This window comes from Triticum urartu, chromosome 3 (assembly GCF_003073215.2).
Source record: "Triticum urartu cultivar G1812 chromosome 3, Tu2.1, whole genome shotgun sequence".
NCBI classification, from domain to species: Eukaryota; Viridiplantae; Streptophyta; class Magnoliopsida; order Poales; family Poaceae; genus Triticum; species Triticum urartu.
The window spans coordinates 537,829,853-537,901,941 of record NC_053024.1 but is presented as its reverse complement, the minus strand read 5'-3'; the positions used below and the strand labels follow the sequence as shown (position 1 = coordinate 537,901,941).

Genomic DNA, 72,089 nt, shown 5'->3' with positions numbered 1-72,089 from the left:
ATCGGTCGGGTGGATGTGAGCTGTCTTCGTATCGCCAGTTGACTGGAAAGCTGACTCTGTAGCGGGCTTCTTGGCTCGCAACAGATCACTCGGGTCTGCAGTCTTCTGGTATTCCTGCAACTCCACCACTGCCATCTGTGCGTCGGCGATCTTCGAACCCTTCTGAAAACATTCTTCCGCTTTCTTTCGATTGCCCGTAATGGTGATTACACCTTTGGGGCCAGGCATCTTCAATTTGAGATACACGTAACATGGTCGGGCCATGAAGCGTGCATAAGCCGGCCTGCCCAAAATAGCGTGATAGGCACTCTGGAAGTCTACAACTTCAAATGTCAACTTTTCTTTGCGGTAATTCTTGGAATCACCGAAAACCACATCAAGAGCAATCTGGCCGAGTGATTCAGCCTTCTTCCTAGGAATGACTCCATGGAAACTCATGTTGCTGGCACTGAGTCTGGACATCGGAATGCCCATCCCCTTCAACATCTCAGCGTATAATATGTTCAAACCACTGCCACCATCCATCAGGACTTTGGTTAGTCGGGTGCCTTCAACAACTGGGTCGACCACCAAAGCTTGCCTCCCAGGGGTGGCGATGTGCGTTGGGTAGTCGGACTGGTCGAATGTTATGGCAGTCTGAGACCATTTCAGGTAACTAGGTGTCGCCGGAGCGACCATATTCACCTCTCGGTTAATAACTTCTAGTCGACTTTTGCTCTCAACATCAGCAAAAATCATCAAGGTGGAATTGACTTGAGGGTATCCGTCATCACTGTCTTCTTTGTCCTCGACCTTGTCTGACTCCTTTTCCTTACCCTTGGGCTGCTTGCCCTGGAACTGCTGGATCAAGAGTCGACACTGCCGATTGGTATGTTTCGGGTAAATAAAATTACCCTCTTCATCTTTCTTTGTGAGGACGAGACACGGTAAGTCCAACACATCATTTCCCTCCTGGTCTTTAACCTTTTTGGGGTTCCAAGGCCCTTTAGGTTTCCCTTTAGACTTTCCTTGGGCCAAAGCTAAGGCTTCCCCAGGAGCCGCTGGCTCGGCTTTCCGCTTCTGTTTCCGATTGGAATTGCCTCTGGTTTCTTGGGCGACTGACTTGAGCTTGCCGCTCCTGAGTCGATCCTCGTCTTCACCATTAGTGTACTTGGTGGCAATCTCCATCATCCGATTCAGGGACATATCCCTGGTTCGACCGAATTTCAGATTCAGTTCTCTGTACTTGACGCCTTCCTTGAAGGCACAAACTGCTTGGTGGTCAGGCACATTCTCCACCGAGTGATGTAACGTGATCCATCTCTGGATGTAATCCCTCAAAGTTTCATTCGGCTTTTGCACACAAGACCGCAGTTCCATCAGTCCTGCCGGTCGCTTGCATGTGCCTTCAAATGTGGTGACGAACACTTGGGAGAGATCTTCCCAAGTGTAAATGCTGCTAGGCGCTAACTGGTTTAGCCACGCTCTGGCCAAGCCCTCCAACATGAGAGGCAGGTGCTTCATGGCCACTTCATCATTGCCGCCACCAATCTGGACGGCCACTCGGTAGTCCTCAAGCCAAGTATCAGGCTTGGACTCGCTAGTGAATTTACTGACTCTAGTCGCCAACCTGAAGTTGGGAGGAATCACAGCAGCCCTGATGGCTCTACTAAAGCACTCTGGCCCCGAAACATGTACTCTGCTGCTGGTAGGTGCATCTCTGTCGTGGCCCTCTCGGTGAGCCCTGTTCCTGTCGACCAGACCTTGGACGAGGATGGATCTCACGTCAAAGCCTGGCCCTCTGGGGTCGACTAGAATCCTTCGCCCACCACTATGAGGGCGCCTGTCATCCTGCTGGCGAGGCACATACGACCCGCTCCTCGAGGGAGGCGTAGGCACTCGACGTCGACCGTCACGATCGACTCGGTGATCATACTGCTCATGGTTCCCGTACTGGTCACGCCGGTCTCCACGTCCCTCACGCCTCGGGGGCAATCTCGGGCTGTGAGCCGACTGGATTGTGTCTGCGGCAACGGACCTGCTGTGAATTCTGTTCCGCGACTGAGAAACAACGGAATTCTGATCTCCTGCTGCCCGGAGTAACGCTCTGATCTGCAGCAAGCCCCTGCTAGCCTCCGACTGGGAAGGCTGAATTGACTCCGCTATACGGGCCGCAGCTGCTAAATTCTGAATCGGAGTCCGATATACCTGCAGGGGCGGGAAGAGCTGACGTCGACTGGATTCGGGAACTCGTTGTCGTGCACGCTCGTCGAGTGCTCGCTGGAGGTTCTCCAGTCGAGTGCGCTCGGCCAAGTTTGCCAGGCGCGCGTCCTCCAAGGGGCGAGCCTCGGGGGTTTCTCCAACGATAGGAGTGTGCAGCGCATCCACATTCCGGCGGCGAAGTTCTTCTCTCTGCAGCGACGTGAGAGGCTCGGGAAGATACTCCTCATGGGGACGCGACGGGTCGCCTCCTCCCGCGCCTCTGTCGGTGCGGGTAAAACCGGGGGGACTGGGCGGTCCATCGACCATCAGAACCTCTGCCGCCGAATCGCTGTTGTCGCACTCGGATGCAGTCTCTTCGGAGCCAGTCGAACAGGCCGTAGAGGGATTCGTCAGGCTCGATCGCCGCAACTTGATGGGTGGCCGACTGACGGGCCACCGCGTGTCTCACCCACCGCTGAAGTCTCGACCGACCGGAGCGCTTGCGCCGGCGCGAAACGGGGAGGGAGGACAACACAGGAGTCGACCGGTAGGGGGTCGATGGTTGCCGCAGAGAACGCCGCGGACGCACGCGCTAAAGTGCATTGCCCCGCGGACAGGGAGTGCGTCCACGTCGAGCGGAGCCTCCTGAAGCCAGGCGGAGTTGTGGCGATGAACGTGAGCGCGTCGAGACGGATCTCGCGGCCCTCCACCAAAACTCCGTCGAAAACCATGACGATTCGGGTCAGAAAAAATCGCAACTCCTCCAACAAAACGCTAAAACACCAGCCCCACGGTGGGCGCCAACTGTCGTGGTTCTAAGTCTGACAGTAATGTAGGGGGGTAAGTATGGAGAGGCGAGGTCCTAGCTATGGAGAAGTTGTAAGGACGCAAGGTTTATGAGTTCAGGCCCTTCTCGGAGGAAGTAAAAGCCCTACGTCTCGGAGCCGGAGGCGGTCGACTGGATTATGTGAGTATGAGTTACAGAGGTGCGAACCCTTGTCTCGGAGGAGGGGGTGGCTTATATAGAGTGCGCCAGGACCCCGTCCAGCCCACGTTACGAAGGGTTCAATGTACATTAAGGCAAGGCGTTACTGGTAACGCTAGTAATAAAGTGCTGTGATGACCATAAAAGCTACTTAATGACCGACCGTTAGAGTGCGGAGTGACTTTAGGCCTCCTGGTCGTCGAGTGATTGCTTCTTGGTCGAGTGAGTGCTTCTTGGTCGGGTGTCTTTGAGTCTGTCGAGTGGAACGCCTCCAAGTCGATTGAAAGGTGATTTCTTCTAGAGATGTCCTTGGGTAGGGCAGTTAGGACAGGTCCATGACCCTACCCTAGGTACATAGCTTCATCAGCAGTGAAATGTGGCAATTCTCGTCGGCATGCCATTCACTCTCATGCACCCTCCCGAGAAAACGACGCAAGTGTTCGCTCCCACGCACCATCCCGAGCGAACGACCCCATGTTTAGCAGAACACTCTCATATGATGTAGCATGTAAATTACTGGAAGCATGTATGGCATCTTCTTTGCGTAGCATCATCATGGCAAATCCTGGATATGTGGGCAACTTCTCTTATTTTTGCAACATGGCAGATCCCTCAAAATGCACGGAAATTTTCTGTGTGGTAGTACGACATTTTTTTCTGTTGTAGCACTCCAATTTTTTCTTCTCAGCATGACCTGTTATAACATGACCTCTATCTCTGTTATAGCATGAAAATTGCTGAACTGTTCCTTAGGAGAGGTTTTTGAGCCAACACTCTGGTGGCACCGTTCGCTCGAATGAGACATCCCAGAGCGAACAATTGTTTGCACCATGAATACAAGGGAGGGGGCTTCTCTCCCTATTAGGAGGGCTTTCCTGTTGCTGAATGAACTTTAGCTTTTCTCAATGAAAAACATGTGGAAGGTTTATGAGCACGGCCTTCTTCCCACAACTGCAGGGGGTGGGAGGCGAGCAGGTGCTAGGTTTGCTAACAGTCTTCCCTCGAGCATGTGACTTAGCTTCACTAGCATCCATATAGAGTGCATTTGGATATTTTTAGTTAACTACAGTTTGGAGCTCTAAAGGCTGCCTAATGCTAGTGTTACATACGCAATCTTAGAACTACAAAGAACTCAAGTTTTTAACTTGCAAGAGGAATTGTTGGCAACTAAAATGGAAAAACTCTACAGCTACAAAGTGATGATAGGAACATTATATTTCATACCAGTTGAGCTTTAACTAATCATTCTAATGGATGAACTGGTACCCATGGAACGACTCCATCTCATCCTCAGTTAGTCCATGTACCATATGGAACCAGCTAACTCAAATTCGATCAAGAACATGTACAGTCAAACTCCCGAAAGAATACATTGCTATCAAAAAAGAAATTCCATTAGTACGTCTTTCATATAAATTTGTTGTTGGTATTGATGACCCACAAGTATAGGGGATCTATCTTAGTCCTTTCGATAAGTAAGAGTGTCGAACCCAATGAGGAGCAGAAGGAAATGACAAGTGGTTTTCAGCAAGGTATTCTCTACATGAAATGAAATTATCGGTAACAGATAGTTTTGGGATAAGACAATCGTAATGGGTAATAAGTAATAGAAGTAAACAAGGTGCAGCAAGGTGGCCCAATCCTTTTTTTAGCAAAGGACAAACCTGGACAAACTCTTATATAAAGCAAAGCGCTCCCGAGGACACATGGGAATTGTTGTCAAGCTAGTTTTCATCATGCTCATATGATTCGCGTTCGTTACTTTGATAATTTGATATGTGGGTGGACCAGTGCTTGGGTGCTGCCCTTCCTTGGACAAGCCTCCCACTTATGATTAACCCCTCTTGCAAGCATCCGCAGCTACGAAATAATAATTAAGGTAAACCTAACCATAGCATGAAACATATGGATCCAAATCAGCCCCTTACGAAGCAACGCATAAACTAGGGTTTAACCTTCTGTCACTCTAGCAACCCATCATCTACTTATTACTTCCTAATGCCTTCCCCTAGGCCCAAATAATGGTGAAGTGTCATGTAGTCGACGTTCACATAACACCAATAGAGGAGAGACAACATACATCTCATCAAAATATCGAACGAATACTAAATTCACATGATTACTTGTAACAAGACTTCTCCCATATCCTCAGGAACAAACGTAACTACTCATAAAACATATTTATGATCAAGATCAGAGGAGTATTAATTATCATTAAGGATTTGAAAATATAATCTTCTACTGGATAAACCAACTAGCATCAACTACAAGGAATAACCAACACTACTAGCAACCCACTGGTACCAATCTGAGGTTTTGGGACCAAGATCGAATACAAGAGATGAACTAGGGTTTAAGAGGATATGGTGTTGGTGAAGATGTTGACGGAGATTGACCCCTCTCGATTAGGGGATCGTTGGTGATGACGATGGTTTCGATTTCCCCCTCCCGGAGGAATGTTTCCCCCGCAGAACAGCTCCGCCGGAGCCCTAGATTGGTTCTGCCCAAATTCCGCCTCGAGACGGTGGTGCTTTGTCCCGAAAGCTTCCTTTTGAGTTTTTCCAGGTCAAAACACACCATATAGCCAAATATGGGCGTCGGAGGCCTGCCAGGGGCCCACAAGGACGGGGCGCGTGCCTAGGGGGTAGGGCGTGCCCTCCACCCTTGTGGATGGCTAGTGGCCCCCTCTGGTACTTTCTTTGCCCAATATTTTTTGTATATTCTGAAAACATGCTCCGTGAAGTTTCAGGACTTTTAGAGTTGCACTGAATAGGTCTCTAATATTTGCTCATTTTCCAGTCCAGAATTCCAACTGCCAATATTCTCCCTCTTCATGTAAACCTTATAAAATAAGAGAGAAAAGGCATAAGTATTGTGATATAATGTGTAATAACAGCTCATAATGCAATAAATATCAATATAAAAACACGATGCAAAATGGACGTATCAGGTATTAGTAAATTATTCCCTTTAGTAAAAAAAGACTAGTCGTTTTACTAGCCAAATGTCTAAGCTGGTTGGTTTGGCCCAAAGCTACCCATTTAGTTTATTATCCAGCTACTAGTAACTCGAGCACCATACTAGCCTATGCACATTAAACACTACTGTAGGATGCTGCTAATGCGACAGTACGATCAGAGACCCTTCGACAAAACTATGTGCGATCCAATAATCACAAACGATGATGTAAAAGAACCATCAAAAAAGGTGCAAAACGTTTGCGATGGTGGAGCCATCAAACATGGTTCAGATTTTAGTTGCGTGTGCATTGCAGGGCATATGGTTCGGTTCAATGAACTATTTGTGATGAGGCGGAACAAAAGTAACGGGCAGCCAGATGAAGCCTTGCATTGTGCGATATACAGCATAGGGTTCACTCGGATGAACTGTTTGTGATGAGGAGGAATAATAGAAACGTGCAGCTAGATAAAGGTGTGTGCGATTGAGGGCATACGCTTTAGAAGGATTAACTGTTTGTGATTAAGTAACAGAACAGAAACGGGTCAGCCAGATCAAAGTGTCTGCGATTGATGGCATACACTTCACACAGATGAACTGTTTGCCATTAGTCACAACAAACTGAAACAGTTCGATAGATCAACATGTGTGCACTAGACGGGCACACACATTCTAATTAAAAGAAGTGTGTGCAATGGTAATAACGAGCGCGCACGGTTGTTGGAACAAGACTTGTGCTGACATTGCCTATTGCGGTGCACCTATGGTCCAAATGCCACGTACGCGGCCGAGAAGTCATACGTGCCCACGTTACGCCTTTCAGAAATAGTGTTGCACTTATAACCGTCAGTAAATTTTGAGCCTGCATCCCGTCACATTCCAAATTGCAAACCTATTCACACCGATCAAAACCTAAATGGTTTCCCACTTAGGAGCGTATTACTACTCGGTTATAAATCCTACTACTCCAAGATGACTGCACATTCCTCTTGAACTCCTCATCCACAAAAATAAACAAGTCATTCGCCATCGTTCCCTTGCGTCAGCCATGGCCAGCGTGAGTTCTAGGTCGAGAGATTTCCACTAGGGAGATGCGAGCATGGAAGCGGAAGCACGAGAGATGTCCCGCCTCACCGCGCACGTAGCCGACATGTCCTGCCGCGCGACCGTAGCAGCAGAGAGGTCCCGCTGCACCGCCGAAGCAGCACGGAGGTCCCGCCGCATCATTGATGCGACAGACTGGTCCGGCCGCGCCGTGGAAGCAGAAGAGATGTCCCACCATGCCCCGAATGCAGCAGAGATGTGGTCCCGTGCCGCGGTGGCCTAGGAAAATGTCTCGCGGGAAGGTGAGGACTCTTACAGGCGCTTGCATGCGATCATCCATAGCCAGATGGATCAAATCTCCGGCTGGGCGAGGTTGCAGGACGACATGAAAGCCTCTTTTAAACAGGCTACCGGCGTCATTTGACAACTAAATGAGAGCAATGTGAAGCTCCGGGCCGAGCGCGACCTACTGAGGGCGAAGATCGTCGAAAGTGCATAGCAGCAGGAGGACACCACTACCTTGTTGAAGAGGACCAGGCGTCATCGTCGAGAAACTTATGGATGAGAATGCCATGCTAGGCATCAAGCGCAGAAGGCTGGTGGAGGAATCTGTGGATGCTCTCAAGCAGCAACTTGAGGGCAAGAAAGAGCTCATCGCCGCTCGTCGCAGAGACTAGTTCCCGCGGCATGCAGCAACGCATCAAGTAGAGATCAGCGAGCCGGATCTTTGTCTTCCTTCTTTTGCCCTTGTGTATTTCGGGCGTTGCCGTATGTGGCTTTTTTAATTATGTTCCTTTTTTTGGCCGGGATTTTAATTATGTTCCTAAATATGTAAGACAATTATTATCCACTATCATCATCCTTGTATTCATCATGCTTGCTATAAGTCGCAGTCGATGCTATATAGGTCCGTCGGATCTTACATTAAGATCCATGCAAAACTTTCTTTTCAGATTTTCATTTGTCTCTCTTAAATCTCAGTCTAGTGAGACATATAGCCATGTCGTAGAACAGGGGCTCGGACGCCATAAATGGAGACGTTGGGAGGGAGGTGCATGGCAGGTAGAGGTCAAAGGGCTCTCCTCCCGATGAGCACGCGCAGGGGTCTGATCGCACGCCTCCCGTACTTGAATAGCTACCCCGCACGGCACCTCCTAGCCAATAAAAATGGGGACGTGTGGCGGCACGTAATTGGTAAGTAGAACGCCCACGGTTTCAATAATACTTGTGTTTCCAATTTATAACGTGATAGAACTTGTTTCAAAATGACTTTGTTGATTGTTAATGTGTGCGCCTTCACAAATCGGACAGAAAAATTACCACAACATGTTGGTGACATGTCATGACACCATTCAAAGTTTCATGATTTTCAGACGTGTTTTGGATTTACAGAAATTAAAAAACCAAGTTTCTCAATCTTTTCGGCTGAGCCACGATGCCCAGATGTTTGAATTTCATTCCCATTTCTTGCATGGAACCTAGAAATTCACCCAAGGACACACATGTGATTTTTCAACCAACTTTGGTGCACTGGAGCATGTGCTTGTAGTTCAAATTTGTATTATGCACAATTGAAGGAAATATTCCATAGAGGCAATAATAAAGTTATTATTTATTTCCTTATATCATGATAAATGTTTATTATTCATGCTGGAATTGTATTAACCGGAAACATAATACATGTGTGAATACATAGACAAACAGAGTGTCACTAGTATGCCTCTACTTGACTAACTCGTTGATCAAAGATGGTTATGTTTCCTAACCATAGACATGAGTTGTCATTTCATTAACGGGATCGCGTCATTAGGAGAATGATGTGATTGACTTGACCCATTCCGTTAGCATAGCACTTGATCGTATAGTTTGTTGCTATTGCTTTCTTCATGACTTATACATGTTCCAATGACTATGAGATTATGCAACTCCCGTTTACCGGAGGAACACTTTGTGTGCCACCAAACGTCACAACGTAACTGGGTGATTATAAAGGTGCTCTACAGGTGTCTCCGAAGGTACTTGTTGGGTTGGCGTATTTCGAGATTAGGATTTGTCACTCCGATTGTCGGAGAGGTATCTCTGGGCCCTCTCGGTAATGCACATCACTTAAGCGTTGCAAGCATTGCAACTAATGAGTTAGTTGTAGGATGATGTATTATGGAACGAGTAAAGAGACTTTCCGGTAACGAGATTGAACTAGGTATTGAGATACCGATGATCGAATCTCGGGCAAGTAACATACTGATGACAAAGGGAACAACGTATGTTGTTATGCGGTCTGACCGATAAAGATCTTCGTAGAATATGTGGGAGCCAATATGAGCATCCAGGTTCCGCTATTGGTTATTGACCGGAGATGTGTCTCGGTCATGTCTACATTGTTCTCGAACCCGTAGGGTCCGCACGCTTAAGGTTTCGATGATAGTTATATTATGAGATTATGAGTTTTGATGTACCGAAGGAGTTCGGAGTCCCGGATGAGAACGGGGACATGACGAGGAGTCTCGAAATGGTCGAGACGTAAAGATCAATATATTGGATGACTATATTCGAACATCGGAAAGGTTCCGAGTGATTCGGGTATTTTTCGGAGTACCGGAGAGTTACGGGAATACGTATTGGGCCTTATTGGGCCATACAGGAAAGAAGGAAAAGGGCCTCAAGGGTGGCCGCACCCCTCCCCTTGGTCTGGTCCGAATTGGACTAGGGAAGGGGGGCGCCCCCTTCCTTCCTTCTCCTTTTCCCTTCCTCTTTTCCTATTCCATATGGGAGGTGGAATCCTACTAGGACTAGGGAGTCCTAGTAGGACTCCACACTTGGCGCGCCCCCTCCTAGGGCCGGCCTCCTCCTCCATTGCTCCTTTATATACGGGTGCAGGGGGGCACCCCAAAGACACAACAATTGATCATTGATCTCTTAGCCGTGTGCGGTGCCCCCTTCCACCATAATCCTCGATAATATTGTAGCGGTGCTTAGGCGAAGCCCTGCAACGGTAGAACATCAAGATCGTCAACACGCCGTCGTGCTGACGAAACTCTTCCCCGACACTTTGCTGGATCGGAGTCCGGGGATCGTCATCCGAGCTGAACGTGTGCTAGAACTCGAGGTGCCATAGTTTCGGTGCTTGATCGGTCGGGCCGTGAAGACGTACGACTACATCAACCGCGTTGTGCTAACGCTTCCGCTTCCGGTCTACGAGGGTACGTAGACAACACTCTCCCCTCTCGTTGCTATGCATCACCATGATCTTGCGTGTGCGTAGGAATTTTTTGAAATTACTACGTTCCCCAACAGTGGCATCCGAGCCTAGGTTTTATGCGTTGATGTTATGCACGAGTAGAACACAAGTGAGTTGTGGGCGATATAAGACATACTGCTTACCAGCATGTCATACTTTGGTTTCGGCGGTATTGTTGGATGAAGCGGCCCGGACCGACATTACGCGTACGCTTACCGAGACTGGTTCTACCGACGTGCTTTGCACATAGGTAGCTGGCGGGTGTCAGTTTCTCCAACTTTAGTTGAACCGAGTATGGCTATGCCCGGTCCTTGCGAAGGTTAAACCAACAGCAATTTGACAAACTATCGTTGTGGTTTTGATGCGTAGGTAAGAACGGTTCTTGCTAAGCCTGTAGCAGCCACGTAAAACTTGCAACAACAAAGTAGAGGACGTCTAACTTGTTTTTGCAGGGCATGTTGTGATGTGATATGGTCAAGACATGATGCTAAATTTTATTGTATGAGATGATCATGTTTTGTAACCGAGTTATAGGCAACTGGCAGGAGCCATATGGTTGTCGCTTTATTGTATGCAATGCAATCGCGCTGTAATGCTTTACTTTATCACTAAGCGGTAGCGATAGTCGTGGAAGCATAAGATTGGCAAGACGACAACGATGCTACGATGGAGATCAAGGTGTCGCGCCGGTGACGATGGTGATCATGATGGTACTTCGGAGATGGAGATCACAAGTACAAGATGATGATGGCCATATCATATCACTTATATTGATTGCATGTGATGTTTATCTTTTATGCATCTTATCTTGCTTTGATTGACGGTAGCATTATAAGATGATCCCTCACTAAATTATCAAAGTATAAGTGTTCTCCCTGAGTATGCACCATTGCGAAAGTTCTTCGTGCTGAGACACCACGTGATGATCGGGTGTGATAGGCTCTACGTTCAAATACAACGGGTGCAAAACAGTTGCACACGCGGAATACTCAGGTTAAACTTGACGAGCCTAGCATATAACAGATACGGCCTCGGAACACGGAGACTGAAAGGTCGAGCGTGAATCATATAGTAGATATGATCAACATACTGATGTTCACCATTGAAACTACTCCATCTCACGTGATGATCGGACATGGTTTAGTTGATTTGGATCACGTGATCACTTAGAGGATTAGAGGGATGTCTATCTAAGTGGGAGTTCTTAAGTAATATGATTAATTGAACTTTAATTTATCATGAACTTAGTCCTAGTAGTATTAGCATATCTATGTTGTAGATCAATAGCTCGCGTTTAGCTCCCCTGTTTTATTTTTGATATGTTCCTAGAGAAAACTAAGTTGAAAGATGTTAGTAGCAATGATGCGGATTGGATCCTGATCTGAGGTTTATCCTCATTGCTGCACATAAGAATTATGTCTTTGATGCACCGCTAGGTGACAAACCTATTGCATGAGCAGATGAAGATGTTATGAACATTTGGCTAGCTCAATATGATGACTACTTGATAGTTTAGTGCACCATGCTTAAACGGCTTAGAATCGGGACTTCAAAGACATTTTGAACATCATGGACCATATGAGATGTTCTAGGAGTTGAAGTTAATATTTCAAGCAAATACCCGAGTTGAGAGATATGAAGTCTCCAACAAGTTCTATAGCTAAAAGATGGAGGAGAATAGCTCAAGCAGTGAGCATGTGCTCAGATTGTCTGGGTACTACAATCGCTTGAATCAAGTGGGAGTTAATATTCTAGATAAAATAGTGATTGACAGAATTCTCTAGTCACCATCACCAAGTTAGTAGAACTTCGTGATGAACTATGATATGCAAGGGATAACGGAAACGATTCCCAAGCTCTTCGTAATGCTGAAATCGACGAAGGTAGAAATCAAGAAAAATATCAAGTGTTGATGGTAGACAAGACCACTAGTTTTAAGAAAAGGGCAAAGGGAAGAAGGGGAACTTCAAGAAGAACAGCAAGCAAGTTGCTACTCAAGTGAAGAAGCCCAAGTCTGGTCCTAAGCCTGAGACTAAGTGCTTCTACTTCAAAGGGACTGGTCAGGAAGCGGAACTGCCCCAAGTATTTGGCGGATAAGAAGGATAGCAAAGTGAACAAAGGTATATTTGATATACAGATTATTGATGTGTATTTTACTAGTGTTCGTAGCAACCCCTCAGTATTTGATCCTGGTTCAGTTGCTAAGAGTAGTAACTCGAAATGGGACAGAATGAACATAGACTAGTTAAGGGTGAAGTGACGATGTGTGTTGGAAGTGGTTCCAAGATTGATATGATCATCATCGCACACTCCCTATACTTTTGGGATTAGTGTTGAACCTAAATAAGTGTTATTTGGTGTTTGTGTTGAGCATGAATATGATTTGATCATGTTTATTGCAATACGGTTATTCATTTAAGTAAGAGAATAAATTGTTGTTCTCTTTACATGAATAAAACCTTATATGGTTACACACCCAATGAAAATGGTTCGTTGGATCTCGATCGTAGTGATACACATATTCATAATATTGAAACGAAAAGATGCAAATTTAATAATGATGGTGCAATTTATTTGTGGCACTGTCGTTTAGGTCATATTGGTGTAAAGCGCATGAAGAAAATCCATGCTGATGGGCTTTTGGAATCACTTGATTATGACTTAGTTGATGCTTGCGAACCATGCCTCATGGGCAAGATGACTAAGACTCCGTTCTCCGGAACAATGGAGCGAGCAACAGATTTGTTGGAAATCATACATACCGATGTATGTGGTCCAATGAATATTGAGGCTCGTGGCAGGTATCATTATTTTCTGATCTTCACAGATGATTTGAGCAGATATGAGTATATCTACTTGATGAAACACAAGTCTGAAACATTTGAAAAGTTCAAAGAATTTTAGAGTGAAGTGGAGAATCATCGTAACAAAAATAAAATTTTCTACGATATGATCGCAGAAGTAAAATATTTGAGTTATGAGTTTGGCCTTCAGTTAAAAACAATGTGAAATAGTTTCACTACTCACGCCACCTGGAACACCACATCATAATGGTGTGTCCGAACGTCATAACCGTACTTTATTAGATATGGTGCGATCTATGATGTCTCTTACCGATCTACCACTATCGTTTTGGGGTTATGCATTAGAGACAGCTGCATTCACATTAAATAGGGCACCATCTAAATCCGTTGAGACGACACCGTATGAACTATGGTTTGGCAAGAAACATAAGCTGTCATTTCTTAAAGTTTGAGGTTGCAATGCTTATGTGAAAAAGTTTCAACCTGGTAAGCTCTAACCCAAATCGGAGAAGTGCGTCTTCATAGGATACCCAAAAGAAAATGTTGGGTACACCTTCTATCACAGATCCGAAGGCAATATATTCGTTGCTTTGAATGGATCCTTTCTAGAAAAGGAGTTTCTCTCGGAAGAAGTGAGTGGGAGGAAAGTAGAACTTGATGAGGTAACTGTACCTGCTCCCTTATTGGAAAGTAGTTCATCACAGAAATTTGTTCCTGTGACTACTACACCGATTAGTGAGGAAGCTAATGATGATGATCATGTAACTTCAGATCAAGTTACTACCGAACCTCGTAGGTAAACCAGAGTGAGATCCGCACCAGAGTGGTACGGTAATCCTGTTCTGGAGGTCATGTTACTTGACCATGACGAGGCTACGAACTATGAGGAAGCGATGATGAGCCCAGATTCCGCGAAATGGCTTGAGGCCATGAAATCTGAGATGAGATCCATGTATGAGAACAAAGTATGGACTTTGATTGACTTGCCCAATGATCGGCGAGCCATTGAGATTAAATGGATCTTCAAGAGGAAGACGGACGCTGATAGTAGCGTTACTATCTACGAAGCTAGAATTGTCGCAAAAAGGTTTTCGACAAGTTCAAGGTGTTGACTACGATGAGAGTTTCTCACTCGTATCTATGCTTAAGTCTGTCCGAATCATGTTAGCAATTGCCGCATTTTATTAAATCTGGCAAATGGATAAACAAAACTGCATTCCTTAATAGATTTATTAAAGAAGAGTTGTATATGATGCAACCAGAAGGTTTTGTCAATCCTAAAGGTACTAACAAAATATGCAAGCTCCAGCGATCCATCTATGGACTGGTGCAAGCATCTCAGAGTTGGAATATATGCTTTGATAAGTTGATCAAAGGATACAGTTTCATACAGACTTGCGGTGAAGCCTGTATTTACAAGAAAGTGAGTGGGAGCACTACAGCATTTCTGATAAGTATATGTGAAAGACATATTGTTGATCGGAGATAATGTAGAATTATTTTTGCAAAGCATAAAGGAATGTTTGAAAGGAGTTTTTCAAAGAAAGACCTCGGTGAAGCTGCTTACATATTGATCATCAAGATCTATAGAGATAGATCAATACGCTTGATAAGTTTTTTCAATGAGTACATACCTTGACAAGATTTTGAAGTAGTTCAAAATGCCCTGTGTTACAAGGTGTGAAGTTGAGTAAGACTCAAAACCCGACCATGGCAGAAGATAGAGAGAGAATGAAAGTCATTCCCTATGCCTCAACCATAGATTCTATAAAGTATGCCATGCTGTGTACCAGACCTATTGTATACCCTGCCGTGAGTTTGGCAAAGGAGTACAATAGTGATCTAGGATTAGATCACTGGACATTGGTCAAAATTATCCTTAGTGGAATAAGGATATGTTTCTCGATTATGGAGGTGACAAAAGGTTCGTCGTAAAGGGTTACGTCGATGCAAGTTTTGACACTGATCCAGATGACTCTAAGTCTCAATCTGGATACATATTGAAAGTGGGAGCAATTAGCTAGAGTAGCTCCATGCAGAGCATTGTTGACATCGAAATTTGCAAAATACTTACGGATCTGGATGTGGCAGACCCGTTGACTAAACTTCTCTCACAAGCAAAACATGATCACACCTCAGTACTCTTTGGGTGTTAATCACATAGCGATGTGAACTAGATTATTGACTCTAGTAAACCCTTTGGGTGTGGGTCACATGTCGATGTGAACTATGGGTGTTAATCACATGGTGATGTGAACTATTGATGTTAAATCACATGGCGATGTGAACTAGATTATTGACTCTAGAGCAAGTGGGAGACTGAAGGAAATATGCCCTAGAGGCAATAATAAAGTTATTATTTATTTCCTTATATCATGATAAATGTTTATTATTCATGCTAGAATTGTATTAACCGGAAACATAATACATGTGTGAATACATAGACAAACAGAGTGTCACTAGTATGCCTCTACTTGACTAACTCGTTGATCAAAGATGGTTATGTTTCCTAACCATAGACATGAGTTCTCATTTGATTAACGGGATCACATCATTAGGAGAATGATGTGATTGACTTGACCCATTCCGTTAGCATAACACTTGATTGTATAGTTTGCTGCTATTGCTTTCTTCATGACTTATACATGTTCCTATGACTATGAGATTATGCAACTCCCGTTTACCGGAGGAACACTTTGTGTGCCACCAAACGTCACAACGTAACTGGGTGATTATAAAGGTGCTCTACAGGTGTCTCCGAAGGTACTTGTTGGGTTGGCGTATTTCGAGATTAGGATTTGTCACTCCGATTGTCGGAGAGGTATCTCTGGGCCCTCTCGGTAATGCACATCACTCAAGCCTTGCAAGCATTGCAACTAATGAGTTAGTTGCAGGATGATGTATTACGGAACGAGTAAAGAGACTTGCCGGTAACGAGATTGAACTAGGTATTGAGATACCGACGATCGAATCTCGGGCAAGTAACATACCGATGACAAAGGGAACAACGTATGTTGTTATGCGGTCTGACCGATAAAGATCTTCGTAGAATATGTGGGAGCCAATATGAGCATCCAGGTTCCACTATTGGTTATTGACCGGAGACGTGTCTCGGTCATGTCTACATTGTTCTCGAATCCATAGGGTCCGCACGCTTAAGGTTTCGATGACAATTATATTATGAGCTTATGAGTTTTGATGTACCGAAGGAGTTCGGAGTCCCAGATGAGATCGGGGACATGACGAGGAGTCTCGAAATGGTCGAGACATAAAGATTGATATATTGGACGACTATATTCGTACATCGGAAAGGTTCCGAGTGATTCGGGTATTTTTCGGAGTACCGGATAGTTACGGGAATATGTATTGGGCCTTATTGGGCCATACGGGAAAGAAGGAAAAGGGCCTCAAGGTTGGCCGCACCCCTCCCCTTGGTCTGGTCCGAATTGGACTAGGGATGGGGGGCGCCCCCTTCCTTCTCCTTTTCCCTTCCTCTTTTCCTATTCCATATGGGAGGTGGAATCCTACTAGGACTAGGGAGTCCTAGTAGGACTCCACACTTGGCGCGCCCCCTCCTAGGGCCGGCCTCCTCCTCCATTGCTCCTTTATATACGGGTGCAGGGGGGCACCCCAAAGACACAACAATTGATCATTGATCTCTTAGCCGTGTGCGGTGCCCCCTTCCACCATAATCCTCGATAATATTGTAGCGGTGCTTAGGCGAAGCCCTGCCAACGGTAGAACATCAAGATCGTCACCACGCCGTCGTGCTGACGGAACTCTTCCCCGACATTCTGCTGGATCGGAGTCCGGGGATCGTCATCGAGCTGAACGTGTCCTAGAACTCGGAGGTGCCGTAGTTTCGGTGCTTGATCGGTCGGGCCGTGAAGACGTACGACTACATCAACCGCGTTGTGCTAACGCTTCCGCTTCCAGTCTACGAGGGTACGTAGACAACACTCTCCCCTCTCGTTGCTATGCATCACCATGATCTTGCGTGTGCGTAGGAATTTTTCTTCCTTCTCCTTTTCCCTTCCTCTTTTCCTATTCCATATGGGAGGTGGAATCCTACTAGGACTAGGGAGTCCTAGTAGGACTCCACACTTGGCGCGCCCCCTCCTAGGGCCGGCCTCCTCCTCCTTGCTCCTTTATATACGGGTGCAGGGGGGCACCCCAAAGACTACAACAATTGATCATTGATCTCTTAGCCGTGTGCGGTGCCCCCTTCCACCATAATCCTCGATAATATTGTAGCGGTGCTTAGGCGAAGCCCTGCAACGGTAGAACATCAAGATCGTCACCACGCCGTCGTGCTGACGGAACTCTTCCCCGACATTCTGCTGGATCGGAGTCCGGGGATCGTCATCGAGCTGAACGTGTCCTAGAACTCGGAGGTGCCGTAGTTTCGGTGCTTGATCGGTCGGGCCGTGAAGACGTACGACTACATCAACCGCGTTGTGCTAACGCTTCCGCTTCCAGTCTACGAGGGTACGTAGACAACACTCTCCCCTCTCGTTGCTATGCATCACCATGATCTTGCGTGTGCGTAGGAATTTTTTTGAAATTACTACGTTCCCCAACAACAATAAATGTCCAGAAACTCAATTAATGTATAAAATGGCCAAACGAATCTAGATTAATTCCAAAATTTAGCATGAAACTACTATTTGGTCTAATCTGCCTGTGTGAAAAAATTAAGGCAGCAGAAGGCAGTGTACGTATGTCATTTCACACACGAAGGTGACACGTTCCCTCCCGGAACCACAAGCCTTCTTGAGGGAAGCTCCGGTTTGCAAGAAGCATACACCAAACTTGTCCCAATTCGGCCAAAAACTTTACCGCAGCATGTTGGTGCCATGTCATGACACCATGCCAAGTTTCATGATTTTCAGGCGTGTTTTGGATTTACAGGAATTAAAAAACCAAGTTTCTCAATCTTTCTGGCCGAGCCACGACGTGTAACATCCCAAATTTCCAATTTGGAATGTTATACATAGGTCATTATATGCATATCATATTTTATTTGCATTTTGGTTTTTGATCCTAAAATCCTAAGCAACTCAAGGGCACACGAAGAGAGTTGGGGATTTTATTACTTTCATATTTGAATTTTCTCAAATATTGAAAAGTGGATGATTTTGGTTTTATTATTTTTCTCTCCAAATAATATTTCCAATATTAAAGATATATGAGAGGAGATAATATGAATTCTCCAAAATAAAGAAATATAGGAGGAAAAATGATAAAATCAAATAAAGTATTTTATTTGGATTTTATTGCTATTTTTTGAATTATAAAAATATGCATTTTTCAAAATTGCATTTTAGGGCCAAGAAAATGTTCACTTTGTTCTAAATATTTTATTTAGACGGTGAAACTTTGTTTTGCCATTTCTAGATTTTTATTTAGGATATTTCTCGGTGGAACCGTATTTTAAAAAAATCGGACCGAACTGGGCCGAAGGCCCAGCCGGCCCATCCGAGCGCCGCCGCCTCCCCGAGTCGGGCGCGACACAGAATCGCCGGAGTCCGGCCGCGCCACGCCGCCCGCGTCGCCCCTCGCGTAAGTCGGATCCACCCCGCCCCCCCCTTAAATACCGGAGCCCCCGCCGTCCTCCTCACCTCGTCCCGCGTCGTGACCACCGAAGCCGCCGCCACCGCCCCACGCCACCCCGCGCATCGCCGGAGCTCCGCTGGAAGCCGCCTGGATTTGTCGGTTTTCGTCACGGTTTTTTTGGTTTAGGTAAACCCGCCGGTTTTCTCAAAAACCCTAGTTCGTTTTTTTTCTGTATTAGATCGGTTTGGTTTTTTCGGTTTAATTGTTTAGCGAACGTAGTTCACCGGTTAGGCTCAGACAACGAATGTTCGTTCATTCGTTAGTCTTTTCTTTTTATTTTATTTTCGTCCAGGGACCTATCTGCGATAATTTTTATCGTAGATTAGCCCCTGATCTTCAAACCCTCGCCATTTCTTAACCGTTTGTCCAAATCAAGTGAAACCAACGCCAAAATCTTCGTTTCGAACCCCTCTTTCTGTTTAATCAACTTGAGGAAGGTTTTTGACAAATTAAAATTTGATTGCAAGAAGATTTGCATTTGAAGTTCTTTTGACCGCAGTTTCAGTTCCGTACCTCCGATTTGATCGATTGTTTTTGCAAATCGAACCTCTTCAATTGAACTTTCAGTTTGGATCTTCTTGTCTGAAGTTTTACCCTTACATCTTTGCATGAGTGCTTATGTATGATATTGTTTGTTTGCGATAGAATTCCCGGAGTGCGCAGCGTGCTACTACGAGTCACCAGGTTTTGTGGATCATCAGCAAGGAAAATAACACATTGATCATACCCCTTTATTACCCAATTTTTATGCATTAGTTACAACCCTCAAACATTGCATGAGTAGATCTCTTAACATGTGGGTTTTGGGAAGTAGTTGATGAGGTAGAACCTATTACCCTTTTATTATCAAACCCTTGGGAGTTACTTCTACGTTATGCTTATACGACCATGCTATGCTCGTCGACGTGGATTGGGTTTGAGTGCATCCATGACAGATGTGAGATTATTAATTAATGGTTTACTTAAGGTGGCTACTTAAACACACATCTGGGTGGATTGGTTGCGGGCACCTGGGGATATACCAGTGCTGTCCTTTTTGGTTTGCCACCCAGGCTCAAAGGGATCATAAGATTATTCATGATAGAAACTTCCGTGTGCAGCCACAAGCTATTATGGGCTCTAGCATAGTGGATTAAGTTGCATGACCTCTTCCAGTGGTAGGCTAGCAGATGTAGGGGGTGTAGGTTGGTACTGTCTACCCGGGGTTAGAGTTAATGCTTCTGAAAGACTGTGTCTCGGTCATCCGTTTCTCAAACACCATGTAGTGCGAGAATTCCAACGGAGGAGATCGAGTCTTGTGGGGAAAAGTGCGCAAACCTCTGCAGAGTGTACAAACTAATCATGGTTAGCCGTGTCCCCAATTATGGACATCTTGAGTATCTGGTTCTTGGATTATCCTGTGGATCTCATCACCCTAAATTAAATTTGTTGGGATGTTAATTACTTTTAATTGGGATTGAGATGGGGTTTTACCATTCTCAATGTTTTTCAACTACCATGATAGTTAAATAAAATATATTCCTTTGTTGTAGGGAAAATTTGGCTTTTCGCAAAAACATTATAACCATATAGCCTCCACCAGCCATATATGCATGCAGTGATAGCTTTTACTTGTTTCATTGCTCTACTGTGTTATCTTGCCAGAATATTCCATGTGCTGACCCGTTTCAGGCTGCAACATGTCATGTTGCAGACTTTTCAGACGAAGAGTAAGGTGCGCTAGGTCGTTGTCGTGCACTCAGCTATGCCATTGGAGTTGATGGACTCACTTTACCTTCCAAGCCTTCTGTTGTTATCTTTTAGATGACCTTAAGCCATATTTATTGTAATAAGCTCTCCTTTGAGACATTCGATGTAATAAGTGTGTGATTGAACTCTATTATAAATCCTTCAAGTATTGTGTGTGTCAGCATTACCGATCCAGGGATGACACTTATGCACAGAGATTTGGCCGTTTGAGGTCGGATCGCTACGAGATGGTATCATAGCACACGCTGAATGTAGGACACGACCACTAAGATGAGCCATAGGTCACTCTTCTCTACTCATTTCTGACTCCTCTCCATTTTCTACTATATAGGATGGCGGACACAAGGAACAAGTTTACACAGCCGGATGAAGACACACCTTTTGGACGACACTTGAAGGAAGTCACTAGGTACCTGAACATTGGAATACCAAGCTTCACTGGGACCTACACCGCCACTTTACTAGAAGAAGAGCGTTGGATGATTCGAGTTAAAGTTCCAGGAAGGACGTTCACGCTAGTAACTGAGCCCATAGAGTTTTCCTTCGATGCACCAACCTGGAGTCTAGGAAAGAGCATGGCAGCCAACATCGCCATAGGATGCATCAGCGAAGTTTATCACAAGGATCTTAAGGACACTATCTACCAGCTATGTGGACGACAAGATGAGCAATGGGAGATGATCAGCACCAGGAAGGATAGGTCCATTGCAACCTTCATCCAGGAGTTGAACCAGCACATTCGACGCCAGGAGAACTAAATGTGCGCAAGCATGATAAATCTGAGGAAGTTGATGACTAGGAACATGGAGCTGGAAGAGGAACTCAAGTCTACACATGACGGATATGAGGAGGAAATCACCGTATTAGTAGAGATGAACGACGACCTGACAAGGAAGCTAGGAGTATTCATGGGAGACCCTGCGCCAGGAGGAGATGACAACCACCCCAAGGACTACATCATTATCGACGGCACCGACTCCGACCCCAGTGATTATGATTATGAAGACGAAGCTAGAGCAGATATCATGGAGTCTTCTACCAATCAAAATTTCTAGTAGACCACCATACTATTAGTAGTATTTCCCCCATGTATATATTAATAGTTCGAGCACTGTAATGATAGTTAGATCGATTGTATGCCCTTGCTTCAAATTGTTTTGGTGTGATATGTTTGTGTTTGTCTCACATGCATATGGGTAGTGTCTTGTCAATAGACCTCATTCTATTCTGATCTCTCCCCTCTGAACCCATCAGATGCCTCCGAGACGTGACCCTGGATTTTCTTTCCCACCGGAGCTCACTCAGTTGATTCAATAGCAGAATACACTGATGCAATTGCTAGTCCAGAACCAAGGCAACAACAACAACAATAACAACAACCCACTGCCACCCCCTCCAGTTGACAACTTAGCCCGTTTTCTGAGGTTACAACCGCTGGTGTTATCCAGTAGCACCGAGCCCATGGTTGCCGATGACTGGCTACGCAGGACTGGAAGGGAGTTGACCATTGCAGGTTGCACAGATGCTAAGAAGGTACGTTTTGCCGCACACCAATTGGATGGACCTGCAGCCTCATCGTGGGAGAATTACACAACCACCTTCCCTATAGCCAATGTTACTTGGGAGAAGTTTCAGCAAGTGTTCCGTACTGCTCATGTCTCAACTGGAGCTATGAGCATGAAGAAGCGTGAGTTTCGCAACTTACGCCAAGGCAACCATACTGTGGGGCAGTACGTGGATGAGTTTAGTAAGTTAGCCCGCTATGCCCCAGATGATGTGGCCACAAATGCCGCGAAGCAAGAGAAGTTTATGGAAGGGCTGTATGATGAGATGAGTATGCAGTTAATGGTGGAGACATTTAACAACTACCGGGAGTTGGTAGATAAGGCTCTTACGATTGAAGGGAAGCAGCAACAGATTGAGAGCCTCAAAATGAAGAATGGACAAGGGAAGTACAATTCAGGAGCTCAGTAGAAACCTCGGTTCACCCCGAACTCGGGAGGATATACCCATAACCATGGAGGACATAACCACAATGGAGGAAGTTCGCATAACCACAGTGGCTCTAGGAATGGAAATGGGAGTGGAGCGAGCAGTGAGAACCGCTCTAACCCAAGCACACCCGCCAAGAAGGACCAAAGTCATGTTACTTGTTTTAAGTGCGGGAAAACTGGACACTATGCCAATGAGTGTCCTGAACTCAAGAATGGAAATGACAATGGAAGCTCTAGGAAGAAGCCCAACCCTTTCAATAAGGGTCAAGTGAACCACATGAACGTGGAGGAGGTTGAAGAGCAGCCAGACGCAGTTATCGGTAAGTTTTTGGTTAAGTCATTTACCGCTCTCGTTCTTTTCGATACTGGTGCATCGCATTCATACATTTCAAGGGGATTTGTGGACAAGTTTAAGTTATCCACCTTAGGCCTTAGGACACCCTTGTTAGTAAGCTCACCAGGAGAAGAGTATATGGCCAGCCACGACGCCCAGATGTTTGAATTTCATTCCCATTTCTTGCATGGGACCTAGAAATTCACCCAAGGACGCACATGTGATTTTTCCACAAACTTTGGTGCACTGGAGCATGTGCTTGTAGTTCAAATTTGAATTATGCACATTAAATGCCCAAAAACTCAATTAATGTATAAAACGGTCAAACGAACCCGGAATAATTCCAAAATTTAGCACGATACTTCTATTTGGTCTAATCTGCCTGTGTAAAAAAATTAAGGCGGGAGAAGGCAGTGTACGTATGTTGTTTCGCACACGGAGGTGACACGTTCCCTCTCGGAACCACGAGCCTTCTTGAGAGAAGCTCCGGTTTGCAAGAAGCTTACACCAAAGCTTGTCCCAATTCGGCCAAAAAAATTACCGCAACATGTTAGTGCCATGTCGACACCATGCCAAGTTTCATGATTTTGAGGCATGTTTTGGATTTACAGGAATTACAAAACCAAGTTTCTCAATCTTTCCGGCCGAGCCACGACGCCCAGATGTTTGAATTTCATTCTCATTTCTTGCATGGGACCTAGAAATTCACCCAAGGACACACATGTGATTTTTCAACCAACTTTGGTGCACTGTAGCATGTGCTTGTAGTTCAAATTTTAGTTATGCACATTAAATGCCTAGAAACTCAACTAATGCATAAAATGGCCAAACGAACCTGGAATAATTCTAAAATTTAGCACGATACTTCTAGTTGGTCTAATCTGCCTTTGTAAAAAAAATAGGGCGAGAGAAGGCAGTGTACGTATGTCGTATCGCACACTGAGGTGACACGTTCCCTCTCGAAACCACAAGCCTTCTCGAGAGAAGCTCCGGTTTGCAAGAACCTTACACCAAAGTTAGCCCAAATTCGGCCAAAAAATTTACCGCAACATGTTGGTGCTATGACATGACACCATGCCAAGTTTCATGATTTTTAGGCATGTTTTGGATTTACAGGAATTAAGAAACCAAGTTTCTCAATCTTTCTGGTCGAGCCACGACGCCCAGATGTTTCAATTTCATTCCCGTTTCTTGCATGGGACCTATAAATTCACTCAAAGACACACATGTGATTTTTCAACCAACTTTGGTGCACTGGAGCATGTGCTTGTAGTTCAAATTTCAATTATGCACATTAACTGCGCAGAAACTCAATTAATGTATAAGAAAGGCCAAACGAACCCGAAATAATTTCAAAATTTAGCACGATACTTCTATTTGGTATAATCTTCCTATGTAAAAAAATTAAGGCGAAAGAATGTAGTGTACGTATGTCATTTTGCACATCGAGGTGACACGTTCCCTCTCGGAACCACAAGCCTTCTTGAGGGAAGCTCCGGTTTGCAAGAAGTTTACACCAAAGCTTGCCCCAATTTGGCCAAAAAATTTACCGCAGCATGTTGGTGCCATGTCATGACACCATGCCAAGTTTCATGATTTTCAGGTGCATTTTGGATTTACAGGATTAAAAAAACCAAGTTTCTCAATCTTTCTGATTGAGCCACGACGCCCAGATGTTTGAATTTCATTCCCATTTCTTGCATGGGACCTATAAATTCACCCAAAAACACACACGTGATTTTTCAACCAAATTTGGTGCACTGGAGCATGTGCTTGTAGTTCAAATTTGAATTATGCACATTAAATGCGCAGAAACTTAATTAATGTATAAAAAAGGCCAAACGAACTCGGAATAATTCCAAAATTTAGCACGATACTTCCATTTGGTCTAATCTTCCTGTGTAAAAAAATTAATGCGGGAGAAGGCAGTGTACGTATGTCGTTTCGCACACGAAGGTGACACGTTCCCTCTCGGAACCACGAGGCTTCTTGAGGGAAACTCCGGTTTGCAAAAAGCTTACACCAAAGCTTGTTCCAATTTGGCCAATAAAATTACCGCAGCATGTTGGTGCCATGTCATGACACCATGCCAAGTTTCATGATTTTTAGGCGTGTTTTGGATTTACAGGAATTAAAAAACCAAGTTTCTCAATCTTTCCGGCTGAGCCACGACGCCCACATGTTTGAATTTCATTCCCATTTCTTGCATGGGACCTATAAATTCACCCAAAGAAACACATGTGATTTTTCAACAAACTATGGTGCACTGGAGCATGTGCTTGTAATTCAAATTTGAATTATGCACAATAAAAATGCCAAACGAACCCGGAATAATTCCAAATTTAAACACGACACTCATGTACTAGTTGCATGTTCACTATACGTAAATGTTCTAGCAATTCAAACACCATCCTTTCCCTCCGTAACACCATTTTGTGTTTCAAAACATAATGAAAAAATTAGGTATACCACAAAGAGTTTACTAGAAAGAATCGTGTGGGATGCGATATAAAATATCTCGGTGCACCGTCTTGTCTGGCTTACGCAGGAAGCTTTGTCGTCTACAGTCCACCGCCCCCGCTTGAACCACACTTGCGCGCCAGTTTCTCGCGGTACCAAGCGAAAAAAATTTGCCACCGCGGAAATATCTATCTCCCAGCCCCCTCCCTCCCACCAAAAGCCACATTTCCACTGTTCCGTGTTGCTTTCCAAGTTCAAACCTTCACTGCTGCTTACTGGTAGCTCAGCCTCCTCGCCGGCGACCCTTCTTCTTGCAGCGCCACCTCCTCATCGACGACCATTCTTCTTGCTGCGCGGCCTCCTCACAGCTGACCCTTCTTCTTGCTGCGCGGCCTCATCGATATGGTCAGGTAATCCACAGCCCACCCACACCATCATCCCCCTTTCCCGTCCCACATGCCCCGACCGAAAGCGCGACACCTTCCACCGAAATCATTGTCCCCCTCCTTCAATTAAGTGCCACCCATAGCCATTTTGCACGCAGTATAACATGGAGCTCAGTAGCATGCGGCCGCACGTGCGCACGAGGTCGCTATGGTTGACATGCATGCCGACTGCCAGATCTTGGAGGAGCACCTCGACTTCGACGCCACTGCCGACACCGCCACACGGTTGTCTACTTTAAAATACAGTTCGTGTTGTTTTCTCCAGGCCACCGCCAGTGCCTTCTAGTGATTTGTCCTCTGTAATGTTAATATGCAATTTGATGTTTAGTTAACAGTTTGGTCCTCTAAAATGTAATGTTCAGTTAACACTTTGGTCCAACAATTGCTACATTTCGTAGTACTATTCTCAAGCAAATCTTTGTTTTGTTAACTTTCTTATCTTCTAGTACATGTTTCTATTCTACAATGTCGTGCTTAGTTAACTATTTTGGTTCATTTGGTCTGCTATCCATTTAACTGTTTGGTTCAGTTCTGCAATTTGATTTTCATTTGCTGTGGGTACAATTTTGTATTGTTATGCATGTGACACCAATCGAATTTGGTTGTACTCAATATATATTCTACTGATAGTATGCAACTCTCAGTTAACCTGATCAAGATCTTCCTTATGTGTGTTGTAGGGAAACAATGGGAGACACTGCGGTTTACCATCGAGGTTTGTTCAAGCATGGTCCTTTGGCTAATATCACATTATTGTGCACTTGTAGAAATCATTCTAATATTTAGGTTTCTTACAATTTGGTCTTGCACATGTAGGTCCTGCTATCAGAGGCTTAGGCCCACTGTTCGACCCATTTTGCACATGGGGAAATGAGATGTCCATGAATACCAGTCAAGAAAAGATTGTTAAGATGAAGAAACTTGCGACGAATAATAGCAAGATCTTTGTTTGCACAATGAAGAAGACATCAGTCAACTATAGGATGGTACTAACTCTTTTACCTTGTTTTACCCCTTGCGCCATTTCAAAATTTATAACAGCGATTTATGCATATCTTTGTTTTCAGTACTTTTCAAAGTAGTTCACCGATGATTACCTCTCAAACAGCCTGCATGGTCAAGAGGCAAGGAAGTTATTCATTCAACACCCACGGTACAATATTGAAGTCTTGCCAAACAGGACGAAGGCTGGGGGCAATTATCCATAGCCACTATCCTAAAGTTGCAAGGACATTCAACATCACTGAAGGCTCAATGTTTGCCTTTCACTTCTGCAGTTTCCCAGATGAGATTCATCTGTCTATTTACCATGTATGATGCTACTTTCCAAAGGTTTTTGACGTTGCATGTGAAACTTGGTGCTGTTGTGTAATGGCTGAAGGAAATATGCCCTAGAGCCAATAATAAAGTTGTTATTTATATTTCCTTATATCATGATAAATGTTTATTATTCATGCTAGAATTGTATTAACCAGAAACTTAGTACATGTGTGAATACATGGACAAATAGAAGGTCCCTAGTATGCGTCTACTTGATTAGCTCATTAATCAAAGATGGTTAAGTTTCCTAGCCATAGACATGTGTTGTCATTTGATGAACGGGGTCACATCGTTAGAGAATGATGTGATGGAAAAGACCCATCCGTTAGCTTAGCACTGTGATCGTTTGGTTTATTGTTATTGCTTCCTTCATGACTTATACATGTTCCTATGACTATGAGATTATGCAACTCCCGAATACCCGAGTAACACTTAGTGTGCTATCAAACGTCACAACGTAACTGGGTGATTATAAAGATACTCTACAGGTGTCTCCGATGGTGCTTGTTGAGTTGGCATAGATCGAGATTAGGATTTGTCACTCCGATTGTCGGAGAGGTATCTCTGGGCCCTCTCGGTAATGCACATCACTATAAGCCTTGCAAGCAATGTGACTAATGAGTTAGTTGTGGGATGAGGCATTACGGAACAAGTAAAGAGACTTGCCGGTAATGAGATTGAACTAGGTATGATGATACCGACGATCGAATCTCGGACAAGTAACATACCGATGACAAAGGGAACAACGTATATTGTTGTGCGGTTTGACTGATAAAGATCTTCATAGAATATGTAGGAGCCAATATGAGCATCCAGGTTCCGCTATTGGTTATTGACCGGAGATGTGTCTCGGTCATGTCTACATAGTTCTCGAACATGTAGGGTCCGCACACTTAACGTTCGATGACGATTTGTATTATGAGTTATGTGATTTGATGACCAAAGTTTGTTCGGAGTCCCGGATGAGATCACAGACATAACAAGGAGTCTCGAAATGGTCAAGACGTAAAGATCGATATATTGTAAGGCTATATTCGGACATCGGAAAGGTTCTGAGTGGTTCGGGTATTTTTCGGAGTACCGGAGAGTTACGGGAATTCACCGAGGGAAGTATTGGGCCTTCATGGGCCTTAGTGGAAAGGAGAGAAGGGCCACAAGGGGAGGCCGTGCCCCCCCCATGGGTTGGTCCGAATTGGACAAGGTAGGGGGTGGCGCCCCCCTCGTTCCTTCTCCCTCTCCTCTCATTCCTTCTTCTCCTACTTGGACTAGGAAAGGGGAAACCTACTCCTACTAGGAGTAGGAAGCCCCCCTTTGGGCGCGCCCCTTATGGTCGGCCCTCCTCATCCTCCCCTCCTTTATATACGGGGGAGGGGGCACCCCATAGACACACAAGTTGATCTTTAGCCATGTGCGGTGCCCCTCCATAGTTTTATACCTCGGTCATATTGTCGTAGTGCTTAGGCGAAGCCCTGCGTCAGTAACTTCATCATCACCGTCAACACGCTGTCGTACTGACATAACTCACCCTTGTCCTCAGCTGGATCAAGAGTATGAGGGACGTCACCGGGCTGAACATGTGCAGATCACGGAGGTGTCGGGCGTTCGGTACTTGATCGGTTGGATCGCGAAGACGTTCGACTACATCAACCATGTTACTTAACGCTTCCGCTTTCGATCTACGAGGGTACGTGGGCACACTCTCCCCTCTCGTTGCTATGCATCCCTAGATAGATCTTGTGTGATTGTAGGATTTTTTTTGAAATACTACGTTCCCCAATTATGGCATCCGAGCTAGGTTTATGTGTAGATGTTATATGCACGAGTAGAACACAAAGAGTTGTGGCCGATAATAGTCATACTGCTTACCAGCATGTCATACTTTGATTCGGCGGTATTTTTGGATGAAGCGGCCCAGACCGACATTACATGACCACATTCATGAGACTGGTTCTACCGTCGTGCTTCGCACACAAGTGGCTAGTGGGTGTCTGTTTCTCCAACTTTACTTGAATCAAGTGTGACTACGCCCGGTCCTTGTTGAACATTAAAACAACAAACTTGACGAAAAATCGTTGTGGTTTTTGATGCGTAGGTAAGAACGGTTCTTGCTAGAAGCCCGTAGCAGCCATGTAAAACTTGAAACAACAAAGTAGAGGACGTCTAACTTGTTTTTGCGAGGTATGTTGTGATGTGATATGGTCAAGACGTGATGAGATATAAATTGTTGTATGAAACGATCATGTTTTGTTAAAGTTATCGGCAACTGGCAGGAGCCTTATGGTTGTCTCTTTATTGCATAAGATGCAAGCACCATATAATTGCTTTACTTTATCGCTATGCGATAGCAATAGTTGCAAAAGCAATAGTTGGCGAGACGACCATGTGACGACACATTGATAAAGATCAAGATGATGGAGATCATGGTGTCATGCCAGTGACGATAGAGATCATGATGGTACTTTGGAGATGGAGATCAAAGGCACAAGATGATGGTGGCCATATCATGTCACATATTTTGATTGCATGTGATGTTTATCTTTTATGCATCTTATTTTTCCTAGTACGACGGTAGCATTATGAGATGATCCCTTACTAAAATTTCAAGGTATAAGTGTTCTCCCTGAGTATGCACCGTTGCGATAGTTCTTCGTGCTGAGACACCAAATGATGATCGGGTGTGATAAGCTCTATGTTCACATACAACGGGTGCAAGCCAGTTTTGCACATGCAGAATACTCGGGTTAAACTTGACGAGCCTAGCATATGTAGATATGGCCTCGGAACACTGAGACCGAAAGGTCGAACATGAATCATATAGTAGATATGATCAACATAGTGATGTTCACCATTGAAAGCTACTCCATCTCATGTGATGATCGGACATGGTTTAGTTGATTTGGATCACGTGATCATTTAGATGACTAGAGGGATGTCTATCTAAGTGGGAGTTCTTAAGTAATATGATTAATTGAACTTTAATTTATCATGAACTTAGTCCTGATAGTATTTTCATAACTATGTTGTAGATCAATAGCTCGCGATGTAGCTCCCCGTTTATTTTTGATATGTTCCTAGAGAAAAACTATGTTGAAAGATGATAGTAGCAATGGTGCGGACTCACTACTAGGGAAAACCCTAGTAGTAGCGTGGGTTTTGGGGCTATTAGCAGCGCGGGCAGCCGCGCTACCAATAAGGCGCTACAGCTAACTGTTAGTAGTAGTGCGGTCTGTACACGCGCTACTACTCTGGACTGTATCAGCAGCGCATTTTCGGAACGCACTACTATTAATTAACTGTAGCGATTTCCTTGCCCCGCGCTACTGCTATATCTTTCATCATTTCCCCATGGCTTCCTACCCCGTTTTAGCTTCAATAAACAGCAATTTCCAGATACTAGGTACTACTAGATATCAATTTCATAAAGCATTATAGGTACTAGGTAGTACTCCCTTGGTTCCAAATTACTCGTTGTGGTTTTAGTTCAAATTTGAACTAAAACCATGACGAGTAATTTGGAACGGAGGGAGTACTAGATAATAATTTCATATATACTCAACATGCATCCTCAAGCAATACAAGGTGATATCGACGATGATCATCATATGTAGTTCTAGATAATATCGACGACGATCATCATATGTAGTTCTACATGATATCGATGATGATCATCATATGTAGTTCTAGATGATATAGCCACACACACATGTAGTTATAGATGATATCGACGACGATCATCATCCTCAAGCCTGGGCGGTGGGTGTTCCTGATAGTAATTAGGATGGCATGTCCAACTCGAAGATTCTTGCCAACGAGGAATCTCTTCCACCCAACCGAGTTTAAGTGTGTGCGGCCGTCTGTGTCCATGCGATAAGTACAGGTGGTGACGGAGCCCCTTGCGGTAAGGCGTAGTCCAGCTGAGCCTTCTTCATCAGGCTCGATACCACAACCCACAGATAGGTTCTTTGGCAAATTCTGAATAAGAAAAACATGTCAATTAATAAATAGCCTCGCACATACTCTTGCAAATATATTTCTATTAAGTCTAGATTTCTACACTATCAAAAGACACAGTACTACCCATTTATACTAACTAATCATGAATTCTACTAATAAGTATATATGGATTATCTACACTATTAATAGTTCATTGGATTCTACACTAATAAGAGCATGTGATCAGACTCTACACTAAAGCATATCATCGACTAGATTCCACAAAGCATATCATTGGACTCTACACTAAGCATATCATCGGATTCACTAAGCATATCATCGAATAATTTGCATTTGTAAGTATAACAATAAAGCACATATATATCATCAAATTACTACAGGCAGTACGTATAACATACCATTTCATGCCGATCGACCATGGTACTTGTCAGGCGGGTCACGAATGGCACCCCGACAAAGTCATCACGTGGCGGAATTATGTCCCATAGGTTGCACACCTCCTCCTCGCTCAGCCTCATTCTTTGAGCTATGATGGCTTCATGAAGTGGGTTCTCATCATCTTCATCGAGTGGGTCCTCATTATCTTCATCATCTTCGTCATCTTCATCATCTTCGTCATCTTCCACCAGGTTGAGATAAATGACAGCCATCTTGGGTCTTTCTGCTCTGAAGGAGAAGCTGATTAACTCACCACTAGTAAGACGCATGTGGGCAAGGAAACGGGCCCATCCATCTCCTCCAATCTGCGACATATTGCATCCTTTCTCGACCTCCATAGTGTACGGACCCCCAGGAGCCTCAAATGTCACAGTGTCTCCTGTCAGCTTGTTTAATTTCAACCTCACATTGCATGGGACGATCTGTGTAAAAAAGCAAAATGACACAATGCAGTAATGCCAACACTAAAAATAAAATAGTTGTTACATTTCATCTAATTTCTTACCGCCGCATGACAAAAACTCGGCTGGAAGTAGATGCCGAACAGCTTGCCAGTTGCAAGGCTGCTGGTGCACCTTGACTTGCACAGTCGACATAGTGGTGGTGGTGGTGGCCACAGTCGACATAGTGGTGGTGGTGGTGGCGCCATTTTCCTAAAGCAATATGAGCAAAGGATTAACAATTCACTTCACAGGAAAGAAAAACAATAACATGTGATATTTTTGGTTCTTCTGCAAGAAGCAATTTTATGGACAAAGCATTTCGGTGGCACCTATTGCCGAAAAAACTTTTCACAAATATCTACCAAATAAGGGTACCAACTACCAAGACATTTCATCTCATCTGGCCCCTATTGCCTAATATAATTGATTAAAAAAACAAGTGGCAAATTTAACTAAATTGGCACCTACATTTTGCCAAAAAATAACTTATTACAAAAAACAAAAGCATCTACCTATCCATGTATAGAAAAATAACAATAAAATGGTGCATACTAAATCAACTAAATCAACTAGCCTACTAAATCCACTAGCATACTAAATCAAAATGTTCTAAATCAACTAAATCAACTAGCCTACTAAATCAACTAAATTAACTAGCCTACTAAATCAACTAAATCAAGATGTTCTAAATCAAGTAAATCAACTACATACTAAATCAACTAAATTAAAATGTTCTAAATCAACTAAATCAACTAGCCTACTAAATCAAAATGTAGCAGGGAGGAGGGGTTGTGGATGGAGGAGGGAGGAGGGAGAAGGAGGGGAAACTCGAGGAGGGAGAAGCGAGTAGGATGGAGGAGGAAGATGGAGCGAGGAGGGGCCAGCCGGCAGCGAGTGGAGGGAGGACAGAGAAGGAAGGCGGAGCGAGGAGGGGCCGGCGAGCGGTGACTAGAGGACGGAGGAGGAGGCTGGTACTGAGTCCAGCGAGGAGGAGGAGGTGGCGGTGGCGCAGATCGGAGGAGGGGCGACGGGGGAGGACCGGTGTGGGGGGTTGAGGGGGAGATCGAGTGAGTGTGTGTGAGTGGATCGGATAGGTCGGAGAGTGGGGGAGATGGAATGGCTTAGCAGTAGCGCGCTATAGCAAAAGGCGCTACTGCTAAACGACCTAGCAGTAGCGCCTTTCACAAAGAGCGAGCTACTGCTATGTGTCAGCATGTAAAAATAGACATAAAAATACATTAATCATCAATGATCTTTTTGTGTACAATCTGATTTGTCAATATGAGTCCTCACCAGTTTAGGAACTGGTGAAGACTCATATTGCGGCCACAAATTTTACACATAGAGTTCAATGAAGACCAAGTGGTTGTGAAAGTTTGAGAAGTAACATATTTAAGGTGGTACAAACTCTCTTCACGAAGCGAGGTGGGACTAATTTTTTTAGTAAACTTAGCAGTAGCGGTTATTGTGTAAATGCGCTACTACTATGGTCCCTAGCAGTAGCGCTCTTCATACAAGCGTGCTACTGCTAGAACTAGCCTCGCGGCGGCGTCGTGGCAATTATAGCAGTAGCGCGTCTTAGAGTGGGCGCGCTACTGATACATTCATTTCAGCAGCGAGGTTTGTGCACGAGCGCTACTGCTAGTTAGCAGCAGCGCCTTATTTTAAAGCACGCTGCTGGTAAGATTCTGTGTATAGGCTTTTCCCTAGTAGTGACTAGGTCCGTGATCTAAGGATTATCCTCATTAGTGCATAGAAGAATTATGTCCTTGATGCACTGCTAGGTGACAGACCTATTGCAGGAGCAGATGCAGACGTTGTGAATGTTTGGCAAGCTCGGTATGATGACTACTTGATAGTTCAGTGCGTCATGCTTTACGGCTTAGAACCGGGACTTCAAAAACGCTTTGAACGCCATGGAGCATATAAGATGTTCCAAGAGCTGAAATTGGTATTTCAGACTCATGCCCCAGTAGAGAGGTATGAGACCTCTGACAAGTACTTTTCCTACAAGATGGAGGAGAATAGCTCAACCAGTGAGCATGTGCTCAGATTGTCTGAGTACTACAATCACTTGAATCAAGTGGGAGTTAATCTTCTAGACAAAATAGTGATTGACAGAGTTCTCTAGTCACTATCACCAAGTTATTGGAATTTCGTGATGAACTATAATATGCAAGGGATGACAAAAATGATTCACGAGCTCTTCGTGATGCTGAAATCGACAAAGGTAGAAATCAAGAAAAGCATCAAATGTTGATGGTTGACAAGACCACTAGTTTCAAGTAAAAGGGCAAGGGAAAGAATGGGAACTTCAAGAAGAATGACAAACAAGTTGCCACTCCCATGAAGAAGCCCAAAGATAGACCCAAGCCTGAAACCGAGTGCTTCTACTACGAAAGAAATGGTCACTGGAAGCAGAACTGCCCCGAATACTTGACGGATAAGATGGCAAAGTGAACAAAAGTATATATGGTATACATGTTATTGATGTGTACTTTACTAGTGTTCATAGTAGCCCCTGGGTATTTGATATTGGTTCAGTTGCTACGATTAGTAACTTGAAACATGAATTACAAAATGAACTAAGACTAGTTGAGGGCAAGGTGACGATGTGTGGTGGAAGTGATTCCAAGGTTGATAAGATCACCATCGCACATTCCCTTTACCTTCGGGATTAGTGTTGAACCTAAAATAAATGTTATTTGGTGTTTGTGTTGAGCATAATATGATTGGATCATGTTTATTGCAATATGGTTATTCATTTAAGTTAAAGAATAATTGCTATTCTATTTACATGAATAATATCTTCTGAGGTCATACACCCAAGGTGAATGGTTTACTGAATATCGATCGTAGTGATACACATATTCATAATATTGATACCAAAAGATGCAAATTTGATAATGATAGTGCAACATATTTGTGGCACTGCCGTTTAGGTCATATTGGTGTAAGGCGCATGAAGAAACTCCATACTGATGGGCTTTTGGAATCACTTGATTATGAATCTCTTAATGCTTGTGAACCATGCCTCATGGGCAAGATGACTAAGACTCCGTTCTCCGGAACAATGCAGCAAGTAACTGACTTATTAGAAATAATACATACTGATGTATGCGATCCAATGAGTGTTGAAGCTCGCGGAGGGTATCGTTATTTTCTGACCTTCATAGATGATTTCAGCAGATATTGGTATATCTACTTGATGAAACATAAGTCTGAAACATTTGAAAAGTTCAAAGAATTTCAGAGTGAAGTGGAAAATCATCGTAACAAGAAAATAAAGTTTCTATGATCTGATCGTGGAGGTGAATATTTGAGTTACGAGTTTGGTATTCATTTGAAACAATGCGGAATAGTTTCACAACTCACGCCACCCGGAACACCACAGTGTAATGGTGTGTTCGAACGTCATAAACGTACTTTATTAGATATGGTGTGATTTATGATGTCTCTTACCGATTTACCACTACCGTTTTGGGGTTATGCATTAGAGACAGCTGCATTCACGTTAAATAGGGCACCATCTAAATCCATTGAGACGACACCATATGAACTGTGGTTTAGCAAGAAACCTAAGCTGTCGTTTCTTAAAGTTTGGGGCTATGATGCTTATGTGAAAAAGCTTCAACCTGATAAGCTCGAACCCAAATCGGAGAAATGCGTCTTCATAGGATACCCAAAGGAAACTGTTGGGTACACCTTCTATCACAGATCCGAAGGCAAGATTTTCCTTGCTAAGAATGGATTCTTTCTACAGAATGAGTTTCTCTCGAAAGAAGTGAGTGGGAGGAAAGTAGAACTTGATGAGGTAACCGTACCTTCTCTCGAACTTGAAAGTACTTAATCAGAGAAATATGTTCCTGTGATGCCTACACCAACTAGAGAGGAAGTTATTGATGATGATCATGAAACTTCGGATCAAGTTACTAAAGAACTTCATAGGTCAACCAGAGCACGATCCGCACTAGAATGGTACGGTAATCCTGTACTGGAAGTCGTGTTACTAGACCATGATGAACTTACGAACTATGAGGAAGCGATGACGAGCCCATATTTCGCAAAATGGCTTGAGGCCATGAAATCTGAGATGGGATCCATGTATGAGAACAAAGTATGGACTTTGGTGGACTTTCCCAATGATCGGCAAGCCATAGAGAATAAATGGATCTTCAAGAGGAAGACGGACGCTGATAGTAGTGTTACTATCTACAAAGCTTGAATTGTTGAAAAACAGTTTTGACAAGTTCAAGGTGTTGACTACGATGAGATTTTATCATTCCTAGCGATGCTTAAGTCTGTCCGAATCATGTTAGCACATTGCCACATTTTATGAAATCTGGCAAATGGATATCAAAACTACATTCCTTAATGGATTTCTTAAAGAAGAGTTGTATATGATGCAACCAGAAGGTTTTGTCAATCCTAAAGGTGCTAACAAAATGTGCAAGCTCCAACGATCCATCTATGGACTGGTGCAAGCATCTCAGAGTTGGGATATACGCTTTGATAAGTTGATCAAAGCATATAGTTTTATATAGACTTGCGGTGAAGCCTGTATTTACAAGAAAGTGAGTGGGAGCACTACAGCCTTTCTGATAAGTATATGTGAATGACATATTGTTGATCGGAAATGATGTAGAATTTTCTGGAAAGCATAAAGGAGTGTTTGAAAGGATTTTTTCAAAGAAAGACCTCGGTGAAGCTGCTTAAGTATTGGGCATCAAGATCTATAGAGATAGATCAAGATGCTTGATAAAGATTTTTCAATGATTACATACCTTGACAAGATTTTTGAAGTAGTTCAAAATGGAACATTCAAAGAAGGAGTTCTTGCCTGTATTGCAAGGTGTAAAGTTGAGTAAGACTCAAAACATGACCACGGCAGAAAATAGAAAGAGAATGAAAGTCATTCCCTATGCCTCAGCCATAGGTTCTATAAAGTATACTATGTTGTGTACCAAACCTATTGTGTACCTTTCCATGAGTTTGGCAAGGGGATACGATATTGATCCAGGAGTGGATCACTTGACAGCGGTCAAAATTATCCTTAGAAGACTAAGGAGATATTTCTCGGTTATGGAGGTGATAAAGAGTTCGTCGTAAAGAGTTACGCCAATGCAAGCTTTTGCACTGATCTGGATGACTCTAAGTCTCGATCTAGATACATATTGAAAGTGGGAGCGATTAGCTAGAGTAGCTCTGTGCAGAGCATTGTAGACATAGAAAATTTGCAAAATACATACAGCTCTGAATGTGGCAGACCCGTTGACTAAACTTCTCTCACAAGCAAAACATGATCACTCTTTGGGTGTTAATCACATAGCAATGTGAACTAGATTATTGACTCTAGTAAACCCTTTGGGTATTAGTCACATGGAGATGTGAACTAATCACATAAAGATGTGAACTATTGGTGTGAAATCACATGACGATGTGAACTAGATTATTGACTCTAGTGCAAGTGGGAGACTGAAGGAAATATGCCCTAGAGGCAATAATAAAGTTGTTATTTATATTTCCTTATATCATGATAAATGTTTATTATTCATGCTAGAATTGTATTAACCGGAAACTTAGTACGTGTGTGAATACATAGACAAACAGAGTGTCCCTAGTATGCCTCTACTTGACTAGCTCGTTAATCAAAGATGGTTAAGTTCCCTAGCCATAGACATGTGTTGTCATTTGATAAACGGGATCACATCATTAGAGAATGATGTGATGGACAAGACCCATCCGTTAGCTTAGCACTATGATCATTTAGTTTATTGCCATTGCTTTCTTCATGAGTTATACATGTTCCTGTGACTATGAGAATATGCAACTCCCGAATACCGGAGGAACACTTAGTGTGCTATCAAACATCACAACGTAACTGGGTGATTACAAAGATGCTCTACACGTGTCTCCGTTGATGTTTGTTGAGTTGGCATAGATCGAGATTAGGATTTGTCACTCCGATTGTCGGAGAGGTTTCTCTAGGCCCTCTTGGTAATGCACATCAATATAAGCCTTGCAAGCAACGTGACTAATGATTTAGTTGCGGAATGATGCATTACGGAATGAGTAAAGAGACTTGCCGGTAATGAGATTGCACTAGGTATGATGATACCGACGATCGAATCTCGGATAAGTAACATACCGATGACAACAGGAACAACGTATATTGTTGTGCGGTTTGACCGATAAAGATCTTCGTAGAATATGTAGGAGCCAATATGAGCATACATGTTTTGCTATTGGTTATTGACCGGAGATGTGTCTCGGTCATGTCTACATAGTTCTCGAACCCGTAGGGTCCGCACGCTTAACGTTCGTTGGCGATTTGTATTATGAGTTATGTGATTTGATGACCGAAGTTTGTTCAGAGTCCCGGATGAGATCATGGACATGACGAGGAGTATCGAAATGGTCGATACGTAAAGATCGATATATTGGAAGGCTATATTCAGACACCGGAAAGGTTCTGAGTGGTTCGGATATTTTCCGGAGTACAGGAGAGTTACGGGAATTCACAAGGGGAAGTATTGTGCCTTCATGGGCCTTAGTGGAAAGGAGAGAAGGGACACAAGGGGAGGCCATGCCCCCCCTATGGGCTGGTCCGAATTGGACTAGGGAGGGGGCGGCGCCCCTCTCTTTCCTTCTCCCTCTCCTCTCCTTCCTTCTTCTCCTACTTGGACTAGGAAAGTGGGGAAACCTACTCCTACTTGGAGTAGGAATCCCCCCTTTGGGCGCGCCCCTTATGGCTGACCCTCCTCCTCCTCCCCTCCTTTATATATGGGGGAGGGGGCACCCCATAGACACACAAGTTGATCTTTAGCCATGTGCGGTGCCCCCCTCCATAGTTTTACACCTCGGTCATATTGTCGTAGTGCTTAGGTGAAGCCCTGCATCAGTAACTTCATCATCACCGTCAACACGCTGTCGTGCTGATAGGACTCACCCTTGGCCTCAGCTGGATCAAGAGTACGAGGGACGTCACCGAGCTGAACATGTGCAGATCACGGAGGTGCCGTGCTTTCGGTACTTGATCGGTTGGATTGCGAAGACGTTCGACTACATCAACCGCGTTACTTAACGCTTCCGCTTTCGATCTACGAGGGTATGTGGACACACTCTCCCCTCTTGTTTCTATGCATCCCTATATAGATCTTGCGTGATCATAGGAATTTTTTTAAATACTACGTTCCCCAACAATGGCGTAACTGAGTGCCGAAGTTATCTGATGTAATTCGATTATGAAATCCTAGTTGTTGTTATACGGATATGAAATATATGGTGTGTTTTATAAGAAATATCAATTTGATTAGTACATGGATTATCAATAATAGTCTAATTACCCTGCTTATTGGGGTTTTCTATTGCAGACGGTTACTCAGACAGCACCGTGGGCGATGAACTCAAATAACCCGCACGGTTTCTAGAAAGTAGGCGTGTTCGATCAACTAACAATCACACACGGCTTCTGGCAGTGAACTATTTGCATTAGGCCACCTTGCACAAACGTTTCCACACAAAGAACTGTGTGTGATATACATACGAACGGAAATGATTTTCTGGGATTCATCGTGTGGGATGTACATACCTATGGAAATGATTGGGTTTCGATGCCTCGCCCGATCGCACACGAGCTCATTTGGTGTCCCAGGAGGCCCTATCCCTGATGGTTTTTGGGTCGTCTGGGAATGACCCCCTATCACCCACACTCATTAGGCGACGGTTACAAATGTCGTCACGGAAAGGGGTTAAAAACCATTTGTATAGCATGTAGTTGTACCAGTGTAAATGGTAGTTTCTAAATTTAATAGTATGGTAGTAGTTCTACTCTATTTTTCTTTCTTTTAGCAGAGGAGAGCCAAATTGGATGTCCTAGTGGGGCAAGAATTTCTTGTCCACACAGATTAAAGTATGAGCATGAACATGATGCTACCATACATGATGTGTACATGGATTACCGTTCTAGTCCACTGGACCAACTTACCGTCTCGGAGTTACCTTGTAACCTCCCTCGGTATCTTACCAACGTGATCATCACTTAATCACAACAAAAGTAATCAAAGTGATCTTCACCCGATCACCAACTTCTACATGTGCCATATTGGTGTTATTAAGTGTGCAGGTTAATTATTTCTATTGACCCATAGTGAGACCTACTATGAACTATGTCTAGGACCAAGGACACGGCTATCGATAGATTATACACTCTGCAGAGGTTAGTACACTGTACCCACACCATGGAGCTCATGGCCTCGTGCTCCCATTCGGGTGTACCAATGATGTTCCAACAAAACCAATCTATTGCATGACACCCTCCCGGGCACTCTGACAAACTCCCCTTTGGGCTATGTCATGGGTAGCCCTGATGTCAACTTGTGACATCCGCCACCTATGTGGCAGTCACCGTCGTGGCAAAACTAAAACATAATCGTTCCAAACGGGGAGATCGGTACTATAAAACTCAGGAACACAAGGTTATGATCGCCTACCGGTCCTGGGTAGCGAAAGCGCATAACCTTCCCTAGTTGGAGGCACCGACGAGAGGCATGACAATAGACCGAATTAGGGCCTCCCCGTCCAGGCAAGTGTGGTTGTGATACGTCCGTTTTGCATCATGTTTACCTACTGTTATTTATATTGTTTTTATGTATAATAATGCTTTTTGGAGTATTTATAATGCCTTTTCTCTCATATTATGCAAGGTACACACAACGAGGGAGAATACCGGCAGCTGGAATTCTGGACTTGAAAAGGCTACGTCAGGCTACCTATTCTACAAAACTCCAAATGAGCTGAAACTTTATAGGGAATTTTTATGGAATATATAAGAAATATTGGAGCCAATAAATACCAGAGGGGGCCACTAGGTGGGCATAACCCACCTGGGTGCGCTAGGAGGCCCACTCGCGCCCTGGTGGGTTGTGCCCTCCTCGGCCCACCTCTGGTGCCCCTCTTGTGGTATATAAGTCATTTTGACTTAGAAAAATAAGGAGAGGACTTTCAGGACAAAGCATTGTCGTCTCAAGGCGGAACTTGGGCAGGAGCAGTTTTTCCCTTCGGCGGAGCGATTCCGCCGGGGGAACTTCCCTCCCGGAGGGGGAAATCATCGTCATCATCATCACCAACAACTCTTCCATCTTGGGGAGGGCAATCTCCATCAACATCTTCAACATCACCATCTCCTCTCAAACCCTAGTTCATCTCTTGTGTTCAATCTTTGTACCGGAACTATAGATTGGTACTTGTGGGTGACTAGTAGTGTTGATTACATCTTGTAGTAGATTACTATATGGTTTATTTGGTGGAAGATTATATGTTCAGATCCATTATGCTACTTAATACCCCTCTAATCTTGAGCACGATTATAATTTGTTAGTACTTACTTTTGTTCTTGAGGTCACGGGAGAAATCTTGTTGCAAGTAATCATGTGAATTTTATATGTGCTCGATATTTTGATGGTATGTATGTTATGATTCCCTTAGTGGTGTCATGTGAACGTCGACTACATGACACTTCACCATATTTGGGCCTAAGGGAATGCATTGTGGAGTAGTTATTAGATGATGGGTTGCGAGAGTGATAGAAGCTTAAACCCTAGTTTGTGTGTTATTTCGTAAGGGACTGATTTGGATCCAAAAGTTTAATGCTATGGTTAGAATTTATTCTTAATACTTTTCTCGTAGTTGAGGATGCTTGCGAGGGGGTTAATCATAAGTAGGAGGTTAGTTCAAGTAAGAACAGCACCTAAGCACCGGTCCACCCACATATCAAATTATCAAAGTAGCGAACACAAATCAAACCAACATGATGAAAATGACTAGATGAAATTCCCCGGTACCCTCAAGAATGCTTTGCTTATCATACGAGACCATTTTGGCTTGTCCTTTGCCTCAAAAGGATTGGGATACCTTGCTGCACCTTTGTCACTACTATCGTTACTTGCTCGTTACAAATTATCTTGCTATCAAACTACTTGTTACATATAATTTTAGTTCTTGCAGAGAATACCTTGCTAAAAACCACTTGTCATTTCCTTCTGCTCCTCGTTGGGTTTGACACTCTTACTTATCGATGTTGGGAAACATAGCATGGAAAACGTAGCATGGAAAAACGTAGCATAGAAACGAGGGGGAGAGTGTGTCTACGTACCCTCATAGACCGAAAGCAGAAGCATTTTACAACGTGGTTGATGTAGTCGAACTTCTTCTAGCTCTGACCGATTAAGCACCAAACGTACGGCAGCTCCGAGTTCTGCACACGTTCAGCTCGGTGACGTCCCTCGCCCTCTTTATCCAGCAAGGTGTCGGGGTAGTAGATCAGTTCCATCAGCACGACAGCGTGGTGACGGTGATGTTGAAGTGATTCTCGCAAGGCTTCGCCTAAGAACCGCAAAACTATGACCGGGGGTGCAAACTGTGGAGGGGACGGCCGCACACGACTAACAATTGATGTAGTGTGTTCTAGGCGCCACCTTCCCCATATATATATATATATATGTATGTATGTATGTATGTATGTATGTATATATATGTGTGGGGGGGGGAGGGGAATGGGAGAGGCCAAGAGGCGCCCAAAGGCTGGCCGCCGGCCCCCTTGGGGTTTCCTTGCCCTGCGCCCCCCTGCCATATTTGATGAAGGGGGAAGAGAGAAGGAAGTGGGAATCCTAATCCACACTTGCCTTTCTCCCTTCCCCTTTCCTTTTCCATCCCTGGCTAGCCCATATGTGGGGCACACTAGCCCCTTGTGGCTGGTGTGTTTCCCCTCTTGGCCTATAAGGCCCATATCTTTTACCGGGGGTGCTCGGAACCCCTTCCGGTGACCCGATATGTACCCAGTACCCTCCGGAACACTTTTGGTGTCCGAATACTATCGTCCTACATATTAATCTTTACGTATCGACCATTTCGAGACTCCTCGTCATGTCCGTGATCTCATCTGGGACGACGAACAACATTCGGTCACCAAATCGCATAAATCATATAATATTAAATCGTCATCGAACGTTAAGCATGCGGACCCTACGGGTTCAAGAACTATGTAGACATGACCGAGACACCTCTCCGGTCAATAACCAATAGCGGAACCTGGATGCTCATATTGGCTCCTACATATTCTACGAAGATCTTTATCAGTCGAACCGTTTTGACAACATACATTATTCCCTTTGTCCATCGGTATGTTACTTGTCCAAGATTCGATCGTCGGTATCCACATACCTAGTTCAATCTCATTACCGGCAAGTCTCTTTACTCGTTCCGCAATACATCATCCTATAACTAACTCATTAGTCACTTTGCTTGCAAGGCTTCTTATGATGTACATTACCGAGAGGGCCCAGAGATACCTCTCCAATACTCGGAGTGACAAATCCTAATCTCGATCTATGCCAACCCAACAAACACCTTTGGAGATACCTGTAGAGCATCTTTATGATCACCTAGTTACATTGTGATGTTTGATAGCACACAAGGCATTCCTCCAGTATCCTGGAGTTGTATAATCTCATAGTCAAAGGAATATCACTGGTACTCGTCGGTGCTATATAAACGGTTTTTAACCCCTTTCCGTGATGGCATTTGGAACGGTCGCCTAGTGAGTGACGATGATAGGGGGTCCTTCCCACACGACCCACAAACTGTCGGGGATATGCCCTCCTGGCACACATGCTCAGCAAAATGAGGTCGTGTGCGACCAGCGAGCGCTCAAATACGGAAATACGTACAGTAGAGCTAAAAATACAACTATACAGGTGAAATTGTTTCCGGTCGCAAGTACATCCCACACAGTCAGTCCCCACTAAACGTTTTTGTTCGTATGTACATCCCACACAGTCGCTCCAAGGAAAACGTTTTCGTTCACAGGTGCATCACACACAATTTTCCTGTTAAATCATTTGTGATAGCGTTGCCATTGCACATGATATTAACAATTTTATTATTTGCGTTATTGAATGCATCACACATGGTCCATAGAAGAAACTGTGTGGCAAAGGTTGTCCATCACACACAGTTTTTATGTGGTAAACGTTTGCGCAAGCTGGCCTAACGCAAACAGTTTTCAAGAGAAAGTCGTGTGTGATTGTTCATTGATCCAACACGGTTTATTCCTAGAAACTGTGTGCATTGCATGAGGTCATTACCCCCGTATTTTTTTCAATAACCGTTTGCAATAGCAAAACCCAATTAGCAGGCTAATTGCCCTATTATTAATAATCCATTTATTGATCTAATCGACATTCATAATAAGCACATAATATATTTCATTTCTGTATTAAGGAAGCAAAATTTCATAATTGAACTACATCAGAGTATAACATGATATAGCTTCAGCACTCAGCTACCCCATTACACAACTACACCAGCACCAAGTTTCACATGCAACATGTAGAACCTTTCGAAATTAGCATCATAGACGGTATATAGACAGATGCATCTCATCTGGAAAACTGCTGAAGCGGAAGGCGAATATTGATCCTTCATTCATGTTGAAGGTCTTTGCAACTTTAGGCTAGTGCCTGTGGATGATTGACCGTCTGTCCTTCGTCCTCTTCAGAAACACTTCAATATTGAACCGTGGGTGTTGTATGAAAACCTTCCTCGCCTCCTGACCATAGAGGTGGTTTGAGAGGTAATCATCAGTGAACTGCTTTGGAAAGGCCTGAAAACAAGGATGCGCATAAATATCTTCTCTATATTGGAAATGGGGCAAAGGAATAAAAAATGCAAGTTATAATAGTTAGTACCATCTTGTAGTGAACTGATGTCTTCTTCATTGTGTAGACAAAGATCCTGTTGTTTTTTGTCGCTAATTTCATTATCCTAACAATCTTTCTGAGTTTCTTGACTTGATTGATATTCATGGACAACTCATTTCCCCATAAGCAAAAAGGGTCGAACAGTGGGTCAAAACCTGTAACAGCGGGACCTACATGTGCAAGACCAAATTGTTAAAACCCTAAATATTAGAATGTTCCTGCAATTGCACAATAATGTGCTATTAGACAACGGACCATGCATGTGCAGTTAACTAAACACCACAAAAAATGAACCAAACGTTAACTGAGCACCACATTGCACAATATAACATACTCCTAATAGAAGATCATACAGTTAACCAAACCAAGCATGCTTGACAACTTGGAAATATAGCAATTGTATTTGTTTCTCGTGTATTTAGTACAACCAAATTCGATTTATTTCTCATATGGTATACAATAACAAAATGTAGCCACAACAATTGAACATCGCATTGCAGAATTGAACCATGCAGTTAAGTAAACACCACAACAAATGAACCAAATGTTAACTGAGCACCACATTGCACAATATAACATACTCCTAATAGAAGATCAGACAGTTAACCAAACCAAGCATGCTTAACAACTTGGAAATATAGCAATTGTATTTTTTTTCATGTATTTAGTATAGCCAAATTTGATTTATTTCTCACATGGTATACAATAACAGAATGCAGCCACAACAATTGAACATCGCATTGCAGAATTGAACCAAACAGTTAACTAAACACCACAACAAATGAACCAAACGTTAACTAAGCACCACATTGCACAATATAACATACTCCTAAGAGAAGATCAGATAGTTAGCCAAACCAAGCATGCTTGATAACTTGGAAAATTGCACCCTAAAGAATTGAACATCACATTTGCTGAATTGAACCAAACAATTAATTGAACACCACATTGCACAACATATAGAACATATACTCTAGAGCAGAAGATTGCATGGTAAAAGTAGATAGCACAATTCACTAGAATTTGTTAAGCAAAGGCAGTAGCTAGCAAACTGAACATGGGTCCTTATAGTGAGCTAATAAGACAAGCTACTCCTCATTGTCGGAGTATCGATGACTATTGGCTCCTTGGACATGGAAGAGGGCGAGGCCTCCGCTTCATGGGTGCCCTCTTTGTAGTGGTAAGTTACCTGAGCCGCTCCGAGCACCAAGCTGCTGGCTCTCGAGATGAGGTAAGCACGTGCACGCTGAGAAAACACCTCGTAGTCTTCGTCGAAAGCACTAACAGTGGCCTCGAGAAAACGCCACGAACTGTCGTTTAAAGCAGCCAACCGCGTCGTGGCATCGGCACGTGAGGCGTTGACGGTGTCGTCGATGGCGAGGTGCGCCTCCAAGATCTGGGGGTCGGCACGAATGGCAGCCATCGCGACCTCATCCGCGCGTGCAGGCGCGATTTGCTTCTCCGCTGCCAAATGCTCCTTGAGATCTTGGCTATACTGCGTGCACCATGGCTTAGGGCGGCGCTTATTTGGTGGAGGGGTCGGTGATTTGGGTGGAAGGTGTCGCGCTCGCGCCGGCGGTCGGGGCATGTGGGATGTAGAAGGAGGAGGAGGATGGGGGTAGGGTGTGGATTACCTGCCTGGATAGGCGAGGTCGAGCAGCGCGAAGGAGGGTCGCCGGCGAGGAGGCGGCGCTGCAAGCAAGGAGTGAAGGTTCCAACTTGGGAAGGAAGGTGGAAACAGGGGAAATGTGGTTTTTGGTAAGGGGAGGGGCGGGGAGGTAGGTATTTCCGCGGAAGCCAAAAATTTGGAATCGCTTCAGCGAAAAAACTGGTGCACAAAGTGTCATCAGACATGGTCCCTTATTCAGAGCGGGCTATGGAGTGTAGCTGTCGCACCTTCTCACGTAAGCCGTATGCGTACTATAATCCGACGGTGCTCCAAGATATTTTGTGTTGCATCTCACACGGTTGGTGATAATAAACTGTGTGGGATCTACTTGATTTTTCGTCTTGATTTGTATTACATAATGGGGTCACAGCGGCAATGGATGGTGTTTGAATTGCTAGACCTTTTATCTGCAGTGAACATGCAACTATACGTGTGTCGTAAAAAAATAGAATTATTTAGGGTTCGTTTGGAAATTTATACATTAAATTGGTTTTCTAGCCATTTCAGGTGCAAAATTCAAAATTAAAGCACATAAACATGGTCCAGTGCACCAACATGGGTTGTAAAATCATATATGTGTCCATGGGTTTATGCTTATATCCCATGCAAGAAATGGGGATGAATTTTGAACAACACGGCACCGTGGCTCTCCAGCAAATGTTGAGGTACTTGCTTTTGTAATTCTAGTAAATCCAAAACCCGTCTGAAATTCATGAACCTTGGCATGCTATGATTGAATGGCATCACCATGCCGGGGTAAAAAATATAGTACCATTTGGGGCAGGTTGTGGTATAAGCTTCTCACAAACCAGAGCTTCTCACAAGAATGCCGCATGATTCCGTTAGGGAAATGTGTCACCTCTGTGGACAAAACGATATTCGCCGCCTCTTCTTCATTTCATTTTTTTTCCTTGGTGTCAACATAGAACAACAGGAGTTTCGTGTTAAATTTTGGATTTTTTTCGGGGATCGTTTGGACATTTTCTATTAATTAATTGAGTTTTCTAGGCATTTATGTGCATAAGCCAAATTGAACTACATGCACGTGCTCTGTCCATAAAAATGGGTTGCAAAATCAAATGTTTGTCCTTGGTTGCAAGATTAGGTCACATGCAAGAAATGAGAACGAATGTCAAACACCTTGACACTGTCGCTCGGCCGCAACATTGAGATACATGGTTTTAAAATTCTAGTAAATCGAAAAATTATCTAAAATTCATGAAACTTCACATGATATGATGGAACGGCAGCGACATGCCGTGGTAAAAATATCGTCCCATTTGGGGCAGGTGTGGGTATAAGCTTCTCGCAAACCAGAGCTTCTCTCACAACACGCCTGATGGTTTCAGTAGGCTACGTGCCACCTTGGGGGACGAAACGATATCTATTGCCTCTTATTGCTTTCAAAAAAATTCTCGTGTCAACATATAACAACAGGAGTGTCGTGTTAAATTTTGGATTTTTTGGGGATCGTTTGGACATTTTTATACGTTAATTGAGTTTTCTAGGCATTTATGTGCATAATTCAAAATTGAACTACATGCACGTGCGTCGTCCATAAAAACGGGTTGCAAAATCAAATGTTTGTCCTTGATTTCATGCTTAGGTCCCATGCAAGAAATGGGAATGAATGTCAAACACCCTGCCACGGTCACTCGGCCGCAAACATTGAGATACCTTATTTTTAAATTCTAGTAAATCCAAAGCTCGTATGAAATGCATGAAACTTAGCATGCTATCATGCAGCGGCATTAACATGCCATGTTAATTTTTTTGTCCCATTAGGGGCAGGTTTGGGGATATGCTTCTCACAAACCAGAGCTTCTCACAACAAGCCTGATGGTTTTGGTAGGGAACGTCCCACCTTTGGGGATGAAATGATATCCATTGCCTCTTATTGCTTTCAATTTTTTCCCGTGTTAACATAGAACAACAGGAGTGTTGTGTCAATTTTTGGGATTTTTCGGGGTTCGTTTGGACATTTTATGCATTAATTGAGTTTTCAATGCATTTATGTGCATAATTCAAATTTTAACTACATGCACATGCTCTAATGCATATAAATTGGTTGAAAAATCAAATGTTTGTCCTTGGTTGCATGCTTAGGTCCCATGCAAGAAATGGGAATGAATGTCAAACACCTTGCCATGGTCACTTGGCTGCAAACATTAAGATACCTGGTTTTTAAATTCTAATAAATCCAAAGCTCGTCTGAAATTCATGAAACTTGGCATGCTATCATGGAGCGGCATCAACATACCGTGATAAATATTTTGTCCCATTTGGGGCAGATTTGGGGATATGCTTCTCACAAACTAGAGCTTCTCACAACAAGCCTGATGGTTTAGGTAGGGAACGTCCCACCTTTGGGGACGAAACGATATCCATTGCCTCTTATTGCTTTCAAAAATTTTCTCGTGTCAACATAAAACAACAGGAGTGTTGTGTTAATTTTTGGGATTTTTCGGGGTTCGTTTGGATATTTTTATGCATTAATTGAGTTTTCAATGCATTTATGTGCATAATTCAAATTTGAACTACATGCACATGCTCTAATGCATATAAATTGGTTGAAAATCAAATCTGTGTCCTTGGGTGCATGCTTAGGTCCCATGCATGAAATGGGAATGAATTTCAAACACCAGGGCACCGTTGATTGCCGGCAAAACATTGAGATACTTTGTTTTTCAATTCTAGTAAATCCAAAACTCGTGTGAAATTCATGAAGCTTGGCATGCTATCATGGAATGGCACCTGACAAGCTATGGTATTTTTCGTGTCCATTCTGAGAGAAGGCGCACTCGAATAACAGCCAACAAAGGCATTTTGAAAAAATAGTTGCCACTTTAATATCTCAAACGTTTGTATAATTCAAATCGTGTGCGTTCTATTAACCATTCACGTGACGCCACGTTTCTTCGTTTTGATGGCTATAGGAGGTGCCGTGCGGACAACTGCTTGACGTTGACTGAACAGGATGCGTGCGAGCGGAGTCCGGTGCGTTGGCTGACTAAGAGGCGTGCAAGCTGTCCTCCAATGCGTAGGCTCACCGGGAAGCGTGCGAATTGTCTGATGCACAGGCTCACTGGGAAACGAGCCCTTTGACTTCCATGGTCGTCCGCCTTCCTCTCCATTAATGGCGCCCAAGCCGCTGTTTAATACGGGCGGCCTTACTGTTCGCCTCCCATTCCCCTCCCTCCCGCAGACCTCCACCAACGCAATGGCGCAGAATGATCATCTGCCACTAGTCTTCAAGTTTGGTGAAGTCGACTCCGAGCCAGAGGAGATAGAAATTAAGGAGGAATGGGGCCTCATGGACATGGCCCATAACCAGCTAGGCGCGGCGGTTGCTGCCCTGCTCCCGTCCCAGCTACCATCCCCGCGCCCGCGCCAGCGACCATCCCCGTAGCATTGACGGGCTAGTCGCCGAGCACTATCGCAGAGCTAGAAGCCGCGGGCGTTAGCGATGTCTCCGCGGACCCGCGCGAGCTCGTGTACATGTCAGCGCCAGTGCCCGGGCCCGTGCGCGCCCCTCCACCCACCATGGCGTCGGCCCCCGTGCGTTTGGCTGCACCAGCCGCGCCCATGCCCCTGCCCGTGCGCGCCCATCCACCCACCACGGCACCGGTCCCCGTGCGTTTGGCTGCACCCGCCGCTCCCGTGCCCATGCGCGCGCCCCCCTCGGCGGCATGGGACGCTGCCATCGACCGCTATCTCTCAGCGGCGCCAGTTGTCGTCCTCCCACACCCCGCCCGTCGATCGCGCGACGACATGATGTTTGATTTACAAGTGAAGAACATTTTGTGCTGCCTTGAAGACTTCAACAATGGCGTCCCAGATGACGACAACGACAATGATGGCGCGGCACGCCGCCTCCGCCGCCGCCGGAAATACTTTTTTGGGGTTTAATACTGTATCTTGAATTCTCGATCATATGAATATAAATTAACAGTGTGACTGAATGAAAGATATGATTTAAACGAACTTGCATTTTCTCCCTTAATGTACAGACTTATCAAACAATTTTCTTTTGGAAAAAATGTCAATGGTTTTTAAATATAAAACACTCATCGCAAGCGTTTTAGTTAGAACACCCGTATGCAAACCGATAACTTCCCCAGGAAGCCAAGGGAAAATGTGCCGAGCAGGATTTCTGCAGCTCTTGATCGCAAACGTTTTAGATAGAACACCTGTATGCAAAGTGAGAGCTATGGTCGTCCCTCGCAGTGCAGATTTGTGCATCCCTTCAACGCAAACGGTTGTTTTGGATGACCCGTGTGCAACCATGTAGAAACAATTGGGAAAGATTTTCATCTCTCATTTTGGGTATGTTGCCATTTGTCAAACTGGAGAGATTGACATTTGTTTATCTAGTAACATTGCCATTTTTCAACCTTGTAACACTGTGATTTGTCAAAATATGCAGCTAAAAATCACTAGCACTATCTAATTTTTGCAACTAAAATCACTAGCACTATTCATATGGACACCACTAGCAGGCGTGAGTTGATGGATGCATATGCAAATGTACCATTGATTACATACAACCAGTCATCAACCCACAACGAAAACGAGTATACACGTTGGACTATAGATCATTTCCAACAAAACATTCTAGTAAAGTAAAGTTTTTCTCACACAAAAAATAATAAAGCGACGAAATGAACTTCAACTCAACCACTCGTCGACATTGGAAATGCTTTCTTTGAACCAGAAGTGATTCTCTAGGAAGGGCCAGCTATTGTCAATCTCAAGACCACTGCAAGACTTGTCATCCAAGCTGAAGCGGCCTATGTCAGGACCCATATTGTGATGGTAGGGAAGCATAGCAATGTTTGAGGTATAGATACAGTTGCTTCTCATAAATGGTAGTAACGTTGTGTCAACAGCAGCTGGATCGCCTTTCACCATCATTGGATAGTTTTGTCCAAGGAAGAGCGAGTTTCCTCAAAGACTTTCAATACTGAACCATGGATAAGGTGTTAGCACTAGTACACTAGTATCCATCCCGAATACCCTGCAACAGATGTTGGAATAGGTCCGGAGAGTGCGACCATGCGAGACAACACCTCTTCCTTAGTAACATCAGCAGTGCCTTGTATACAGACAAGAAGAGGTGATCCGTCGGAATAAGTTGCCAGGCGCCACTGAGTATATGGGTCCTCATCCTCATGCTTGTGATCATCAGCATCGTCATCTCCCCCTTGGTTATAGAAGTTTCAAGTATAGGTGGTGGAATGTTCACAAGACCTTGGAAACACAAGAAGGTTAATTAGTAAAGGGAAACTAGCTAACCCGCATGCATGTGGGTGAAACAATTATAATTACGATGGAAGACAGACATACCGAAAGCATCAGGATTCCATGCAAAAACAATGCCATGAGTGGTGGCAGCAAACACAAGACCCTCGTATTGAATTGCATCACAGTACTCATCCGTGTATAGAAATTGATTTTTGAGCAATATCCATCGAGGCGTGGAAGTAAGGACAGCAACAAGCTTGTCGAAGATAGCAACAACTTCATAGCTTGTGTAATCCCAAGAGCGGTTGGGAACTCGACAAATTGTTATCTTCCATAGATGACAGTCACTGTGATCGTATTTGAACTCACGTAGAATACCGGTGTACTCAACCTCTGGGCAGTCTGAGGTTTTTGGAATTGGAACCCGGTGACGAGTGTACACATTCACAAGTTCCCACTCGCAGTTGTACCCAATATAAACAACCCAATCTCCATTTGCGCCTGCCCAAGCCTTGCCCTCAAGCGATGGCATCTTAACTTCACACGTATCATTATCAAGCGGCATCAACTTGCACAAGGCGAGGCTTCCATCGTCCGCGCGCAAGTCAGCAGGGTCACGACGAAGAAGATAGGGGAGATAAACCGCTCCTGGACCCTTGCATTGGGTTCCTTGTAATGATGTTATTAGTTGAGTCGAGAATGGTCTTGAACGAACCTACCATGCTAGCCGAGGTGATGACGTCGCACCGATCAATGAGTTCCTCCACCGCGTCATCTTTCAGATCGGGGCAAGAATAACAGGGTCGTTTCCGGCCTGTTCCCTCCATGGAGAAGATGATCGAACAATGGCAGAAGGAAGGGTGAAGGCAAATGGAGGGAGGAAGAGCGTGCGACAGCAGTTCCTAATCGAGAGGGAAAGACGAAGAGGCGGTGGACGGTTGCCACGGTACAAGAAGAGGCCAGCGGGGAGCGAACGGTTGCCACAGAGGTCACACACTGACAACAAGGCCGAGTGAACCGCATGCCGTATATCGCACACACCTTGATTTGGCTGACTGTTTCTTTTCTATTGCCTAATCACAAACAGTTCATCCGAGTGAACCGTATGTTGTACATCGCACACACCTTCATCTGGCTGCCCGTTTCTTTTGTGTTGCCTAATCACAAACAGTTCATCCGAGTGAATCGTATGCTGTATTTCGCACACACCTTCCTCTGGCAGCCCGTTTATTTTGTTCCTCCTCATCGCAAACAGTTAATTGAACTGAACCATATGCCCTGCATTGCACACGCAACTAAAATCATAATCATGGTTAATGCATCCGTCATTGCAAACGTTTTGCACCTTTTTTGACGGTTTTTTACACCACCGTTTGCGATTATTGCTGAGGGAGTCCTGGATTAGGGGGTCTCCGGACAGCCGGACTATATCCTTTGGCCGGACTGTTGGACTATGAAGATACAAGATTGAAGAATTCGTCCCGTGTCCGGATGGGACTCTACTTAGCGTGGAAGGCAAGCTAGGCAATACAGATATGTATATCTCCTCCTTTGTAACCGACCTTGTGTAACCCTAGCCCCCTCCGGTGTCTATATAAACTGGAGGGTTTTAGTCCGTAGGACAACATACAATCATACCATAGGCTAGCTTCTAGGGTTTAGCCTCTCTGATCTCGTGGTAGATCTACTCTTGTAATACTCATATCATCAAGAACAATCAAGCAGGACGTAGAGTTTTACCTCTATCAAGAGGGCCCGAACCTGGGTAAACATCGTGTCCCCTGCCTCCTGTTACCATCCGCCTTAGACGCACAGTTCGAGACCCCCTACCGGAGATCCACCGGTTTTGACACCGACATTGGTGCTTTCATTGAGAGTTCCACTCTGTCATCACCATAAGGCTTGATAGCCCCTTCGATCATCGCTAGCGATGCAGTCCAAGGTGAGGCTTTCCTCCCCGGACAGATCTTCGTATTCGGTGGCTTTGCACTATGGGCCAATTCGCTTAGCCATCTGGAGCAGATTGAGAGCTATGCCCCTGGCCATCAGGTCAGATTTGGATAATTGAACTACACGGCCTATATCCGCGGAGACTTGATCTTCGATGGATTCGATCCCATGCCGGACGCGCCGCGCAGTCGCAACGAGCATGATGTAACTCTATCGTCGGACAGTGTTCGGGAGATCGCATCCGCAGCTGCTCTGGCCTTTAACCCGGAGCAAGTCGCGCCATATGAGAGCGGAGGATGGACCCCGCCTTGGAGGTTGCACTCTCAGTGGCGATAGAGCCGGATACTGACTTCACCCCTTACGAGAGTCGTGTTGCTAAACCACTGGATTCACCTCCAGCCACGGACTCCGAGCCGCTCACACCCGTGCCCGTCGAATCCGACTGGGCGCCGATCATGGAGTCCACCTCCGCGGATATCTTTCAGCACTCACCCTTCGGAGATGTGCTAAACTCATTAAGGTCTCTCTCCCTGTCAGGAGAACCTTGGAAGAACTATGTCCGGCTAGAATGGGATGCGGACGACGAAGAAATTCGATGCCCACCCACCACCCACTTAGTAGCCACTGTCGACAACTTAACCGACATGCTCGACTTTGGCTCCGAAGACTTCAACAGTATGGACGACGAAGCCGGAGACGAACCGGAACCACCGCCCACAGGGCGCTGGACCGCTACTTCAGCACATGACGTATACATGGTGGACACCCCCAACGAAGCCAATGGTGATGAGAAAGCGGAGGATCACCCCTCCAAGAAGCAACCCAAGCGCCGACGTCGGCGGCGCCGCTCTAAGTCCCGCCATAGCAAAAAAGACGACAACTGCACCACCCCGGTGGTAGAACGCGATCAAGATGCAAACTGCACACATAGTACGGATCCGACGTCTGAACACGATGACGTCAAAGATACGCCTCATCAATCCCCGACTAGGGAAGAAAACAGTCCGGACGAAGATGCACCCATCATCCCGGAAACACACTTGAAGCAAGAGAACCTCCGCAGAAGGCTTATTACCACAGTGAGAAGCCTGAAGAAACAGAAGCAAAGGCTCAAGGTCGCACAAAATACGCTCAACAGCAAGTGGAACAAAGTAACAAAGTATGGTGGAAGTTACCATCCAAATAGCTATCCAAAGCGCAAGCTATTACCGGAATTCAACGATGAGGCCTTCGAGCCCATACAACTGAAGAGTGATACGGCCAACAGGCCGGATCCACCACCCTGTGAACGCGATAGAACAGCTAACAAAGTCACGCATAAGTAAACACACGATCTACGTGAGAACTTGCGTCAAAAATCCGGCGTGACCAGATCTATCTATGGATCTAGGAAGCACGCTACGGTACACAACCAACACCGAATACTACAACCGTCCGAACACCATGGCGCATCCCAATACAGGGATGCCACACATCCTTTATGTTTCACTGATGAGGTGCCAGATCACGAATTCCCAGAGGGATTCAAACCGGTGAACATAGAGGCGTACGACAGAACCACATACCCTGGAGTCTGGATAGAGGACTTCATCCTCCACATCCATATGGCTCGTGGAGACGATCTACACGCCATTAAATACTTTCCCCTCAAGCTTAAAGGGCCAGCTAGGCACTGGCTGAAAAGCCTCCCCGAAAACTCAATTAGAAGTTGGGAGGAGCTCGAGGACGCTTTCCGGGCCAATTTTCAAGGGACTTATGTCCGACCTCCGGATGCAGACGATTTAAGTCATGTAATACAACAGTCCGGAGAGTCCGCCCGAAAGCTTTGGAACAGGTTCCTCACCAAGAAGAACCAAATTGTCGACTGTCCGGACGCCGAAGCCTTAGCGGCTTTCAAACACAGCGTCCGAGACGAATGGCTCGCCAGACACCTTGGTCAAGAAAAACCAAGAACAATGGCAGCCCTAACAAGCCTCATGACCCACTTTTGCGCGCGTGAGGACAGCTGGTTGGCCCGTAGCAGCACCAGCGACCCAAGCATATCCGAAGTCAGGGATGGCAATGGTAAACCACGACGCAACAAAAACAAGTGTCGAAATAAAGAAGGTAGCCCAGATAACACGGCGGTAAATGCCGGATTCAGGGGCTCTCGACCAGGTCAGCGGAAAAAGCCTTTCAAAGGCAGCAGAGAAGGACAATCTGGCCTAAACAAAATTCTTGACAAACTCTGTCAGATTCACGGCACCCCAGACAAACCTGCAAATCATATCCACAGAGAATTTTGCGTCTTCAAGCAGGCCGGCAAGCTAAATGCCGAACACAAAGGGGAAGAGACACCAAGCGAAGACGAGGATGAACCTTGCCAGCAAAGCGCCGGAGGACAGAAAAAGTTCCCACCAAAGGTTAAAACAGTAAACGTGATCCATGTGACAAAGGGGAGAAGCAATCACGCACCCCGATGCACACGCGCCATAAAGCCCGTCACCCCCAGGCTCAACCCCTGGTTGGCCTGCCCGATCACTTTTGATCGTAGGGATCACAATACAAATATCCGGCGCAAAGGACTGGCAGCCTTGGTGTTAGACCCAATAATAAACGGGTACCATTTCACAAGGGTCCTAATGGACGGCGGCAGTGATCTAAATCTGATATATCAGGACACAGTCCGCAAAATGGGGATAGACCCAACACAAATAAGCCACAGTAATACTACCTTCAAGGGAGTAATACCAGGGCAAGAGGCCTGCTGTACGGGCTCTCTACCACCAGAGGTGGTATTCGGTTCTCCCGATAACTTCCGAAGCGAAACGTTAACTTTTCACATCGCTCCATTCCGAAGTGATTATCAAGCACTGCTCGGAAGAGCGGCTTTCGCTCGTTTTAACGCAATACCGCATTATGCTTTTCTCAAGATCAAGATGCCCGGTGCGCGAGGCGTCATCACAGTTAGCGGAAATGCCAACCGTTCTTTACGTACGGAAGAGGACGTGGCGGCTCTAACAGTCGCACACTAGACGGCCTCAACAACCAGAAAAGATGGCAGGTCGTCAAGACCACTGACACGGTTAGACGAGTCCGGCGTTCCATCGTGCATGCATGAGATTGGTTTTCGAACCCTCATAAAACAATACCAGGGGCTTCCCACGTGTATTTAAGGCCAGCTCGGCTCAACCAGGCCTCTCTGGAATTTTGATAATTTATTCTTCTTTTTGGCACGGCAACTTTCACCTAAGTTCTTTCCTTTTGCAGGTGACAATCGTGCTATACCCGTCCAGGACATGGCACAACGGAGACACAGGCGCAAACATGCAACAGGGACCCGCCCAAAGGTTTCTTTTTATATTAAGGCCCTGTGTAAACCTTTTTTACTGTCTCTTGTTGCTAACATCCTCCGGATACTCAACACAGCCGAGAAGGATGCCGGCGTTATTGGCATGTGGCCATGCCAGGATTTTGCACGTACCTGGACACATGGGGTTTCTTATAAAGGACATTGTTTAGCCCGGTATATGTTATAAAGACCAAACACCTTAGGGAGTGTTCGGTGTCGCGAGTTTGGACCTATATGCATCAACTCCGAATCATGTCTTTGGTCAAATGTTGGGTTTGCCCAGCTCCCACGTTTTGGTACCTTACGTTCCGTTATATCGGCTAAGGTAGCACTGGGAGAACTACTACGATTGTGCCCTGGTTCATCTGGATGATCACCTCAGTAGAGAAAGCCGAAAACTGACTGTCATGATATAGCAAGAGACTGGTCAACCACTCGATGACTAATCGGAATCTTCGGGATTCCTCCGCATTAACGAAGGGCCGTTCCCTGGTCATGTACGTACGCGCCCCGTATTCGGACGAGCGCAGAACTACCAGGGGCTATATAGTAGCCCCACTGTCAAACTCCTATGGCTAAGTGAAAGTGTTAAAGCAATATAGTCTGATTGCCTCGTTCGCTACGCTATCACCTCCTTAACGGACCAAGACGTTGGATCAAGTGTGGATATGCATCTTTTGCGAACACCCCCGCATTATATGCATGGGGGCGGAAGCCGACGAGTGCAAACTTTCAGGTTATATACATATATACATAAACGGCCGCACAGGAGGCATCATAGTACTTTCGGGCAAAAGTATAAATACAGCCTTGATTAATTCAGAAAAACATTGTTTGCACAATGGGACTACATGTCACTAGAAAATAATATTCTTCGAGCACTGAGCCTCTATCGAACGAGCGCCTTCAAGGACTTCTTCAAAGTAGTGCTCGGCAGCCAATCGACCTATGGCCGAACCCTCTGCCGCAACAGTAGTGGCATCCATCTCCGCCCAGTATGTTTTGACACGGTTAAGGGCCATCCGCGAGCATTCTATGCACGTCGATCTCTTTACAGCATCGATGCGTGGCACAACATCAAGGAATTGTTGCACTAAGCTAAAGTAGCTATTCGGTCTTGGCCCCCCCGGCCACAGATGATCCACAATGGACCTCATGGTAAGTCCGGACAACCTATGGAGCTCGGCCCAGCCGGTCAATCGCTCATTTAGCAGCAGCGGACAGACTGGAGCGTGAAACTGTGACCAAAACAGCTTTTCCACTTCGGGACCTTTCTGATCCTTGAAGTACACGGCCGCATCAGCAGCACTTGCAGCCAAATCCATATACGCGTCCGCAGAACTCCATAGCCGGTCCAGAGGAGCATACTTCAAATCTCCGAACTTAGTCCGCAATAAGAAGGGCTTCCCAGACACGATATATGCAGCTTGATTCAGCTCCTCCTTCGTCGCTCTAATTTTGGAGCGGGCTTCCTTGGCAGCCACCCGGGCCTTCTCCAGGTTCGTCGCCTTCGCCCGGTTTTCTTCTTCAAGAAGCTGGTAACGGTCAGAGCATCTTTTAACTCTACAGCCATCTTGGCTATTTTTTCCTTGCTCTCGCAATGCGCGGCATGTTCGGCCCTTAACTCTTCGGCCGCCTTTAAAGCGGCCGCAATGCTACTCCTTGCTTGCTCCTTGGCTCGGGCAAGCTCCGCTCGAAGGGTCTCCACGGTGGCATCTTCATCTGCAGTCACAACATATTAAAGATACTGGCATCATGCTGCTCTTATTATGTGACAATCACTAGAAAAATCACTCACCCTGAGCCTCGTCAAGCCGCTTGTTGACAAGCACGATGTCGGCATCTGCCGCATCCAGTTGTCGCCTTAGTTTGGTAAACCCATCAGTCCGGCTAGCCACCGGAGCTTCAACCACCTGCACATAAAGGTGGACTGGTTATTACCTGGGACTATGATCCTCTATTTGCCGCCGTTCTCGACGACAACCAGAGTCTCAGGGGCTACTATCATCATGGGCATACCTAATGTATGCGGTACTGTTTAAAGCATACATTATTTCACATACCTCAAAGCCTTTCAGCAGACTCATAAAAGCTTCATGCAACCCGCTTTCAGCGGATGAGATCCTCTCAATTACCGTACCCATTAGCATACGATGCACTTCCGAGATGGCAGCTTGCCTCAGAAGATCCTTCAGCGCGTCCGACCACGCGCTATACGGACCCTTGCTGTCACTCTCCTTATGAGCCGGATACCGGGGATTCCGGGTAGCTAAAGGGTTATCCTCTGGCCCTAGTGGATCCAGAGATACCCTTCGCGACGACACTTCAAGGCCGCCCGCTTCTTGAGTTGGGGAGTCCGGGGGAGGCGTTTCGCTCTCCATCATCTCCGGAAGAAGATCCCCCGAAGATGAACTCTGTCGAGAAGGGCTGCTATCTGGACTATAATTTATAAGCATCGGTTATTGTCTTCGGAAGTAAGGTAGGATATCTTCACTATTAAGTACTTTTTGATTACTTACAGCTCGGTAGAGGGCTGATCCCCGCGCAGACATTGTGCGGCAAGAATACCCTCCGAGGCAGGACCCTCTGGCTGAGATTTCTTCTCCCGTTTGGAAACCTTAGTTTCCAGATCTTCAGTGGTAGTGCTCTTCCTTCCCCGGGGAGAAAGAATGTCAGATTCTTCCCCTGTGTTATCCTCCCTCGCGGAGGCGCTCATTCCCTCGGTTGGAATAGGTAGCGAAGGAGGCACGCTTTCGCCCTCTTTACTCCCCCCTTCATCTTCCTTTGAGGGCACTAGACAATACCGGATCTTTTCCAGCACCGGATTGTCCAGGCCCTTAGGAAGGGGGCCGAACACCGGATCATCTTCGCCTTTGTTATCTAGTCCTGGTCAAAGAACGATTCTTCAGAATGATGTCATGATAAATAAAAGGACAGTGTGTTCGTCCATGGGATTACTTACTTGGGCAGCGGGGCAGTTGCAGCTTAGGCCCACGTCCTCGGTGGTGTTCGGACACTCTATTTTGGGTCCGAAGAACGATTTGTACATCTCTTCTTGCGTCATGCCGAGGAAATGCTGAATAATGCGCGGTCCTTCTGGATTGAATTCCCACATACGGAGGGGTCGGCGTTTGCAAGGCTGGACTCGATGAACCAGCATAAATTGCATTACCATAACCAGACTAAGGTCTCCCTCGAAGAGATCTCGGATATGGCTCTGCAGTACTGGCACGTCCTTGGCCGGACCCCAGCTCAGCCCCCTGCTGATCCATGACATCAGTTGTGGTGGGGGGCCCGAGCGAAAGGTGGGGTCAGCTACCCATTTGGCACTTCGGGGGGCTGTAATGTAAAACCACTCCCGCTGCCACAATACGGACACCTCTGGAAAGGAACCCTTTGGCCGCTTATTAAAGCACCTCCGCACGCTGCGTACTGCCCCTCGACCATCTTCGGCTTAACATCGAAGGTCTTGAGCCACAGGCCGAAGTGAGGGGCAATGCGGAGGAAGGCCTGACATACGACAATGAATGATGAGATGTGAAGAAGGGAATCTGGGGCCAGATCATGAAAATTCAGCCCGTAATAGTACATAAGACCCCTAACAAATGGATCCAGAGCGAGTCCTAGACCTCGGAGGAAGTGGGAGACGAACACGACGCTTTCATTGGGTTCGGGAGTAGGGACGATCTGCCCTCGGGCGGGTAGCCTATGCGAAATTTCGGTGGTCAGATATCTGGCCTCCCTCAACCTTTCGATGTCCTCCATGATGGAGGAACGCATCCACTGGCCTTGAAGGCTGGATCCGGACATGATTGAAGGTCCGAAGCACCTGACCTAAGCTTTGGGTGTTAGAACTCGAGGCGGGGGAAGGATTCGATTGAGCGCAGGGGGGAAAGAAAAAGCCTTGTCCCTTTATAAAGGGGTTGAATATCATGCGTCCTCCTCGTGGCCGTTTGAGACTTACCTAAGATCTAGGAGTCATACCAACAGGCACGATTGGGTTACCCACGTTTGTATTGATGAGATCCCGTGATAAGGGGAACACGATCTCCGCTTGGACAAGACGTGTCAAGAAACCGCCTCACATTATGTGCGGGGCTGGTTAAAGAACGGTTCGAATAATGACCGGGCCGTGGCATGATGTCATGCTATCAAAACGTGTCAGCAGATTAGATTTGTGGAAATATTATTCTCTCTACGGTGGTATGTGGAACTTATTTTGCAGGGTCGGACACTATCCTTGTATTCAAAATCTTCTATGGTGTATTCAGAGGAGGAACCCGCCTTGCAATGCCGAAGACAATACTACGCGTCGGACTCATCGTCATTGAAGCCTGGTTCAGGGGCTACTGAGGGAGTCCTGGATTAGGGGGTCTCCGGACAGCCGGATTATATCTTTTGGTCGGACTGTTGGACTATAAAGATACAAGATTGAAGACTTCGTCCCGTGTCCGGATGGGACTCTACTTGGCGTGGAAGGCAAGCTAGGCAATACGGATATGTATATCTCCTCCTTTGTAACCAACCTTGTGTAACCCTAGCCCCCTCCGGTGTCTATATAAACCGGAGGGTTTTAGTCCGTAGGACAACATACAATCATACCATAGGCTAGCTTCTAGGGTTTAGCCTCTCTGATCTCGTGGTAGATCTACACTTGTAATACTCATATCATCAAGAACAATCAAGCAGGACGTACGGTTTTACCTCTATGAAGAGGGCCCGAACCTGGGTAAACATTGTGTCCCCTGCCTCCTGTTACCATCCACCTTAGACGCATAGTTCGGGACCCCCTACCCGAGATCCGCCGGTTTTGACACCGACAATTGCATCACACACAGTTTCGTCGAAGGGTATCTGATCGTAGTGTCGCGTTAGCAGCATCTTGCAATAGTGTATGTATATGACATGAAGAAAGCAATAGCAATAAAACTGAATGATTAATATGCTAAGCTAACGGATGGGTCTTGTCCATCACATCATTGTTCTAATGATGTGATACCGTTATCAAATGACAACTCATGTCCATGGTTAGGAAACCTTAACCATCTTTGATTAACAAGCTAGTCAAGTAGAGGCTCACTAGGGACACAGTGTTTGTCTATGTATTCACACATGTATTTAGGTTTCCGATCAATACAATTCTAGCATGAATAATAAACATTTATCATGAATAAGTAAATATAAAACAATAACTTTATTGTTGCCTCTAGGGCATATTTCCTTCAGTCTCCCACTTGCGCCAGAGTCAATAATCTAGTTCACATCGCCATGTGAATAACACCCATAGTTCACATCGCCATGTGATTTGTGACCAACACCCAAAGGGTTCACTAGAGTCAATAATATGCTTCACATCGGCATGTGATTAGGACCCAAGAGTAATGAGGTGTGATCATGTTTTTCTTGTGAGAGAAGTTTAGTCATCGGGTCTGTCATATTCAGATCTGTATGTATTTTGCAAATTTATATGTCTACAATGCTCTGCATGGAGCTACTCTAGCTAATTGCTCCCACTTTCAATATGTATCCAGATTGAGACTCAGAGTCATCTGAATCGGTGTCAAAGCTTGCATCGACAGAACCCTTTACGACGAACTCTTTATCACCTCCATAACCGAGAAACATTTCCTCGGTCCTCTTAGGTAACTAAGGACAATTTTGACTACTGTCCAATGATCTACTCCTGGATCACTATTGTACCCCCTTGACAAACTCATGGGAAGGTACACAATAGGTCTGGTACACATCATGGCATACTTTATAGAACCTATGACTGAGGCATAGGGAGTGACTTTCATTCTCTCTCTGTATTCTGCCGTGGTCGGGTTTGAGTCTTACTCACCTTCATACCTTGTCACACATGCAAGAACCCTTTCTTTGACCGATCCAATTTTAACTTCTTCAAAACTTTATCAAGGTATGTGCTTTGTGAAAGTCCTATTAAGCGTCTTGATCTATCTCTATAGATCTTGATGCCCAATATATAAGCAGCTTCACCGAGGTATTTCATTGAAAAACTCTTATTCAAGTATCCTTTTATGCTATCCAGAAATTCTACATCATTTCCAATCAACAATATGTCATCCACATATAATATTAGAAATGCTATAGAGCTCCCACTCACTTTCTTGTAAATATAGGCTTCTCCGAAAGTCTGTATAAAACCATATGCTTTGGTCACCTCATCAAAGCGTATATTCCAACTCTGAGATGCTTGCACCAGTCCATAGATGGATTGCAAGATCTTGCACACTTTTTTAGCACCTTTAGGATGGACAAAACCTTCTGGTTACATCATATACAACTCTTCTTTAAGGAATCCAGTAAGGAATGCAGTTTTGATGTCCATTTGCCAGATTTCATAATCATAAAATGCGGCAATTTATAACATGATTTGGACAGACTTAAGCATTGCTACGGGTGAGAAAGTCTCTTCGTAGTCAACTCTTGAACTTGTCGAAAACTTTTGTGACAAGTCGAGCTTTGTAGACAGCAACATTACCATCAGCGTCAGTCTTCTTCTTGAAGATCCATTTATTCTCTATGGCTCGCCGATCATCGGGCAAGTCCACCAAAGTCCACACTTTGTTCTCATACGTGGATCCTATATCGGATTTCATGGCCTCAAGCCATTTATCGAAATCTAGGCTCATTATAGCTTCTTCATAGTTCGTAGGTTTGTCATGGTCTAGTAACATGACTTCCAGAATAGGATTACTGTACCACTCTGGTGCGGAACATGCTCTGTTTGACCTACGAGGTCTAGTAGTAACTTGGTCTGAAGTTTCATGATCATTATCATTAGCTTCCTCTCTAGTTGGTGTAGGCATCATGGGAATGGATTTCTCTGATGAGCTACTTTCCAATTCGAGAGAAGGTACAATTACCTCATCAAGTTCTACTTTCCTCCCACTCACTTCTTTCGAGAGAAACTCCTTCTCTAGAAATGTTCCATTCTTGGCAACAAAGATCTTGACTTCGGAACTGTGGTAGAAGGTGTACCCTACAGTTTCTTTTGGGTATCCTATGAAGAAGCACTTCTCCAATTTGGGTTTGAGCTTATCAGGCTGAAGCTTTTTCACATAAGCATTGCAACCCAAAACTTTAAGAAATGACAGCTTAGGTTTCTTGCCAAACCACAGTTCATATGGTGTCATCTCAACGGATTTAGATGGTGCCCTATTTAACGTGAATGCGGTTGTGTCTAATGCATAATCCCAAAACGATATTGGCAAATCGATAAGAGACATCATAGAACACACCATCTTTACCTACTAATAAACCACCGATTGCTTCTAATGTAAATAATAATCCAATTCTTTTGCAATTGGATACCCAAATTTAGCATACTGCACATTCATCTCTCTTATCGTCAGTGTTTGATTATGCAAAAATAGGTTCAGCATGTAAAATCAAGGCAGCTTCTCTGCACACAATTTCTTGGGAAGAGACAACAAACCTTTGCATCATTCAAATGTCATAGGTGACTTGTTTTAGTTTGGGATCTTGAAAGAATCAAACCAACATACCTTTCCCGGCAACAGTCAGCAGTGCTAAGCATGTGCCGCTGGAGCCCGACCAATTTCCCTTGATCCCATCTATTGTCTCATATCCACGGCGACAAAGTGAAAAAGGTTTCAGCGGACTTAGTCGGGCATCCACGATCAGGTTTTAGAGGGAGAAGACTCACCGCCTGTTGGCAAGGTCGGGACCGTGGTCGTCCGTCTCTGCTTTGCCGGCCGATAAGATCATTGATATTGACCAGCCAGCTGAGTACTCATCACCTTGCTCTGCTGAATCACCTTGAGGCTATCGTTGGTGCTCCGTGAGGTCTGCGGCCAGGCTCTAAAGTCCTTGATTTGCTGTTCGGTTCACCACAGTGACCAGCGAACAGTGTCAGGAGAAAAATGTCGCTTTACGATCAAGACGGTAGAATAAATCAAGATTATTTCCAAATAAAACGAACAAGAAACTTCATGCATCTACGTGAACAAAATTATAATCAGCAGGGAACATAATTATATTTGACAGAAGCCTCAAACTCGATTGAAATCACAACCGGTACAATTTTCTAAGTTTGGTCTTCACAACTATACAAAAGAAGAAGAATAAATGTATACCATCATTTCAAATCCAAGATAATATTATCAAGGTTAAGAAAAATCGAATCACAACACAGTCCACTGCAATGAATTCTCAAAATATCTTGGAATTACTCTGCTTCGCGTTATTTAGTATGCTTGTTCTCCTTCCCACAGAGTGTCCGTTGATTCAGCTAGTTGGTGATTGTTTTTAGTCCATAGTAGCAAATTTGTTGCACATGCTGCATGCATGTAAAAAAACAATGCACGGTGCTATTTTTTTGTCTGTGAATCGTGTGCACAGCCCACGACAACATAACTGAAGACATACTAAATGCTTTCTAGTTAACTCTTCAAATGACTAATCAATATAGTAAGTCCTCACTGCATCTCTAGGTAGGAACCGAATATCCCGGTCTGTTTTCTCTACCAGTTCAGATCTCACAAAAGTAGGGAGTACGAAAAATATAGCAGAAGGGATAACCTGAAGTAGTTATTATGAACCAAGCATCATATATATCAGCTGCCCATTAATGGGTAGTTCGTGCAATGTGCACAATTTCTATTCAAGTAATAAAAGTGATGGAAGACCTCAAGTACGTTCAACCCAGATTACTTACACATGCAATGCACTTGCCATCAATCGGGCTTAAAATTTGTTCACGGGAGACGGAGATATCGGGTTAGAACTTCCCTTGTTTTTACATTGATTTTAGGGTGGGTGCAGTAGTAGGGCTCTCTTGAATCTAGATGATGTGCAGGTTAGGTGTGGCTGTGAAGGAGATCTGTGAGTTCTTAATATAATCATGAAAAATAGGAAGCTCTTAATATAATCATGAAAAATAGGATGCTCTAGTTCACAAGAAATCAAATTGGCTCTTATAAGCCGATCGATCGGCAAAATCAAAATAGCTGTTAAATTAACAACAAAATTGAAGGTCATGGCTTTGTTGGAGCAAAGATCTAATCTCCACGTCTTGAATATGTGGGAACCAGATTAGGATGACAATGTCCTACAAATTCAATACTTCATTTTTTTGTGATCAATGCAAATGTCTTCTATGGGCTTCTGGCTACTTGTTGGCAGCAATAGTAGGTTGGTGAGCAACTGAGCCTGCTTCCTTGTTTAGATATTCAGACCAGCACATGGAAAGGCTGAACAAGTATACTTATATAATACTAACAACCTGTCAGTACCAGGGTAATATTTGTTGGTGAAGATGCCTGAAAACCAAAGTTGTGAGTCTAGCTTGTTTCCTCTTGCATCATCTGTGTGGAGGTCATGGCGTTCCATACAGCGAAACAGGGCTAAACTCCACACCTTCAACCAACCAGAGAGAGCTAGTTAGGAAAGGTGGTTATAATGGCGTACTGGAAGCTCAACTCTTCTTTGTCTACACTAATGTACTATTTAACTACTTGGGCCCAGATGCATACAAAAATTGAAGATGAAAGGTTAGGTAGATGCAAATGAGGTTACAGTACATTAGGAAAATTCACTGCTACAACGGACCTGCTATTTTGAAACTTATGTTTGGGACTGTATATGCCAATATCTTCATATCATGTGCAGCAGCCTCTTCAAATTGCTAGTCTCGTTGACATGATTTGTGAAAGAGTCCTACAGGCACAAATTATTGATGCAGTAATAAGCTAATCAAGTTTTGTCCAGCCCGTGGCTGCGTCGACGTTGCCGCTGCTATTGCCGGCTTCCGAAGTATAGCAAAAGAATCTGCGTCATGTAAGTTGCAACTCGCACAATCTCGTCAGGAGGCTTGGGAGTAGCATCGTGAACGACAGTGCGATGACAGTTTGCCTGATGGATAACCTCAGGGTGCAGCCAAGGTGCTTGTGACGCGCTCCATCTCCTACTCATCAAAATCGCCGCGCTGCTCCTACGCCGACTGAGCGGAGGCAGAGGGAGAGGAGGAACACGTCAACGAGCAGCAAGAAATTGTAATCGAAGCAGGCCGAATTGGCGGAGGGAGGCGGGCGGGTGCAGATCTCGCGCCCGGCGGCTCACCTTGTCCTGCGCTGCCGCCGCCTCGTCGTCGTCGAGGAAGGCGAGCGGGGTGTCCGGGCTATCGGCCGCGGGCTTCTTGGCCGGCAGAGCCGCTAGGGCCTTCCTCGGCCGGCGCCGGCTCCACGAGGGGATCTCCGGCCGCGCCCACGATGGACGACAGGTCCGCGAGAATGGCTGCCACCTCCAGCTCACGCTCGCCGAACTCCTCCTCCCGCGTGGGTCCGCTCCCAGCCAACGCGGCCGCCTTGGATCTCACCGAGCGAGCGAGGGATTGAGTAGGAGACATCATAGAACACACCATATCTGATAAAGTACGGTTACGACATTCAGATATACTATTACGCTGTGGTGTTTCAGGTGGCGTGAGTTGTGAAACTATTCCACATTGTTTTAAATGAAGGCCAAACTCGTAACTCAAATATTCTCCTCCGCAATCAGATCATAGAAACTTTATTTTCTAATTACGATGATTCTCCACTTCACTCTGAAAGTCTTCGAACTTTTCAAATGTTTTAGACTTGTGTTTCATTAAGTAGATATACCCATATCTACTCAAATCATCTGTGAAGGTCAGAAAATAACGATACTCGCCGCGTGCCTTAACACTCATCGGACCGCATACATCGGTATGCATTATTTTCAATAAGTCATTGGCTCGCTCCATTGTTTCGGAGAACGGAGTTTTAGTCATCTTGCCCATGAGGCATGGCTCGCAAGTATCAAATGATTCATAATCAAGTGATTCCAAAAGTCCATCTGCATGGAGTTTCTTCATGAGCTTTACACCAATATGACCTAAACGGCAGTGCCACAAGTATGTTGCACTATCATTATCAACTTTGCATCTTTTGGCATCAATATTATGAATATGTGTATTACTACAATCGAGATTCAATAAACCATTAACATTGGGTGTATGACCATAGAAGGTTTTATTCATGTAAACAGAATAACAATTATTCTCTAACTTAAATGAATAACTGTATTGCAATAAACATGATCTAATCATATTCATGCTCAACACAAACACCAAATAACAATTTATTTAGTTTCAACACTAATCCCGAAGGTAGAGGGAGTGTGCGATGGTGATCATATCAATTTTGGAATCATTTCTAACACACATCGTCACCTCGCTTTTAACTAGTCTGTGCAACTCCTATTTCGAATTACTAATCTTAGCAATTAGACCGGTATCAAATACCCAGGGATTACTTCGAACACTAGTATAGTACACATCAATAACATGTATATCAAATATACATATCTCACTTTGCCATCCTTCTTATCCGCCAAGTATTTGGGGTAGTTCCGCTTCTAATGACCATTTCCTTTGCAGTAGAAGCACTCGGTTTCAGGCTTAGGTCCAGCTTTGGGATTCTTGACAGGAGTGGCAACTTGCTTACCATTATTCTTGAAGTTGCCTTTTTCCCTTGCCCTTTTTTTAAAACTAGTGGTCTTGTTAACCATCAACACTTGATGCACTTTCTTGATTTCTATCTTCGCCGATTTCAGCATCGCGAAGAGCTTGGGAATCATTTTTGTTATCCCTTGCATATTATAGTTCATCACAAAGTTCTAGTAGCTTGGTGATACTGACTATAGAACTCCGTAAATCACTATCTTATCTGAAAGATTAACTCCCACTTGATTCAAGAGATTGTAGTACCCAGATATTCTGAGTACATGCTCACTGGCTGAGCTATTTTCCTCCATCTTGTAGGCAAAGTACTTGTCAGAGGTCTCATACCTCTGGACACGGACATGAATCTGAAATACCAATTTTCAGCTCTTGGAACATCTCATATGCTCCATGGCGTTCAAACCGTTTTTGAAGTCCCAGTTCTAAGCCGTAAAGCATGGCGCACTAAACTATCAAGTAGTCATCATATCGAGCATGCAAAACATTCATAACGTCTACATCTGCTCTTGCAATAGGTTTGTCACCTAGCGGTGCATCAAGGACATAATTCTTTTGTGAAGCAATGAGGATAATCCTTAGATCACGAACCCAGTCTACATCATTGCTACTACATCTTTCAACTTAGTTTCCTCTAGGAATATATCAAAAATATATAGGAGCTATGTCGCGAGCTATTGATCTACAACATAGATATGCAAAAACTATCATACTAAGTTCATGATAAATTAATTCAATCAAATTACTTAAGAACTCCCACTTAGATAGACAACCCTCATGTCATCTAAATGATACGTGATCCAAATCAACTAAACCATGTCCGATCATCATGTGAGATGGAGTAGTCATCAATGATAAACATCTCTATATTGATCATATCTACTATATGATTCACGTTCGACCTTGCGGTCTCCAGTGTTCCGAGGCCATGTCTGTACATGCCAGGCTCGTCAAGTTTAACCCGAGTATTCCGCATGTGCAAAACTGTCTTGCACCAGTTGTATGTGAACGTAGAGTTTATCATACCCGATCATCACGTGGTGTCTCAACATGACGAACTATCGCAACGGTGCATACTCGGGGAGAACACTTATACCTTGAAATTTTAGTTAAGGGATCATCTTATAATGCTACCATCGTACTAAGCAAAATAAGATGCATAAAAGATAAATATCACATGCAATCAAAATATGTGACATGATATGGCCATCGTCATCTTGTGCTTTTGATCTCCATCGTCACCGGCTCGACACCTTGATCTCCATCATAGCGTCCTGGTTGTCTCGCCAACTATTGCTTCTACAACTATCACTAATGCATAGTGATAAAGTAAAGCAATTACATGGCGTTTGCATTTCATACAATAAATAGACAACCATAAGGCTCCTGTCGGTTGTCAGATATCTTACAAAACATGATCATCTCATACAATAACGTTTATCACATCATGTCTTGACCATATCACATCACAACATGCCCAGCAAAAACAAGTTAGACGTCCTCTACTTTGTTGTTGCAAGATTTACGTGGCTGCTACGGGCTTCTAGCAAGAATTGTTCTTACCTACGCATCAAAACCACAATGGTGTTTCGTCAAGTTTGCTATTTTAACCTTCTTCAATGACCAGCCGCAGTCAAATTTGATTCAACTAAAGTAGGAGAAACAGACACCCACTAGCCACCTTTATGCAAAACTAGTTGCTTGTCTGTCGGTGGAACCGGTCTCATGTGCATGGACATGTAAGGTTGGTCCAGGCCGCTTCATCCCACAATACCGCCGAATCAAAATAAGACGTTGGAGGTAAGCAGTATGACTACCACCGCCCACAACTCTTTGTGTTCTACTCGTGCATATCATATACGCGTAGACCTGGCTCGCATGCCACTGTTGGGAAACGTAGCATGGAAAAACAAAAAACTCTATGCTCGTGCAAAGATCTATCCATGGAGATTCATAGCAAAGAGAGGGAGAGTGTGTCTACGTACCCTCATAGACCGAAAGCGAAAGTGTTTGACTACACGGTTGATGTAGTCGAACTTCTTCTAGCTCCGACCGGTCAAGCACCGAATGACGACACCTCCGAGTTCTGCACATGTTCAGCTCGGTGACGTCCCTCACCTTCTTGATCCAGCAAGGTGTCGAGGTAGTAGATGAGTTCTGTTAGCACGACAGCATGGTGACGGTGACGGTGAAGTGATTCTCGTAGGGCTTCGCCTAAGCACCGCAAAACTATGACCGGGGGTGTAAACTATGGAGGGGGGCGCCGCACACGGCTAACAATTGATGTTGTGTGTTCTAGGAGCCCCCTTCCCCACATATATATAGGTGGGAGGGGAAGGGGAGAGGCCAGGTGGCGCCCAAAGGCTGGCCATCGGCCCCCTTGGGGTTTTCTTGCCCTGCACCCCCTGCCATATTTGACGGAGAGGGGAGGAAAGAGGGGGAGAGAGAAGCAAGTGGGAATCCTAATCCACACTTGCCTTTCTCCCTTCCCCTTTGCTTCTCCATCCCTGGCTGGCCCAGATGTGGGCACACCAGCCACAAGGGGCTGGTGTGTTTCCCCTCTTCACCCATAAGGCCTATATCTTTTGTCGGGGGTGCCCGGAACCCCTTCCGGTGACCCGATATGTACCTGGTACCCTCTGGAACACTTCTGGTGTCCGAATACTATCGTCCTATATATCAATCTTTACCTCTCGACCATTTTGAGACTCCTTGTCATGTCCGTGATCTCATCTAGGACTCCGAACAACATTCGGTCACCAAATCACATAACTCATATAATACTAAATCGTCATCGAACGTTAAGCGTGCAGACCCTACGGGTTCGAGAACTATGTACACATGAGCGAGACACCTCTCCGGTCAATAACCAATAGCTGAACCTGGGTGCTCATATTGGCTCCTACATATTCTACGAAGATCTTTATTGGTCGAACCATTATGACAACATACATTATTCCCTTTGTCCATCGGTATGTTACTTGCCCAAGATTCGATCGTCGGTATCCACATACCTAGTTTAATCTCATTAACGGTAAGTCTCTTTACTCTTCCCGCAATACATCATCATGTAACTAACTCATTAGTCACTTTGCTTGCAAGGCTTCTTATGATGTGCATTACCGAGAGGGCCCAGAGATACCTCTCCGATACTCGGGGTGACAAATCCTAATCTCGATCTATGACAACCCAACAAACACCTTCGAAGATACCTATAGAGCATCTTTATGATCACCCAGTTACGTTGTGACGTTTGATAGCGCACAAGGATTCCTCCGGTACCCTGGAGTTGCATAATCTCATAGTCAAAGGAATATGTATTTGACATGAAGAAAGCAATAGCAATAAAAATGAATGATCAATATGCTAAGCTAACGGATGGGTCTTGTCCATCACATCATTCTCCTAATGATGTGATCCCGTTATCAAATGACAACTCATATCCATGGTTAGGAAACCTTAACCATCTTTGATTAACGAGCTACTCAAGTAGAGGCTCGCTAGGGACATGGTGTTTGTCTATGTATTCACACATGTATTTAGGTTTCCGATCAATACAATTCTAGCATGACTAATAAACATTTATCATGAATAAGGAAATATAAAATAACAACTTTATTATTGCCTCTAGGGCATATTTCCTTCAATC

At 44.7% G+C, this 72,089-nt stretch overlaps 1 long non-coding RNA gene across 3 annotated transcripts; it reads right to left on the bottom strand.

The window, feature by feature from the left end:
• Positions 1–44,835: 44,835 nt before the first annotated feature.
• LOC125544839 lies at positions 44,836–67,308 on the bottom strand. Of its 3 annotated transcripts, XR_007299728.1 has the most exons (6): positions 67,021–67,308; positions 66,511–66,901; positions 66,195–66,318; positions 64,607–64,778; positions 64,446–64,514; positions 44,836–44,892 (listed from the first exon to the last, which is right to left on the bottom strand). It is a non-coding gene; the product is annotated as an uncharacterized LOC125544839 (long non-coding RNA). The 3 variants fall into 3 exon arrangements; XR_007299727.1 differs by lacking the exon at positions 44,836–44,892 and having other exon boundaries at positions 64,324–64,514; positions 66,185–66,318; XR_007299726.1 differs by lacking the exon at positions 44,836–44,892 and having other exon boundaries at positions 64,324–64,514.
• Between the last annotated feature and the right edge of the window lie 4,781 nt (positions 67,309–72,089).